Source organism: Pelophylax lessonae (genome assembly GCF_965119305.1).
Source record: "Pelophylax lessonae genome assembly, chromosome: 3".
Lineage (NCBI taxonomy): Eukaryota > Metazoa > Chordata > Amphibia > Anura > Ranidae > Pelophylax > Pelophylax lessonae.
In genome coordinates this window covers 178,232,082-178,304,170 of record NC_138770.1, presented here as the reverse complement: position 1 = coordinate 178,304,170, position 72,089 = coordinate 178,232,082, and the positions used below count along the sequence as shown (strand labels likewise).

Sequence of the window (72,089 nt, the reverse complement as noted above, 5' to 3'; positions counted from 1 at the left end):
GTAAAGAAGAACCCAAAGATCACTGTGGCTGAGCTCCAGAGATGCAGTCAGGAGATGGGAGAAAGTTGTAGAAAGTCAACCATCACTGCAGCCCTCCACCAGTCGGGGCTTTATGGCAGAGTGGCCCGACGGAAGCCTCTCCTCAGTGTAAGACACATGAAAGCCCGCATGGAGTTTGCTAAAAAACACCTGAAGGACTCCAAGATGGTGAGAAATAAGATTCTCTGGTCTGATGAGACCAAAATAGAACTTTTTGGCCTTAATTCTAAGCGGTATGTGTGGAGAAAACCAGGCACTGCTCATCACCTGTCCAATACAGTCCCAACAGTGAAGCATGGTGGTGGCAGCATCATGCTGTGGGGGTGTTTTTCAGCTGCAGGGACAGGACAACTGGTTGCAATCGAGGGAAAGATGAATGCGGCCAAGTACAGGGATATCCTGGACAAAAACCTTCTCCAGAGTGCTCTGGACCTCAGACTGGGCCGAAGGTTTACCTTCCAACAAGACAATGACCCTAAGCACACAGCTAAAATAACGAAGGAGTGGCTTCACAACAACTCCGTGACTGTTCTTGAATGGCCCAGCCAGAGCCCTGACTTAAACCCAATTGAGCATCTCTGGAGAGACCTAAAAATGGCTGTCCACCAACGTTTACCATCCAACCTGACAGAACTGGAGAGGATCTGCAAGGAGGAATGGCAGAGGATCCCCAAATCCAGGTGTGAAAGACTTGTTGCATCTTTCCCAAAAAGACTCCTGGCTGTATTAGATCAAAAGGGGGCTTCTACTAAATACTGAGCAAAGGGTCTGAATACTTAGGACCATGTGATATTTCAGTTTTTCTTTTTTAATAAATCTGCAACAATGTCAACAATTCTGTGTTTTTCTGTCAGTATGGGGTGCTATGTGTACATTCACGAGGAAGAAGAATGAACTTAAATGATTTTAGCAAATGGCTGCAATATAACAAAGAGTGAAAAATTTAAGGGGGTCTGAATACTTTCCATACCCACTGTATAGCAACCCTATACTGCGTTTTACCGATCCTTTACCTCACCTGAATCACATCTATCTTGCACCTGTGCTGAGACTATACTGTACCTATGCTGCCTGCAGGTTAACTGGGACTGTTGTTAAGTGCACCAATGCTCTTAATGGGCCCCAACGATAGCCAGCAGAAGAACTTCTCAAAAGGCTGCCCCTCCCATAATAATTATTCTGCAAGTCCCCTTTGTTCCTCTGCCCGCTCCGCTACTATCCTCACTTTTTTTTTTTTGGACAATGCATGCCCAGTTGGTCTAGGACTAGCATTGCTGGCATAAATGCACTATGACAGTATAGTTCAAGCGCTCAGTAGATTCAACTTTACTACTGTTCACTACTGCACTTGCGGTGGCCATGCTACTGTTTATACCGATCTGGATGTCAAATGATATCTTATAGTCCTTACTGTTGATCATTTTGTATGCTAAATTGTGTTATTACTATGGTTAATCCATTTCATGCTTGCCTAGTTACCAACTATATTGTATGACAATATATATTAAGTTTGTCTTTGCTACCTGGTTTGGTGCCTGTTTTCTTTAATAAAGCATTACTATTGGGTACTAAGTATTACTTTCAGTGATTTCCTGTGATACTGTATGTTGCTATTCTCAACCTGGTGTGTCAAAGGGGCTGAGAAGCTCAAGGCAAAGAACAGAGGACCCATCCTATCCAGTGGCTTCTATTGGGTAGCGCTACATCTTTATAAGACCTAGCTACACTAACATATAGGAAGCTAACAATAAGTTAGGTATCAAATGCCACTATAAGTGTGAGGTCCAAAAAAGTCGGTAGGACACATTACCCCTTCTGAGGAAGCCATACTTAAGATAAATAATATGTCTGATGTCTATCAAATTATGATTTCAGTTAGTGAAAAATTATGTTAGTTGTCAAACCATAAAATATGGTCAGCTGGAAATATTGACTTTATAGAGAGTGTCTGCTGAAATATAACACATCAGTATTCCTACCTTGCACCCCTCAACTCTCTTGATTAGTGAAGATTGGCTTTAGTGGGTTTATAAAAGGCTGCTGTAATTGGATGCTGGGAGCTTTCCATTGTCCATAAAAACCATGACTGATTGCTAAGGGTCATTTATGAGAGCCAATGACTCTAATACATTGCACAGCAGACTGAACTATGCTGGAACAAAACAGCAGGGAAATATGGTTAATTATTTTTTCACAATTAATCCCATTTATTTTGCTGTTGCTGATTGTCTATTTTTTAATACCTTTTTTCTGTAGAAATTATCTTGAAACGTTTTTTCTCTTCTTTCATTAAAACAACATTTAAAAATCATTAAGTTGATTCGCTAAATGGTAAACAAGAATGAAGAGAATCATTTTCTCTTTGAAGAGCACTACCATATTTTAAACCTTCTTGTCTGCATGGCAGTAAGGGGTTTATTTACTAAAGCTAGAGAGGGCAAAATCAGTCACAATTCTGCAGAGAAACCAATCAGCTTCCAGCTTTTATTGCCAAAGCTTAATTAAACAAGCTGAGTTTAGAAGCTGATTGGTTTCTCTGCAGAATTGTGATTCTTTTTCCCCTCTCTAACTTTAGAAAATCACAGAGATTTTCTAAAGATCAGGATTGTTACAGCAAGTATGGCGAATGTTTCCATTAAAACATGTGGTAGCAGCTATTGCTTGTGTATGTAAAGGTTAACTGAGTTAACTCACCCCAGTGACAATCATTCTCAGTCTCCTGGCACTTCGATTGTTGTCCCAGGAGCTAGAAAATTTTTGTGCAAGGTGGGGGCCATCATCACATGTTCAAAGTTCTATTGTACCTTTACTGGTAATTCCAGCCAGAAACTTTCAACTTGAGCTATTGAGATCTCTTAACAGGCTTTTTCAACAAGAGGTAAGGAGAAACAGGAAAACATGTCAAAAAGAGCCTAAAGGTTCACTTGCTGGTTGAACACAAGAGTACTGAATATTCATATGCAATACCTGAACAAAAGATGTTTTTAAATGTATATTTTTTATTCCTAATTATTTTTTAGTCCTGATGAATATGTAGCACAATTCCCAGCCGTTTTGCTCTCCAGACTCAACAGACCATACCTGGAAACACATGACAGTCTAACTAACTGATCAGGTCCCCCTGAAAAGCAGACAGGGCCAAACATATACTTTTCCTAGCACCTACCTAGGAGGGTGCTTCAAATATAATTGAAGAAAGAAAATATATATGAAGTATTAGGGTTGTTTCTCCTATCACTGTCCAGTAGCAGGCTGGGACAGGTCCACGACGAACTGGGCTCAGAGATATGGGTTTAAATGATGCTGGCCATCAGACCGCAGACATCTTACAGCAGAAAAAAGTATTGCATGAAAAATCTATGGATTAAAGGTGAATACTGCAACACAGTCTGTTTTTTTCCTAATTTATTCTTTAAATAACTATTTTTAGGTTTCAGGCATGTTTAGAATTAGAATTAGAATTTATAAAGAGAATACAGAGTGTTAGGACCCTGAACTAGGTCTATTTCTGGATTTGTCAGAACTGCATTAATTGAATAGTTACATAGTTAGTCAGGTTGAAAACAGAGATAAGGCCATCTAGTTCATCCAACAGAGAGAAACAAACAAATAGAAAACCATATACACAATCCTATACCCATAGTTGGTCCACAGGAAGGAAAAAACACTCATGATCCAATTTGCTCCAGCAGGGTGAAAAAACCCTCAGGAGGCAATCAGATATTCCCTGAATCAACTATCCCTGGTGTTAGCTTAAAGTAAAATCCTTGTTCTGTATACCAGAAACTGAGAAATAAAACCAAACTCATCCATTTTGGTTTTACTGTATCTGAAGTCAAAAGTGGGAACGGGCCCCAAAGTTAAGATGTGGTCTACCAGTGACCTCCATGCTGTAATTAATCTTAACGTAAAGATTGCCTAAATCAAGGACAGGTAGCAGCAGTGCTGTCAGCATAGTCAGTGCTACTAAGGGCCAGTTGTGCGGACATAAGTTGGCAGAGAAGGGGGGCATCGGTGCAGGAAATTAGGTTTTAACATACATTTTCCAGTTAACCACTCTGTCCCCTAGTTCATCGGTCTTATTTAGCATCTCAGGTCTCAGAGATTCTAAGGCTTCATTCACATCTGAGCATTTTAGGATTGTGGCAGAATCACTTAAATTCTACCCGTAATCGTAAAACACGCTACAATTACAAAATGCAGGTTCAGGTGTCATTATTTAAAATGGCACCTAAAATGCAGTGCAGTTTTGCTGCAATTGTCACGCGATTTATCACAGGCAACCAAGGCAAATCACATCTTGATGATGTCACATATGATGAAACGCGTCGGAAGGAGCTTAGCCACGTGATGCTGGTACTGCATAACACTGGAGGTCGGCCATACTTTTGGTTTGAAATGGATCTACACCACCACTTTTGTGTTTACATGCTTATTCTTATGAAGAGATTGCGAGTACCCTGTGTGTAGTTTCTACATGTTTAATAAATCGTTTTTAGAGATATCTGCGCAATGATTGCCTTTTATTTCCTTACTTATACATTTTGGAGCCTGTTTTCATGCTGCTAAGGAATCTGGATTTAATAACCAATTTATTTGTCTATATTTAATTTATATATTTATATAATTTTTGCAATACCCACCTATACTATAATTAGAATATTTATTCAATCTTATCCGGCAATTTTTGCACCATCACTTAGCACTTTATTTATTTGAGCCACTTCGATATATTTATTATCAGCATCTACCTGTTTATACTTATCACCTGCCACTTTATTGCACCATTTGCACATGATATATATGTTTCGTGTACATGTGGTATATGTGATACTATTTATTTAATGTCATTTTGCGATTAATATGTGGTAGCAGGATTTTGGATGACACTTTATTTACACATTATACCTCCACTGATATAATATAGGCAGCGCCAATCACTTCATACACCCCTTCAAACAATTGTTTTTAAACTGTTTTTTCTTTTTTTTGCAGAACTACAAAACACTGTCAGTTATTTGCTGATGTGACATTGTATCTTGGAAAGACTCTGTTAGGGTCCTTTCATACTGGTGTTCTGTCTGTTTGTCATTTGTCTGTTAATGGATAAAAAAAGGGGCAAAAAAATGTAAGCGATCATCCATTAACATCCGTATAATTCAGGAAGTGAACCTAGATTGATGTAAATGGACAAACGGTCTGTACGTATTTGCATTCGTTTTTGCATTGGTTGTTAGGAGCAAGCACCCGCTGGCGTGACCAGTGACTCATCCCTGTTGTTAGCAGCAGAGGTGAGTCATTGGTTGTTAGGGAGGCAGCATTCATCGGCTTTCTAGTAAGGATGAGTCATCCCTGCTGTCAGTGGGCAATTCCCTGCTGACAGGATAATGTTAACGAAAGAATACAAGAATACAAGAGCTAAAATACAAGAAAAATAAGACTAATGGTGGTTAACACCCCCCCCCCCCCATCCATACCAGGCCCTTCAGATCTGGTATGGATTCTTTGGGGACCTCGCATCAAAACTTTTTTGTTTTAAATGGCGTGCCCCCTCCCCTAAAATCCATGCCAGACCCTTATCTGAGCATGCAGCCTGGCGGGCCAGGAAAGGGGGGTGACTAACATGCACTTTCAGGGCCGATCCTGGGCGGGTTCACGGGGTTCACCGCACCCAGGCGCCGCGAGCTGAGGCGGGGGAGGGGCGCCGAAGCTCCAGTGGCACTGAGTCCTCTCCTCCTCCAGTGGCGTACACAGACCAGCGCTGTGACACAGGGGAGAGACTAGCTGCGGCGCCGGTCTGTCCTCTCCTCCTCCAGAGGTGTACACAGGGCCGGCGCTGTGACACTGGGGAGAGGCGAGCTGCGGGCTGTCAGAGTGCCCCCCTCCCCCTCCCTTATCAGTGCGGGAGAAGAGAGAGCGGCCGGTGTCTCTCACATGCTTTAGTCCACGCCTATTCTGTCTCCATTGGCCACAGCGGAGGGCCAATCAGAAGATCCACATGCAGCACTATGGACAGGGCTCCACCCCTCTGCACTCGGCTCCTCCCCCAGGAGCCTGTAGTGAGCCTAATGTCTGAGGCTGTCCCATGATGTGTCCTCATTCTGGAGCCTGACAAAAGTAAGTGTCCCCAGACAGGGGAGATACTGTAATGTAAAGAAAGACTGTAGTGTATGAGCAGACTGGGGGGTATTTAGGGGGGTGTGATCAGAGTGGGGTGGGATATCTAGGTGGGGGGGTATCTAGGTGGTGTGTTTAGAGTGTGGTGGGTATCTGGAGGGGGGGTGGTCAGAGTGAGGGGGTATCTAAGGGGGTGTGATCAGCGTGGGGGTGGGTATATGAGGGGAGTTTTCAGAGTATGGGGGGTATCTGGGGGCTGTGATCAGAGTGGGGGGGGTATTTGGGGGGTGTGATCAGAGTGGGGGCTGGTATATGAGGGGTGTTTTCAGAGTAGGGGGTATCTGAGCATGTGATCAGAGTGGGGATATCTGGAGGTGTGCGATAAGGATGAAGGAGTATCTGGGGGGGGGGCGTGATCAGAGTAGGGGGTATGATCAGAGTGGGGGGTAGCTGGGGGGCGTGTTCAGAGTGAGGGTATCTGGGCGTGTGATCAGGGTGGGGGTATCTGGAGGTGTTTGTGATCCGGATGGTGGGGTATCTGGGGGGTGTGATCAGAGTGGGGGGTATCTGAGCGTGTGGTCAGGGTGGGGGGTAGGCTGCATTTGGTGGGCACTGTTAAGGCTCCATTTGGTGGGCTCTGGTAATCTGCATTTGGTGGGCACTGGTAGGCTGCATTTGGTGGGCTCTGGTAAGCTGCATTTGGTGGGCACTGGTAGGCTGCATTTGGTGGGCACTGATAAGGCTGCATTTGGTGGGCACTGGAAGGCTGTATTTGGTGGGCACTGGAAGGCTGCATTTGGTGGACACTGATAAGGCTGCATTTGGTGGGCACTGGTAAGCTGCATTTGGTGGGCACTGATAAGGCTGCATTTGGTGGGCACTGGAAGGCTGTATTTGGTGGGCACTGGAAGGCTGCATTTGGTGGACACTGATAAGGCTGCATTTGGTGGGCACTGGTAGGCTGCATTTGGTGGGCACTGATAAGGCTGCATTTGGTGGGCACTGGTAAGCTGGAGGTGTGCGATAAGGATGAAGGAGTATCTGGGGGGGGGGGCGTGATCAGAGTAGGGGGTAGCTGGGGGGCGTGTTCAGAGTGAGGGTATCTGGGCGTGTGATCAGGGTGGGGGTATCTGGAGGTGTTTGTGATCCGGATGGTGGGGTATCTGGGGGGTGTGATCAGAGTGGGGGGTATCTGAGCGTGTGGTCAGGGTGGGGGGTAGGCTGCATTTGGTGGGCACTGTTAAGGCTCCATTTGGTGGGCTCTGGTAATCTGCATTTGGTGGGCACTGGTAGGCTGCATTTGGTGGGCTCTGGTAAGCTGCATTTGGTGGGCACTGGTAGGCTGCATTTGGTGGGCACTGATAAGGCTGCATTTGGTGGGCACTGGAAGGCTGTATTTGGTGGGCACTGGAAGGCTGCATTTGGTGGACACTGATAAGGCTGCATTTGGTGGGCACTGGTAAGCTGCATTTGGTGGGCACTGATAAGGCTGCATTTGGTGGGCACTGGAAGGCTGTATTTGGTGGGCACTGGAAGGCTGCATTTGGTGGACACTGATAAGGCTGCATTTGGTGGGCACTGGTAGGCTGCATTTGGTGGGCACTGATAAGGCTGCATTTGGTGGGCACTGGTAAGCTGCATTTGGTGGGCACTGGTAAGCTGCATTTGGTGGGCACTGGTAATCTGCATTTGGTGGGCACTGATAAGGCTGCATTTGGTGGGCACTGGAAGGCTGTATTTGGTGGGCACTGGAAGGCTGCATTTGGTGGACACTGATAAGGCTGCATTTGGTGGGCACTGGTAGGCTGCATTTGGTGGGCACTGATAAGGCTGCATTTGGTGGGCACTGGTAATCTGCATTTGGTGGGCACTGATAAGGCTGCATTTGGTGGGCACTGGAAGGCTGTATTTGGTGGGCACTGGAAGGCTGCATTTGGTGGACACTGATAAGGCTGCATTTGGTGGGCTCTGGTAAGCCACATTTGGTGGGCACTGATAAGGCTGCATTTGGTTGGCACTGGTAGGCTGCATTTGGTGGGCACTGGTAATCTGCATTTGGTGGGCACTGGTAAGCTGCATTTTGTGGGGACTGGTAAGCTGCATTTGGTGGGCACTGGTAGGCTGCATTTGGTGGGCACTGATAAGGCTGCATTTGGTGGGCACTGGAAGGCTGTATTTGGTGGACACTGATAAGGCTGCATTTGGTGGACACTGATAAGGCTGCATTTGGTGGGCTCTGGTAAGCCGCATTTGGTGGGCACTGATAAGGCTGCATTTGGTGGGCACTGGTAGGCTGCATTTGGTGGGCACTGGTAAGCTGCATTTGGTGGGCACTGGTAAGCTGCATTTGGTGGGCACTGATGAGGCTGCATTTGGTGGGCACTGGTAGGCTGCATTTGGTGGGCACTGATAAGGCTGCATTTGGTGGGTACTGGTAGGCTGCATTTGGTGGGCACTGATAAGGCTGCATTTGGTGGGCACTGATAAGGCTGCATTTGGTGGGCACTGGTAGGCTGCATTTGGTGGGCACTGGTAAGCTGCATTTGGTGGGCACTGGTAAGCTGCATTTGGTGGGCACTGATGAGGCTGCATTTGCTGGGCACTGGTAGGCTGCATTTGGTGGGCACTGATAAGGCTGCATTTGGTGGGTACTGGTAGGCTGCATTTGGTGGGCACTGATAAGGCTGCATTTGGTGGGCACTGGTAAGCTGCATTTGGTGGGCACTGGTAAGCTGCATTTGGTGGGCACTGGTAGGCTGCATTTGGTGGGCACTGATAAGGCTGCATTTGGTGGGCACTGATAAGCCTGCATTTGGTGGGCACTGATAAGGCTGCATTTGGTGGGCACTGGTAAGCTGCATTTGGTGGGCACTGGTAGGCTGCATTTGGTGGGCACTGATAAGGCTGCATTTGGTGGGCACTGATAAGCCTGCATTTGGTGGGCACTGGTAAGCTGCATTTGGTGGGCACTGGTAATCTGCATTTGGTGGGCACTGATAAGGCTGCATTTGGTGGGCACTGGAAGGCTGTATTTGGTGGGCACTGGAAGGCTGCATTTGGTGGACACTGATAAGGCTGCATTTGGTGGGCACTGGTAGGCTGCATTTGGTGGGCACTGATAAGGCTGCATTTGGTGGGCACTGGTAAGCTGCATTTGGTGGGCACTGGTAATCTGCATTTGGTGGGCACTGATAAGGCTGCATTTGGTTGGCACTGGTAGGCTGCATTTGGTGGGCACTGGTAATCTGCATTTGGTGGGCACTGGTAAGCTGCATTTTGTGGGGACTGGTAAGCTGCATTTGGTGGGCACTGGTAGGCTGCATTTGGTGGGCACTGATAAGGCTGCATTTGGTGGGCACTGGAAGGCTGTATTTGGTGGACACTGATAAGGCTGCATTTGGTGGACACTGATAAGGCTGCATTTGGTGGGCTCTGGTAAGCCGCATTTGGTGGGCACTGATAAGGCTGCATTTGGTGGGCACTGGTAGGCTGCATTTGGTGGGCACTGGTAAGCTGCATTTGGTGGGCACTGGTAAGCTGCATTTGGTGGGCACTGATGAGGCTGCATTTGGTGGGCACTGGTAGGCTGCATTTGGTGGGCACTGATAAGGCTGCATTTGGTGGGTACTGGTAGGCTGCATTTGGTGGGCACTGATAAGGCTGCATTTGGTGGGCACTGATAAGGCTGCATTTGGTGGGCACTGGTAGGCTGCATTTGGTGGGCACTGGTAAGCTGCATTTGGTGGGCACTGGTAAGCTGCATTTGGTGGGCACTGATGAGGCTGCATTTGGTGGGCACTGGTAGGCTGCATTTGGTGGGCACTGATAAGGCTGCATTTGGTGGGTACTGGTAGGCTGCATTTGGTGGGCACTGATAAGGCTGCATTTGGTGGGCACTGGTAAGCTGCATTTGGTGGGCACTGGTAAGCTGCATTTGGTGGGCACTGGTAGGCTGCATTTGGTGGGCACTGATAAGGCTGCATTTGGTGGGCACTGATAAGCCTGCATTTGGTGGGCACTGATAAGGCTGCATTTGGTGGGCACTGGTAAGCTGCATTTGGTGGGCACTGGTAGGCTGCATTTGGTGGGCACTGATAAGGCTGCATTTGGTGGGCACTGATAAGCCTGCATTTGGTGGGCACTGGTAAGCTGCATTTGGTGGGCACTGGTAATCTGCATTTGGTGGGCACTGATAAGGCTGCATTTGGTGGGCACTGGAAGGCTGTATTTGGTGGGCACTGGAAGGCTGCATTTGGTGGACACTGATAAGGCTGCATTTGGTGGGCACTGGTAGGCTGCATTTGGTGGGCACTGATAAGGCTGCATTTGGTGGGCACTGGTAAGCTGCATTTGGTGGGCACTGGTAATCTGCATTTGGTGGGCACTGATAAGGCTGCATTTGGTGGGCACTGGAAGGCTGTATTTGGTGGGCACTGGAAGGCTGCATTTGGTGGACACTGATAAGGCTGCATTTGGTGGGCTCTGGTAAGCCACATTTGGTGGGCACTGATAAGGCTGCATTTGGTTGGCACTGGTAGGCTGCATTTGGTGGGCACTGGTAATCTGCATTTGGTGGGCACTGGTAAGCTGCATTTTGTGGGGACTGGTAAGCTGCATTTGGTGGGCACTGGTAGGCTGCATTTGGTGGGCACTGATAAGGCTGCATTTGGTGGGCACTGGAAGGCTGTATTTGGTGGACACTGATAAGGCTGCATTTGGTGGACACTGATAAGGCTGCATTTGGTGGGCTCTGGTAAGCCGCATTTGGTGGGCACTGATAAGGCTGCATTTGGTGGGCACTGGTAGGCTGCATTTGGTGGGCACTGGTAAGCTGCATTTGGTGGGCACTGGTAAGCTGCATTTGGTGGGCACTGATGAGGCTGCATTTGGTGGGCACTGGTAGGCTGCATTTGGTGGGCACTGATAAGGCTGCATTTGGTGGGTACTGGTAGGCTGCATTTGGTGGGCACTGATAAGGCTGCATTTGGTGGGCACTGATAAGGCTGCATTTGGTGGACACTGGTAGGCTGCATTTGGTGGGCACTGGTAAGCTGCATTTGGTGGGCACTGGTAAGCTGCATTTGGTGGGCACTGATGAGGCTGCATTTGGTGGGCACTGGTAGGCTGCATTTGGTGGGCACTGATAAGGCTGCATTTGGTGGGCACTGGTAGGCTGCATTTGGTGGGCACTGGTAAGCTGCATTTGGTGGGCACTGGTAAGCTGCATTTGGTGGGCACTGATGAGGCTGCATTTGGTGGGCACTGGTAGGCTGCATTTGGTGGGCACTGATAAGGCTGCATTTGGTGGGTACTGGTAGGCTGCATTTGGTGGGCACTGATAAGGCTGCATTTGGTGGGCACTGATAAGGCTGCATTTGGTGGACACTGGTAGGCTGCATTTGGTGGGCACTGGTAAGCTGCATTTGGTGGGCACTGGTAAGCTGCATTTGGTGGGCACTGATGAGGCTGCATTTGGTGGGCACTGGTAGGCTGCATTTGGTGGGCACTGATAAGGCTGCATTTGGTGGGTACTGGTAGGCTGCATTTGGTGGGCACTGATAAGGCTGCATTTGGTGGGCACTGGTAAGCTGCATTTGGTGGGCACTGGTAAGCTGCATTTGGTGGGCACTGGTAGGCTGCATTTGGTGGGCACTGATAAGGCTGCATTTGGTGGGCACTGATAAGCCTGCATTTGGTGGGCACTGATAAGGCTGCATTTGGTGGGCTCTGGTAGACTGCATTTGGTGGGCACTGATGAGGCTGCATCAATGCATTGATCTCTTGTATCATATCCGCAGTCTCTGACCATCTCTTGTATCAAGTCTTCAGTCTCTTACCATCTCCTGTCTGGGGGCTCTGTCTAACAGACTCTCTAACAGATGCCCTCTCTGTGTCCATTAGATAGACCCCCCTCCAGTTCCCATTAGAGTACTCTGCTTCTCTTCCTGTAATTTGTTTATTGTTAAGAGATCGTAGGAGGGTCCCGGGGTAAGGAAGACTTCTTAGGGGAGCATCTCTGTGTTTGAGTCGTTGCCATAGAAACATGTGTAAAGGGGAGGAGCTAGTAAGATGACCACGCCCATATGGGGGCGCCAGAAAAATTTCTGCACCCAGGCGCCTGTGACCCTAGGATCGGCCCTGTGCACTTTCCCCCCTTGAACCATACTAGGCCACATGCTCTCAACATAGGGGGTACTTTATTGGGACTTCCCCCAAAATATCTTGTCCCTATGTTGATGAGGGCCTTTTCCCCACAGCCATAGCTTGGTGGTTGTGGGGGTGACTTATCAGAATATGGAAGTCCCCTTTAATAAAGGGGCCCCCAGATCTTGGCGTGACCCCCAACTGAATGAATATGGCGTACATAACCCCTTCTCATTCACAAAAAAAAAGTGTGAAAAAAAAATATATATAACATAATTTTTGACAAGTCCTCTTTAAAAAAAAAAAAAAAAAAATGTTCCCTGATGTAGATCCATCATTAATCACGTCGTTCAGCAACGTATTGTACTGTATTGTAATGTATTTTTTTGTTTCTGAGCACACGTGGTCTTGGTCACATAATTTTTATCATACAAATATTATACTAATTACATAAAATTCATTTATTCTGTAGCCGTATGAGAAAAACTTTCGTGTTTGTCCCTTTCGGATATTTTTGCATGAATTGTTGTGATCAGCTCTCGAAAGCTGTGTACAGATTTTGGACGATTGCATTTTTTTTTGTCTGATATTCCCATTGTGTGTACAGATCTTTAGGTGTAAAGGGTAGGTTCGGTGCTGGCCAAAAAGACAAGAAGCTCTGAAGACAATAAATCTACACTACAAAGTCAGATATACAAATTCTCCTTACCGCACAGCATGCAAAAAAGGATCTCTGTCTACCAACAACTATTCTGAAGTCTCCTCATGTTCGTCTGACTTCAGCTGTTTTAGACAGGAAATACCACAGGGGGTACAGGGACAATGTCAACAGCAATATCTGCAATCAATAAAACAGTAATTAAAAGGTGTCATGTTCACATGCACACAGATTTTGCTGCTCTATGGAGCCCTCTTTCACACTCAGGCCCCATAGCAGCTGTGTGGGATGCTATTGCTATTTCTATGCCACTGCTTCTAGCTACATTGCATAACTGAGACCATTATGGACGCTATAAATTCGAATTCCTTAAAGGTCTAGCAGAAAACTTGACAGTGACTCCATTTTTTTTCGTAGATGTCTTTCTCGTTCCTTCTCTTCTATTGTAATTTTCACTTTAGCCAAATACGATGCTCCCACTCTGGGGAGGGATAAGCAACCTACGTCCAGTGAGATGTGGGGGGCGAACACCCTGTCAGGGAGCTGCGACATACAGCAGGCTATATTATCCCACTTTAATGAGTTTTGTTAACACCCCTTCATTTACTACCATATCTCTCTTTATTCCAAACTGATAACGAGATTAAACAAATCATACTCATAAAACCTCCTTGGAAACCTATACGCCTACTCACAGATATCTACCCTCTGTTATGTATCACTTGTTCTTGACCCCTCAAGATTTAAGGGCATTCATTTGGGAAAACTTATGGGAGAGTAGGCAGTGTATACTCCTTCCTTGAAATAATACCATACTTTAACAATAAATATTAAATAAAGAAATGCAGACACCAAAATTGTGGAATAATCTGGCCGCGGCCTTTTATTACTGGTTTAAAACATATTAAATACTCAATAAATATCAATAAATATCATCTTAAAACCAGCCCAGCCACTACGGCTCAGGCTTTATCAAATAAATAAAATTCAATAAAATTCATTAAAACATCCAGTAATAAAACACTTGTCCCCCTTTGTAAACAAAGGTGACCCACCACGTAATAAAAGCCACGACAAAAGGGGAGGGGGGGTTGGGGAACCTCTTCTGCTGCTGCTCCTGAGGTGAATGAGCCCCTCACAGCTGAGCTCACCTATTTATATCCTAACTTCCCACCTAGATTCTCCTCAGAGCTCTCCGCGCCACTGCAGGTGCATCCCGGTCACCTGCAGCTACACGTGACTCTTTACCTCAGGTACCTCATCCCGCCTTTTTTCCCTGAGGAAAAACCCGGGAAGACCTAATGACCTGAAACTGACCTTTCTTATTTCTAGCTTTCCCCGCCACTTCTCCCATGTGGAAAAGGGGGCATATAAAATGCCTTCCCTTTTCCTTTCATTCCTTACATTTTTCAATTTTCAATGCGATCTAATAAGATCTAGTATTTTCTCTTAAACTATGTTACCTCACATATTGTTATTACTTTTTGATTGATACAGTTTTCCTGATATTAGAATGTGATTGAAACCTCGTCGCACTTGTTAACACAGACATTACTTTGAATTTGCTGTATGTAAGTTTCTCTATATGTTAATCCTCAATAAAGATATTTTGGAAAAAGAAAAAAAAAAAAAAAAGATCAGTTTACTCAGAGCTATTATTTTATGTTTACAGTTCAAATAACCTACTAGCTTCTAATATCAATAAAGAATGTGATCAAGAGATGTGCTTACCTGAGTTTCCACCTCTGTCCTGACTGACTTTGAGCCTTAATTCTCCTGCAGCATTTCTGATGTGTAGGTGTGATAGTACTGGACTAATAGGAGTGAGGTATTGATATTGTTGGATATACCATTCAGTCCCCCTTCAGAAGAACTGATGTGAAGTAGATGGACCTCGTTCTGGTCCCAGGCTGCTGCCTCCCTGATGGTCTCTAGGAAAACACTCAGTGGATGGTAAAACTGGGGTGGGTATTGGGGAGTGCCCAGTACATTTTGCTATAAGTCCAGGTTTAACAGTTTGGATCAAGCCCTTACATAATTCTCTTGATTGCATCTCATCATGAGTCCATTCATACCCACAGTTTCAGCCCTTACGAAGGGGAAGGCATTTTCCCCAAAACAAGTTGGCTTTACCTGACACCTTTGTTCAATTAACACTTCGATTTGACCTTTCCCTGTCATGAACTTTTGCCCTGTGCCCACCTCAATACCAATTCCAGTTTTGCCATCCTGCCGCATTTTTATCCTGTAGTTTGGATAAAATGATTAGCCATTGAAATTGTCAAAAAGAGTTCAGGTGGCAAAGGGTATGGTTCCCATCATCCCAAAATACCAATGGTAACTTGCTTCCCAGAAGGTGGAGAGGTCCTCATGTCTCCAGGTTTCCAATCTTCTTGCTTGTACGGTGTGGCAGAATATTACATTCACCCTCCTCCATAGGTGGGAAGAGGTGAAACGGCCATTTTGCCTCTTCCCCCCTATGGAGGAGGGTGAATGTAATATTCTGCCACACCACGGCATGCTCTCTCCCCCTTCTGGGAAGCAAGTTAGCATTGGTGATTCACTCCCATAATTCCTGGCAATTTTCCCGGTTCTGCTGCTTTTTGCTGTGCTTTGATGCAAATCCACTATAATACTTCTGTTAGGGAAGCAGGTTATTAGTGATTTACTCCCACGTTCCTCGTGATGCTTATCTGGGTATTTGGTGTGGATCTATGGACTCTTATACTAAGAAACATTCCTATAGTCTCTGTGTGCCATTAAGCAGACTTTCAGCTAGAATTACACATGCGTCATGTATGGGTGAATGGTCTAGCCAAATAGTGGTATATAATCCCTAATAAAGATATCAGTTGAATTATTCGAAACGCATAAGAGTCTTCCAGCTTCTGACACCATCAAGTGTATGGGTTATATACATTAGAGATGGAATACAATAGTCAATAGCTGGATATACCGCTGTGTGCTGCTTGTTCGTTTTGCACATTTGCAATGTCATGATTATGAAAGGCATCTGTCTGATGACCAAAGCTAACCTTAAATGAAATTAATAAAAAAAATGCTCTCCATTTTTTTATACAAATATATTGTAAAATAATTGATGTTTGAATAATAATAATTGAAATTTAACCAGCCTCTCCTTCTCAGGTGGCGCTACCTATACACTATATTACCAAAAGTATTGGGATGCCTGCCTTTACACGCACAGGAACTTTAATGGCATCCCAGTCTTAGTCCGTAGGGTACAATATTGAGTTGGCCCACCCTTTGAAGCTATAATAGCTTCAACTCTCCTGGGAAGGCTGTCCACAAAGTTTAGGAGCGTGCCTATGGGAATGTTTGACCATTCTTCCAGAAGTGCATTTTTGAGGTCAGGCACTGATGTTGGATGAGAAGGCCTGGCTCGCAGTCTCCTCTCTAATTCATCCCAAAGCTGTTCTATCAGGATGATGTCAAATTCCTCCACCTCAAACTTGCTTATCCATGTCTTTATGGACCTTGCTTTGTGCACTGGTGCGCAGTCATGTTGGAACAGGAAGGGGCCATCCCCAAAGTGAAATAATATAAAACAGTGATGCTGCACTGTCGAATGCCAACAAATGTGTAACTAGAAGTGTGTAACTAGAAGTGTGCAAATAACAAATAAGTGTGCAAATAACAAATGCTAAAGTGCATGTGCTAAAAATAAATGTGTGTCAGTGGATACTACAAACGCAAAATATAGATAATTGATATACCAAATACAATGTATACACAGATACAAAAATAAAGCTGAAACAAATGGAAATAAGAAAATAAGTACTCAAGTAAAAAATTAGCTTAATGTATCAATCATCAAAGTGAGTCCATATAAAAGACGTGTAAGAAATAGAAACAGTCCAATGCACATCCAAAATGATGTGCATGTAAATCCCTTCACCCAAAGTAGAAAGTGACTGGTGTCCAAAAAAAGTACACCTCTATGTGTACTAGCCTCTCACCTTACAGCTGTAAATGGATAGCTTTCACTTTAAATTCTTCTCACTGCTTCCCGGGATAATCATGCTGTAAACCCAGTTGATAGTAAACTGTGATAAAGGGGACGGGTATCCCATTTGGGAAGATCTGACGGGTTCTCCAAATATATCCTCTGTAGGGTAATAGGTATGAAAAAGAAGAAAAGCTTTCAATAGTATAAGACTATTTCATAATTTATTGGACTCAAAAGCAGCTACAACACTCACATTTAAAATGGTAGCATAGAGTACATCATCCATGAGCCGCGAGCTCGTCATCTGCAAACATTTCCGGTATGCCTATCGCTCGGTCCCGATGCGTAACGTCACACCCACGTGACTTCATCCACTTCTAGTTAAATTTTGGTTGGTATTCAACAGCGCAGCATCCCAGATTTATATTATTTTACTTTGGGCTACGGATTGGCTGCAGCAGTTGGTTACACGTACCATCATACAATGATAGCGCGGGAGTACCGTCTCACTTTTATCATCCCCAAACTGTTCCCACAAACTTGGGAACATGAAATTGTCCAAAATGTCTTGGTATGCTGACGCTTTAGGAGGTCCCATCACTGGAACTAAGGGGCCATGTCCAACCCCTGAAAGACAACCCCATACTATAATCCCCCCTCCACCAAATGATTTGGACCTGAACAAAAAGCAAGGTCCATAAAGAGCGGGTTTGGGGTGGAGGAACTTGACTAGCCTGCACAGAGTCCTGAACTTAAGCCGATAGAACACCTTTGGGATGTAGTAGAGAGGAGACTGTGAGCCAGACCTTCTTGTCCAACATCAGTGCCTGACCTCACAAATGCGCTTCTAGAAGAATGGTCGAACATTCCCATAGACACACTCCTAAACCTTGTGGACAGCCTTCCCAGAAGAGCTGAAGCTATTATAGCTGCAAATGGTGGACCAACTCAATATTGAACCCTACGGACTAAGACTGGGATGCCATGAAAGTTCCTGTGCGTGTAAAGGCAGGTGTCCCAATACTTTTGGTAATATAGTGTATGTGTAGCGCCACCTGAGAAGGAGAGGATGGTTAAATTTTGGGTCCCCTATCTTCCTCCTCGACTCCAAGAACAAATTCAGCCCCTCTGACCAGTGGCGTCGGCAGGGGGGGCTGACCGGGGCTATAGCCCCGAGTGTGTCCGCAAAAAGCCCCGGGTCTCGTGTGGATAATTTACAGTTATTAGCCCCGAGTGTCCACTGTCTAATATGCTTCCCCTCTCCTGCCTGGCCTGCCACACTGGTTGCTAGTATCGCCTGGCGTCCAGCAACCAGTGATGTCACTCGTCACGTGACAACAACAGCCAGCAGGAGAGGCTCCCATTGCACAGATCGGAGGAGGATTTTAAATGCCTCCTTGGCGCGTAGAATCGGCTCCGCCTCCACCCACCTCCCTCTTCTTCAGGCTGCAGTTCAGAGGCGGCAGTGGCGATGGCAGCGGTGGCAGCAGAGGGAAGAAGGTGAGTGCCCGAGCAAGGTCCCCTTTGGTGACTGTATAGGAGGGGCAGCTGCATATAGAGGATTTGATCTTTCCATATTCCTCCTGCAGCCGCTGGATGCCCGATTCTCCTCCTCTCCCTTTTGCTGGCATTCAGCAGCTGCAGGAGGAATATGGAAAGATCAAATCCTCCATATGAAGCTGCCCCATCCCTCTCCTAAACAACTTCTTTTGCTGGCCGGGCCCCCCAGTGCTGTCCAGCACCCCCCACTTTCCAAAAACCCTACCAAGTGCTCTTCAGGCCCCCTCTCCCCCCCCCCCCATAGTGCTTTTCAGCCACCCCCACCCCATGCTCTGTGGCTCCCCCACCTCAATGATCTACAGTTTCCCCCATTGCTCTCGAGTCCCCCCCCCCTTCTCTCTGTCCCCCTGGGTTTCCCTGCCCCCCACCAGTACTCCCTGCTTTCCAACCCCCATGCAATGCTTTCCAACCCCCCCCTCTTAATTCTTTCCAGTCCCCCCCTAATGCTCTCCTGTCAACCCCCCCCCCCTGCCCTTCAGCTCCTCCAGTGCTCTCTGCTTCTCCTGTGCTTTCCGGCCCCCTTAGTGCGTTTCTATCTTCTATCATAACAACAGCCTCTGACCATCTCTTGTATCATGTCTGCAGTCTCTGACCATCTCTTGTATCATGTCTGCAGTCTCTGACCATCTCTTGTATCACGTATGCAGTCTCTGACCATCTCTTGTATCACGTACGCAGTCTCTGACCATCTCTTGTATCACGTACGCAGTCTCTGACCATCTCTTGTATCACATACGCAGTCTCAGACAATTTCTTGTATCACGTACGCTGTCTCTGACAATCTCTTGTATCACGTACGCAGTCTCTGACCATCTCTTGTATCATGTCTGCAGTCTCTGACCATCTCTTGCATCATGTCTGCAGTCTCTGACCATCTCTTGCATCATGTCTGCAGTCTTTGACCATCTCTTGCATTGTGTCCGCAGTCTCTGACCATCTCTTGCATCATGTCCGCAGTCTCTGACCATCTCTTGTATCACATACGCAGTCTCAGACAATTTCTTGTATCACGTACGCTGTCTCTGACAATCTCTTGTATCACGTACGCAGTCTCTGACCATCTCTTGTATCATGTCTGCAGTCTCTGACCATCTCTTGCATCATGTCTGCAGTCTCTGACCATCTCTTGTATCACGTATGCAGTCTCTGACCATCTCTTGTATCACGTACGCAGTCTCTGACCATCTCTTGTATCACGTACGCAGTCTCTGACCATCTCTTGTATCACATACGCAGTCTCAGACAATTTCTTGTATCACGTACGCTGTCTCTGACAATCTCTTGTATCACGTACGCAGTCTCTGACCATCTCTTGTATCATGTCTGCAGTCTCTGACCATCTCTTGCATCATGTCTGCAGTCTCTGACCATCTCTTGCATCATGTCTGCAGTCTTTGACCATCTCTTGCATCGTGTCCGCAGTCTCTGACCATCTCTTGCATCATGTCCGCAGTCTCTGACCATCTCTTGCATCATGTCCGCAGTCTCTGACCATCTCTTGCATCATGTCCGCAGTCTCTGGCAATCTCTTGCATCATGTCCGCAGTCCCTGACAATCTCTTGCATCATGTCCGCAGTCTCTGACAATCTCTTGCATCATGTCCGCAGTCTCTGACAATCTCCTGTATGATGTCCTCAGTCTCTAACCATCTCTTTTGTTGCGTCTGCAGTCTCTAACCATTTCTTGTATCATGTCCACATTCTCTGACCATCTCTTGCATCATGTCTGCAGTCTCTGACCATCTCTCGCATCATGTCTACAGTCTCTGACCATCTCTTGCATCGTGTCCGCAGTCTCTGACCATCTCTTGCATCATGTCCGCAGTCTCTGACCATCTCTTGCATCATGTCCGCAGTCTCTGACCATCTCTTGCATCATGTCCGCAGTCTCTGACAATCTCTTGCATCATGTCCGCAGTCCCTGACAATCTCTTGCATCATGTCCGCAGTCTCTGACACTCTCTTGCATCATGTCCACAGTCCCTGACAATCTCCTGTATGATGTCCTCAGTCTCTAACCATCTCTTTTGTCGCGTCTGCAGTCTCTAACCATTTCTTGTATCGTGTCCACATTCTCTGACCATCTCTTGCATCATGTCTGCAGTCTCTGACCATCTCTTGCATAATGTCTGCAGTCTCTGGCCATCTCTTGCATCATGTCTGCAGTCTCTGACTATCTCTTGCATCATGTATGCAGTCTCTGACCATCTCTTGTATCACGTACGCAGTCTCTGACCATCTCTTGTATCACGTACGCAGTCTCTGACAATCTCTTGTATCACGTACGCAGTCTCTGACCATCTCTTGCATCACGTCCACAGTCTCTGACCATCTCTTGCATCATTTTCACAGTCTCTGACCATCTCTTGCATCATGTCCACAGTCTCTGACCATCTCTTGCATCATGTCCACAGTCTCTGACCATCTCTTGCATCATGTCCACAGTCTCTGAACATCTTTTGCATCATGTCCACAGTCTCTGACCATCTCTTGCATCATGTCCAGAGTCTCTGACCATCTCTTGCATCATGTCCAGAGTCTTTTACCATCTCTTGCATCATGTCCAGAGTCTTTGACCATCTGTTGCATCACGTCTGCAGTCTCTGACCATCTGTTGAATCACGTCTGCAGTCTCTGACCATCTGTTGCATCACGTCTGCAGTCTCTGACCATCTCTTGCATCACATCTGCAGTCTCTGATCATCTCTTGTATCACGTCCGCAGTTTCTGACCATCTCTTGTATCATGTCCGCAGTCTCTGACCATCTCTTGTATCATGTCCGCAGTCTCTGACTATCTCTTGTATCATGTCCGCAGTCTCTGACCATCTCTTGTATCATGTCCGCAATCTCTGACAATCTCCTGTATCATGTTTGCCGCCTTTCAATCTAATTTACTGAAACTGTAAAAAGGCACCCTAAAACCTGTGACAACCAATTAGAATTCACCTTTTGCTAGTGTGATGTCACATAAGTAACACTTAACATTTCGCTGTGTGCACGGTTTCTTGAACAAGCTCTTGATGTTCAACTCTCCCAGGAAGTCATAGAGGAACTGACTCACCATTTTCTGGTTACAGCTAATTTTGAAAATGTTGGTGTTGGTGCTTCATCTAGGCTACTGGGAAATTAATTTCTCTTGTGTGTTGTTGTGGATGTTCTGGAACCTCTGCTATTTTGAAAATGGCTAAAGCAGTTCCACAGGAGCCATAGGAGCCTCCAGAAAGGCTTCTACATTGGGCACCCTGATTGCCATAATTGGTGCTCTCAATTGCTTTTATGCTAAGAGTTACAAGTAAAAGTGGAGATTAGAAAGTTAAGAGATTAACATGCGTGTGGTCACATTTTATAACATTTTATGAAGGGGCATTGGGTGGAGCTTGGGCGGGACTTACTTTAAAATGTGGGCGGGGTCATCAAATTTAGGTTCGGGCTGAAGCCCCTGGTCTTTTTCTCACCTAGCAACGCCCCTGCCTCTGACACATACTAAGACTGGGATGCCATTAAAGTCCATCTGCATGTAAAGGCAGGAATCCCAATACTTTTCACAGTGTAAATATACACAATAAATGCATACATATAATTACCTATAATTGTGAATATGCTATCACACACTAATGCTAATGAATTAATTAACTTAATATAATAACTGTATTATTGATTACCAATGATTCTGTTTATAGCAAAAAAAAATAGGATATTTTTCTTTCCCTTTACTGCATAGCAATGTAAGTATTTTAGTCTTGAGAACCTTCTCACCTACTGACCTTAAAGGAAAAGTATGGCAAAAGCTTTTTTGGCCATACTTCTCCTAAGGATCACAGGAGTACAGTTTATTCTGCACTCCTGTGACCTGTTTTCAGCCTATGTCACTCAGTTTGTCCAGGCTCAGGAAAGATCCTGACCATATGGTCAGTATCCACCCAGAAGCCAGGACTGGCACCTGACTTTGCCTTTCAGCGATCCACTGATTGCCTGAGTTAGCCCCTCCCGCCCCCTTCAAAGCCCAGCATTTCAGTGAGCACTGGAGGAGAGAGCAGAGAGCTGCTCACTGATAGTCTCGGCACTATGCTCAGAGCAGAGGGGGAGAACTGAGTGAAAAGCTGTGTTTGTTCACTCAGTTCTCACTGCAGAACCGACAGGGGACAGATGCAGCATCAGATCGATGCTACATCCACCTAGGTGAGTATAAATGTTTATTTTCTTTAAACCCGGAAACTCTCTTTCAACCACTTCCCGCGAATTGACGTAGCTCTACGTTGGTTCAGAGAAGTGGTTGTACTGGGATGGTGCCATTTTTTAGAGCCGGTGTTTAGTCAGAAAACTCTACCCCATCAGATTTCCCTACCTATGTCATTTCCGGTGCGGGTTCGTCATGCACCAGCTGTAGCCGCGTCACACGTCCTATTGTGCATGCGCAGAATAGGTAGGGAATTTTGATAGCATCGTAAGGGGTCAGACAAAAGTCCTAGTGCAAATGAGCGGGAGCATGCGCACCAACGGATCGGGCAGCGGCATCTCTTATAACAAACATACGTCCGATCTCCATGGCACACACTGCGCTGAGCTGACAATGGGACAATCCTATTCCCTATCCACACGCGCACGCCCACTGTCTCATTGTCGGGTCGGTGCAGTGTGGGGCATGGAGATCGGATTGTCGGCTCGGCGCAGTGTTAGGTCTGCGCAGTGTGTGCCATGGAGATCGGATGGATGTTTGTTATAAGAGATCCCGCTGTCTGACCCGTTGGTACACATGCGCCGGCGCATGGCCACTAGGACATTTGTCTGACCCCTTATGATGCTATCAAAATTCCTTACCTATTCTGCGCATGCCCAATAGGATGTGTGACGCGGCTACAAGCTGCTGCATGACGAATCCACAGCTGATCTTAACCAGAAATTACGTAGGTAGGGAAATCTGATAGAACACCGGCAGCTTTCAGGTGATAACAGCTGATGCGGCTCGGGAGCCACTCGGCCGTTATCCCAGCGAGCAGGAGGAGACACCCCCTTCCACGGCTCTGCCCGGGTCTCCCGTCCCACCGGGAGACCCGGGCAACCGGCTAGCACATCCGCCGGCTGGTTGGAGTCTTGAACAAAGCCGAATTCGGCTTTGATCGGGTCTCCGATGTAGTAACCAGGAAGCAACGTGATGACTTGGCAGTTAAAGGCGCCGAATTTAAAAACTGTCAGTATTCAAAAATGCTGATTTCCGCATTTTGAATACATTGAAGTGCAGTGGAGGGGTCTAGGGTCTTTTAAACCCCCGATCCCTCCATAGAGAGTACCTGCCACTGCCTATTACTGTCACAAGGGATGTTTACATTGCTTATGACAGCAATAAAAGTGATCAGATTTTTATTTTTTTTTAAACTGTGCTAAAATTAAAAAATTTAATAAAATAAATAGGAAAAAAAATTAAAAATTTTAAAGCGCCACCGTCCCCAAGAGTTCGTGCACAAAAGAAAATGCATACGTAAGTCGCGCCCGCAAAAAAAAGCGGTGTTAAAACCACACATGTGATGTATTGCCACGATCGTCAGAGCAAGATCAATAGTTCCAAAAAAAGATCTACTCTGTAACTCTAAACTGGTAATCATTAAAACATTTTTAAGCGTCCCTTTTGGAGATTTTTATCTACCGTAGTTTGTCGCCATTCCGCGGGTGTGCAAAATTTTAAACCATAACATGTTAGGTATCAATTTACTCAGGGTGACTTTCACACTATACAAAAAAAATGGGCTAACTTTACTGTTTACAAAAATGGGCTACAGAAGTGGTAAGCAATGAATACTTATACACTGGACAAGAGAAACAACTGTTCAGAGATACCAGTCCCAAATTTCTAACCTGGCTTTCCTGAGCACCCAATGTCACAGTCTAAAGTACAATTTGGAATACAGAGGTCTGTCATTATAGTTAATATTAATAAAAGCCAAACTAATAAAATAATTCTTCACCGGCCCTTCAAGCCCCCACTACATCCTAAATTGCAATGTGCTTTACGCAGGAGAGGAAAATTGGAGGTTTCTCTAGCATCTGCACTTGGAAAGGGTTACATTGTAACTGGTCAACCAAAAGAAAAAACAGAATTTTATGCCAATGATTGCAGTTTCCAGCAAATATGAATGAGAGCATTGAGAATATTATGAAAAGAAAAAAGGTGGAGTGTAATATTGGGAAATGTAAAAATCATAACCTTCCTGAGACACCACATCGCACACAGTAATGCTCTTGTCTGAATAATAACATCTCTACACCAACGGATATGTAACAGTACATGAGAACACTCTCATTCTGGTCCCCAGAGACAGAAGACGATGGCTCCCTACTTATCAGTGATCGTATGTCTTGGAATGCTAGGTAGGTAGAAAAACATTATATTATTACTAGTATATTTTCTAATAACAGGTTCAAAGGCTACTTCTGTAAAATGAGTATCAGTAAACTAGTTTGAAGATTTAATAAATAGTGACTTTAAAATGTACATTTCAAACTTGTAATTCTAAAAGCATAACAGATTGCTTGAAAATTATAGATAGATCTATTAACATAATAGGTAATGTTTTAGAAATGTAACATATTCTAATAAATAAGTTTAAAATAAAACACAAAGTAGAGAATACTATGCACATCATTGTTGTAATAAGGTACATAATGTAATCTATATTAGAAGCATTTTTTAAATATCTAGACATATTTTTATTAGTGATTCTTTTTATAATCCATAGATCAGATACCTGTACATGGTCTCTGTGTGAGTATGAGATATAAGTCTGGGAACAACACTTTTTGTGGGCCATCATCTTAGTATAGATCTTGCATCCATGTCAAAATTTAAGATCCTTGACTATGTCAACTTAAAATTTTTTTATTATTGATATCAGGTTTACAGACCATAGCCTAAAATAAAGAAGCAAACAGCAATTAAAAATGGGGCAGCTGCACATAGTAGACAATCAGTAGTTGTCTCTTTTTTTTCTGTATGCCCTTAAAGTAGATGTAAACCCAATTGTTGAAATCTCATAAAAGCAGGAACTTGGTAAGTTAAAATGTTACTATCAATCTTTTTGATTAAGCAATTTTGATTACAATAATACAAGATATCTTGCAAATACATCCCAATTGTTCTCCTGAAATAGTACTCTGTTACATGAGCTCCTAATGGAGACCACAAATGCCCATAGCACTAGCAGCAAACATTGCATGGGCATGTTCCACTGTTGTCTCCATAAGAAAGCTGGTCAGGAGCAATTATGTGCAGCCAATGATGAAACAAGCTGAAAGAGGAGTGAAGAGATCAGCAGCAATGCAAAAAGAGATGAAAAACAGTACTTAATCTTTGTTAAATAAAACCTTTTAAATGTTAAAAATAATCCCTGACATCATAAGTAATTGTATTTCTCTTAAATTTTAGATTTGTCCCTCGCTGCTCTCAAAACAAAACACATCGGCTGGTGTGTGACATCAGAAAGTGAATATAAAAAGTGTAAAGAGCTGACAAAATCTTGTAAGGCTCCAGACCTCACGCTTATCTGTGTGAAGAAATCCAATTTGGAGGAGTGCTTCACTGCCATTAAAGTAAGTGTTTACATGAAAATAGAATAATTAAAGGGGTAGTAAACCACATTTTTTTTAAATGGATCCCTTTTTTTAAATGGATCCCCTGTAGGTTGATGTCATATTCTGCTAGTATGGAGTGCAGGCTTACCTTTTAGTTGGATCCCTTCACTGAGCTGTCACCGCTACCATTTTCATTTGGTCTTCCTCATGGGTTGGCACTCTGCAGCCATTTGTAGTAGGAACTACTGTACATGCGGCGGTGATGTCATCAGCTGCAGCTACTGAGAAAATCTTCTAAATGGCACAAGTTTAGAAGATATTCACGGTACAAGTTTATAATAACAGTTTACTATGGCTTTAAGCTTGATTTACAAAGTAGAAAATGTTTACTTAACAAAGTTAAACTTTATCTTTAATAAATTCTCCCGCACATGATTTTCAAAGCAAACAAAGCTTCAATCAGCAATGTGAACACTCTTTAGTAAATTAACCACAGTGTTCTTTTATTTGTAAAATGCTTATATCATGCAATACTTTACAGCATCCTATCTTAACCAGGGTTCTTTCAGCAATGAACAATATCTAAATATAAAAATGCAATCTTGCACGTTGCTATGCAAATGAGCCAAAAAATTACTATTATTGGTGTATCGCTCAGACTCACCTCACTCTCATATATGTGCTAATGTCAACATCTATACCTTATAAGTGCCACGCTACACTATGTGTTGTAACAATATTTTACCAACACCAATAAAAAATAAAAGAGAAAAAAAGAAAAAACTAAAAAAAAACAAAAAAATGTGATTGCTAAATTAAATAAACCAGATCAAGATAATGCCAAATATGCTCATTAGTCCATACAAAATCCCATCCCATGTGCTGTAAAGTGCAATACACGAAAATATTACAATCTTCAGTGTTCAACTTGCGGTACTTATTCACCCTTTTGTGGTGAATAAGTACCGCAAGTTGAACACTGAAGCCTGCATGCAATTTGTGCTCCCTCCACTGGATGGACTCTCACCTGAGGGTTATGACCTTACACCTAAAGTCACAATACACTTGTGTCCTACCTCTGGGTAGATCTTTTCCCATTCCTAATATTAGATGCCTAGAGTAATCCATTTGTAAATGGTACCAACTTCCAGATGGTAGGTAATATCAAAAAACAGGGTAATGGGATGAGAGAGACCTCAAACTACCCAGTTAAAGAGGTACTCAATAGGAAGAAGGGGGAGGGAGAGTGGGAAATATTCTGGATTTTGGGGTACCGATAACTAATGGTTATAAAATTGAAATATCATTTGTTTAAAAAGACATATCTTTATTTGGTATAAAAACAGCACCAACAAATATGCATAATGACAAAAATTGCCAACAATAACATACAATCAAAATGACTGATAATGGTTTAGGAATAAACAAAACTGTTGAGAGTAGTCGGAATATCTCCACGATTTTTTCTCTACCTGTTTCGCGGACTGAGCCGCTTCTTCAGGAGAAACAACAAATTTTTAAAAAACTATTCTGAAGTCACCATAGAGCAAAGTATGCCTAGTGGAGAAAGCAGGATCATCAAAAATGTCTCACCGGCGGGTATGGGAGACCTTAATACTTTAATGGATATAGCAATGCTTAAACCATGCAGAGAGGGCTTGAGGACATCACACAGGTTATGTGTAAACAAAGGCCATTTTTGAAAGCTATAATATAACCTGGAGGCTCAGGTGAGGCTGAATTAATCCAGCAAAAGTCTCACAATAGGATGGCTTTCCTGGTTGCTTAGATTATTTGTGTATAAGTGTAAATAGAACCGACCCACCCGACCGGAGGGGGGCCGATTTCATCTCAGAACACCCCTAGTAACTCAGGGGAAGACAGTCCTTGTGTATCGCCTCGCAATTGTCCTCTCTGCATGGAGCATAAGAAGCCGACGGGTTCCTAGGGTTAAGTTATGACTGGCCAGCTTCACTTCATGCTATTACTTCCGATGGTAATTATATTCAGCCATATGGATGTAAAAGAGAAACCACTGCACATAGTGCTTTACGCCTAAAACCATACACTTATTTATAAAAATAGGTAATGCACTTACATGATATAGGTGCTTGCAGAGCAACAAACTATAGCTCACATATGAAACATCCAACATTCAGTACTGTGTCCCTCTGACTTAGTGTGTACAGAGGTACCTTGATGTCCTTGCATCGTGACATCATTCAGCCCCCCAGGTTCCCACTGAAACCAATGACCACAAAAGCACTATTCCCATTAGCCACCATTCTAATATATGGTGGGCTGTAGACAGAGTAATTATTAGAAGGGGCTTCCTGAGACTAAAAATTTATTTACAGGGTTCCTCCCTGTTTCAAAGGTTGAGAAAGGCTGCTCTGAAGACCAATAGCAAAGTGTTCTCTTTTGTTATTCAGAATTATTATGACTTACTTAAAATGTCTAAGGCTGGCCATGGATGAATCTGATTTCTTTTGATCAGTCAGCGGGCTGATAGAAAAAAACTAACAGATTCCCCCCCCCCTCCACACAATCAAGTTGGAGAGAGGAATCCTCACTGCTGTGTTATTATATTCCTACAGTTGGCTCGCCTCTGCTGTCAAAATTCATTGATCAGCGCCGCAGCATAGATTGTCTGCAGCACTGATCGAACACAAATTTCCAACCAGCCGTTCATGGGAAGTCAATCATTGGATCGACTTCTCACAAACTGAAATGGGCATAGATGGATCAAAATTTGGCTAATCCCTTCTGAACAGGACACATTTTGTTCCATCTATGGCAAGCTTCAGTGTTATGAATGTACAATATAGTGCAGAGTTCTGAAGATGGTTATCTAAAGCTGAGTATATAAATTGCAACAATGTGATGTGTTGTTTCAGCAATGGTCAAAAAAGAAGTGCAAAGAGATGCAGTGGCAGTCAGTAGTGAAATGAGTGACCACAGTCAGTGGCGTACCAGCAGGGGGCGGGGGGGGGCAGTCCGCCCCGGGTGCCACACATTAGGGGGTGTCAGGGAGTACCAGGGTGACACCCGAGGACGGCCACTGGATTGCCTCGCCGCTCATTGACACAGTAGAGCAGAGCAGGAAGAACTGTTTGTAGCAGAACGGCAGAGAGAGAGACTCACCAATGCTGAATAAAACAGCGGGCGCTGCCAGGGTTTAATTTGCTATTTAATGAGCAGGTGATTGGTTGCTAGGACCCCCTAGCGCAAAATAAAACTGTGCTAAATATATCTGGTGTATCAAAAATATTTAAAATTATACACATAAAAATAAATATAAATAAGATGTTGGTGATCCAATATGTGACAGTAGTGACATATTTAGTCCAAAAAAGTGACAGATATCCTCGTATAATACTGGAAACAAGCCCATGGTGGGTGGTAGGTGAGGTGCTTGGTGACCCCTAAAGTAGGTAGCCCACTCACCGGAAATACCCACCCCACACAGGGGTAAAGAGCGGGTATATAAATATAGGAAGTATTCCCTCTGATCGCTCCTTTTAGGGGTCACCAAGCACCTCACCTACCACCCACCTGCCAGGGTTGTTTCCAGTTTTATACGAGGATATCTGTCACTTTTATGGACTAAATACGTCACTACTGTCACATATTGGATCACCAACATCTTATTTATATTTATTTTTATGTGTATAATTTTAAATATTTTTGATACACCAGATATATTTAGCACAGTTTTATTTTTGGCACTTGCTCATCAATTTTTACTTATTTTCACTGGTCACCTTACCTATTTAATTAATTCTTTGCCATTTACCGTACACATTGCACTATTATTGGACTTATCTATTTTATATGTTCCTTATGCACTTGGTCACTTTATTAATTGATTAATTTATTCATATGCACGCTTGTTAACGTTTGCACCTTTCACTTTCACTTTCAGTTACACCATATCTTATTTATTGTGATATATTTATCCTTGTGCATATTTATTTTGCTACATATTGTACACACCTCTCCTGTCATTTTTACATACTCTTTCAGTAGGCAGCGCCATTCCCATATTTTTATGTATATAGGTGCATCAAGATTCAAAAGCCCAACGCTACAGATTCATTCACGCACTAGCAGCGCTAAAGTCCATTAAATAAACATGAATCAATCTCTGAATATGAGGATGAATAAAACAGTAAAGGGAAGTCCATGCATGCAGTCCCAGGATGTAAGGAGATGATGTAAACGGGTGTATCCTTGCAGACACCCCAAAGCCTTCACCACACCGCTGTGTGCACCCTTAAGTGGGGACACTTACCAGAACCAGTCTGTAAGGAAGCAGAAAACAACCAGAGGGAATGCCTTTATCGCCTTACACCTCTGCGTTGTAACTCCGACAGGGACCGCCTTTGCGAAATAAAGCAGAGCACACTAGTGGAGAGGTACTATAACAGGATGTCCCATATCAGCTGTATAGCTGATAACCAGCACATGGACTTTTTCCTATAAATCCTCTTGCTGATGGGACATCACAGATCACAGTTCAAAATCTCATAGCCAAGAGCAGAGAAATATTTCATAATGATCTATGTCACATGTCTGTTCTGTGGGAAATCTTCTTGTTACAACACCTCTCTGCCCACCATTCTCTACCTTTTTGGTAATGCTTATGGCCAATATATGGCACAGGGGGGCCAATACTGGTTCTCTGTGGAGCAGGGGCCTATTTGGAGCTGTGATTCCTGTTTTATGGCCTTGGATACTGATGGGTTCTTGGCGTGTAATTCAACTTCTTACAGCTTTATTTCCACAGCATCATAATAATTCCAACATGGCATTTTGGTACATTTACATTTCTGGAACTCTTTTTTAATAACAATGTGTTCATTTGTAGGATGGAGCATCAGATGCAATTTCTGTGGACAGCGGGAATGTATTTAGAGCTTCCCTAAACCCATACAATCTGAAGCCAATCATGGCAGAAAGCTATGGATCACAAAAAGGTACCAATGTACTTTAAATTTTATTTTATAAAAAGAAGCTAAATACAACAAAATGTAGAAACCTATGCCAGCAAATTTGAAATCATCAAAAACAAATTCAAAATGGTCTCTAGTGATGAGAGAATCAGTGTGAAAACCAGATACATTTGTAAAAACTGCAGATAACCATATTAGTCATGATCAGGGGCGGACGTACAGGGGTCGCAGGGGTCGCCATGACGACCGGACCCCATGCTGCAGGGGGCCTGAGAGGGCCCCCTGTATGTATAGAGAGGAGGAGCGGGGGGTCTATTGCCAAGGGTGCTAGTGACACCTACTTGCTGCATACAGGGACAGAAGCAACACTAAACTTAAAGTGGTTGTAAAGGTAGCAGGTTTTTTACCTTAATGCATTCTCCACTTCGAGGTAAAAAATTATTCTCTGGACAGATTACTACCCAGCAGAACTAAATGTACTAGTTACCTCATACATTTGGCAGCATGGCAACATAACCATGCTTAACTGTTCCAGTGACTCCTTAGCAGCATTCCTTGTATGGGTATCACAGGCACAGGAAGTGAGGGAAAATCTCCATACACAGAAATAAAAAGCTGACCGAAACTTTACCTTTTCCTCATGCCTTCTCCATAATTGTATTCTTTATAAAGCTAATATATACAGTACAGACCAAAAGTTTGGACACACCTTCTCATTCAAAGAGTTTTCTTTATTTTCATAACTATGAAAATTGTAGAGTCACACTTCAAGAGGTAGTCACCTGAAATGGTTTTCACTTCACAGGTGTGCCCTGTCAGGTTTAATAAGTGTGATTTCTTGCCTTATAAATGGGGTTGGGACCATCAGTTGTGTTGTGCAGAAGTCAGGTGGATACACAACTGATAGTCCTACTGAATAGACTATTAGAATTTGTATTATTGCAAGAAAAAAGCAGCTAAGTACAGGAAAACGAGTGGCCATCATTACTTTAAGAAATGAAGGTCAGTCAGTCTGAAAAATTGGGAAAACTTTGAAAGTGTCCCCAAGTGCAGTCACAGAAACCATCAAGCACTACAAAGAAATTGTCTCACATGCGGACCGCCCCAATAAAGGAAGACCAAGAGTCACCTCTGCTGTGGAGGATGAGTTCAGCCTCAGAAATCGCAGGTTAACAGCAGCTCAGATTAGAGACCAGGTCAATGGCACACGGAGTTCTAGCAGCAGACAAATCTCTAGAACAACTGTTAAGAGGAGACTGTGTGAATCAGGCCTTCATGGTAGAATATCTGCTAGGAAACCACTGCTAAAGAAAGGCAACAAGCAGAAGAGACTTGTTTGGGCTAAAGAACACAAGGAATGGACATTAGACCAGTGGAAATCTTGCTTTGGTCTGATGAGTCCAAATTAGAGATCTTTGGTTCCAACCACCGTGTCTTTGTGCGATGCAGAAAAGGTGAATGGATGGACTCTACATGCCTGGCTCCCACCGTGAAGCATGGAGGAGGAGGTGTGATGGTGTGGGGGTGCTTTGCTGGTGACACTGTTGGGGATTTATTCAAAATTGAAGGCATACTGAACCAGCATGGCTACCACAGCATCTTGCAGCGGCATGCTATTCCATCCGCTTTGCATTTCGTTGGACCATCATTTATTTGTAAGGGCTATTTGACCAAGAAGGAGAGTGGTGGGGTGCTGCGCCAGATGACCTGGCCTCCACAGTCACCGGACCTGAACCCAATCGAGCTGGTTTGGGGTGAGTTGGACCGCAGAGTGAAGGCAAAAGGGCCAACAAGTGCTAAGCATCTCTGGGAACTCCTTCAAGACTGTTGGAAGACCATTTTATGTGACTACCTCTTGAAGTGTGACTCTACAATTTTCATAGTCATGAAAATAAAGAAAACTCTTTGAATGAGGTGTGTCCAAACTTTTGGTCTGTACTGTTTATAATAATTGTAATATTTGGGTTTGGATAAAAGATGAATGCCTAACCATTGAATACACTGGAACTTTTTAACCCAGCATTTTTAAAATATCTTCTTTAGGGGGACATAGTGCCAAATTTGCTCCCAATCAAGTATGAATTGTTTATGAAAATGAACTGGTCATGGCAGCTTTAGCTGACACTAAATTATGTTATATGTGTTGGTTACAGATACCTGTAATTATGCAGTTGCGCTGGTGAAAAGATCAAGCACTTTTAAGTTTAGTGAACTGAAGAACAAGAGATCATGTCACACCGGAATAGGACACATGGCAGGCTGGTATGCTCCACTGAGTGTTCTTCGTGAGAAAAAGCTACTGAACTGGACAGAAGATGAAGTTCAGAGAGGTAAATGTGGGGAAAAAAAATTCTGATGCCTACATTTTTATAAGAACCTACAGCAGCTGTAACAAGCAATCAAGAGCAAACACACAAGAGCTTTTGTCACACAAATTTCTGGACAGAAGTGAGCAGTGTGTAGTCCAACTAGTGTACCGGTGACGTGGATACCTAAACTTTGTTTATATTGTAGAAATTGAATGATCACAAAAAATTAGCATGTTTACAGAAATAGCACCGCATATGTTGCAGGTCATACACTTCTTCAATCAGAAGACGGTAGTGTTTGTACACAAGGTACTTTCCAATAATAATACATCAGGCACTTACAGACCATAGAATGCCAGTAGAGCACTTTTCTTGGAGGGTACTTTGATATTGCATGGTCACACTGCGATCCCCAAATGTCATCTGGCTACTAGTAGGAGACTGTTCTAAGAAGCCCACAGAGGAAATCTATTCTTTCCTTCCTTAGCAGGTACCTCTCCCAAATACTATTCCTACTCACTCCTTATCTGGCAGGACTTTGTGCCTATCTCACTCCCACTTGCCTCGGGCACACCAAGTTATGAAGAACTTCCTATTTATGTGTAGCGTTTACTCTCGTAGGAGCTCCTGAAAATTTGCCCAGGTTCATCCCCAGTGGATTGCCCTGCAGCCAGGCCTACAATCTCAGCCACATTTTTCCTCAGTACCCATGATTCTAGGGGTGTTGACTTTGTTGTTTTTAATTTTTTGAGAACTTGGATAGGTTCGAGGAAATGGAGTGGGATACTCCAAATACAGAACTATGCACAACTTGAAGACAATAAAGTCCTTTCTGAAAACCTAAAGCAAGTCCTTGCAAATAGCTAACTGTCGACTTGGATTTGTAGTGTAAACAGTTAAATGCAAACTCCTTCTTTAGAGCAACAAGAGCAGAGACTCTTCACAAGGATTCAGATAGACTCAGCACTTCAGGACACCTGCCAATGTTCCCTTTAGACAAATACACAGCTGACACTCTAGCAAAAGATGGGTGACAGCAGCCCAAAAGTCTCTAAGATCTCTCACAGCAGTCTGTACTCACAAAATGTACAGGGACAGTTGGTTGCCTCCTTCCAACTTACATGCAACACCTTTCTCCAGTGATACCAGACAAGAACTTCATTAGATAACCCCTCAGTCAGGTCTAAGCGAGTGAGGCCTCGGGGGAAGAATAAGCACAGGTTATGTGTAAAAGTTGAGCATCCTAGAATTCAAGTGTAACATACGAATCAATGTCACTGGGATGAGGTGAAGGGTCTCTGGGCTGGTGAAGATAGACTCAGCAGAAATGCTGCACAAAAGAGAAAGGAAAGAGTTATGTAATGTATTGAGGAACTGTCATCAGTAGTGTACAATGCAAAGAGTTACAGAAGCTGAGCCATGGGGTATAAGGAATTAACCAATGTCTGTGCGGAGAAGTGTCCCTTTAAGATGTGGTACTGCCTTAAACGCCATACTTGTGTCAAGAAAAAGCCTCAGCCCATCTCTGAGGGCATTAGCAAGTGCTCTCTCCCTGTCCCCACATGGGCACTGCCCACACACAAACATGAGATTATCACCTTATCCAACAAAAAAAATGACTAAAACCAGTTGACTATCATATGTGTCTGTGAGCCACTTTACTGAGGCACAGTTGTGAAAGCATTATTCACTCTCACAAATAGTATATTGAGTATACACACATTGTTTTATTGAGTGACTTGCTCACATAATATAAAACAGATACAATAAACCGTACTGTTTATTTTACAACTTCATTTGTTCAGCCGTTTCAAGGTTCTTTTCAGCAAGCTGTCTTCCTGGAGCCAAGGAGCCAAACCTGTGTAAACAATGTGCTGGACAGGGAGGCAAGAAGTGCAAACTCAGCAATGATGAGCCTTACTATAACTGTCATGGAGCATTCAAGTGAGTACAAAGTTCATCACTTAGTTCCTCTATATCTAGATACCTAGAGGTGCAGTGTATCTGTTGTGTAACTGAAAAAACTGCACAAGTACTGTTTTCCTGAATCCACCCAAAACAGAAATTTAGCAAAAAATCTTTGGGTTAAAGCAGGGGTGGGAAACTGGGGCCCTACATGCCCTATGAGGAATTGCAAGACTGACGGTTACAAGTATGTCTCCCAGAGGCAGAGGAATACTAACGCTTAGTACACAGTAGTAGTTTTTTTTTTTTTTTTCATTTTACCCAGCAGGACTGAACAAAAATACTGACAGCTTAGGAGGAGCCGCTGTACTAACAATCCAATCTCCCCTGCTGTTCTATTGTGTTCTTTTTTTTTAATCAAAGTTTTATTGGAAAACGTGCTCAATACAAAGTAAAACAGTAAGCGAGCAATAGCATCAGTATACAAACCACAATATTAAACCTGTAAACAATTTGAGCTCTGAGAAACTATGCAGAATGTCGAGGTTTTCCATCGACCATGAAAGTGTAGTAAACCAAAACAGATGGTGAGTAACTTTTTCGCACATATCAGACACAGGGAAGTAGGAGAGGGAAGCAAGGTGAAGGGAATGCATGGCGGGGTGGGAAGGATAGGGGGGTAGAAGGGGGGGAAGAGGGGGAGGGAGTAACCAGTACCTCAAGATTGATTAAAAGGTTGATTAAAAGACTGCAAAAGGACTACTGCCATCCTATGTGTATAAGAACAGTTCTACCTCTGCGCCATACGATGCAACTACATAGACACCATTATTGCCAAGCACATCAATATATGTAATATCGGTGACTTGAAATAAAGTGTAGCCGTAGGAGTGTTAGCAATTGTCCACCAAGTCAGTAATGGGGTCTCAGATCAGTTCAGTTCAGTGGGGATGTGAAAGGTCCCGCAAGAGAAGAAGGATCGGGGGTCGGCAGGTTCCACTTGCGATCTATGGTCGATCGGGTCAGGCGAGGATCCAATGTGGGTCCCACCAGTTCAATATTCCTTAAAGAGATGATATCAGAGGAAAGTTCTGCAATAGTGGGAGCGGAGTCCGACATCCAGTGTCGCAGAATCAATCTGCGGGCTGCCATCAAACAGTTGACCAGCCATGGCTTAAATTGATTTACGCTTTTCCTGGAGTCTTTAGGCAATGGAAGACTTTCCGGGTCTAGGCAATTGAACACGAGTGGGAAGACGTCTTTGGGAATGGATACCCCCAGCATTCTGGTAATATAGCGTATTGTTTTGTCCCAGAAAGATGAAACCTGCGGGCAGAGCCACAGCTTATGCAGAAGAGAAGGGTAATGTTCTTTGCAGAGAGTGCAGAAATGATGTGCTGGGTCTTTCGACCATCGGATGTGAGGGTAATATGCTCCATGGAGAATTTTAAACTGTTGCTCCCTCCAGAATTCATTGGTTACATGCTGCCGAGTAGTCAGGTAGCCCTTTAAGATCCTGGTGTGAGCATCAGGTGAATTGAGCATCTTATTCCAGGATTTAGCGATCGAGTGCTCAGTTCCCCGATAGAGTTCCTGGAGTAGCGGCTTATATAAGTGCGATATCCTGTGTTTGGCCTGAAGAATCCATTGGTCTACCAGGGTGGGGCGGAATCGCAATAAGGATGCACGGCATATATCATTCACATAACTTATACATTGTCTAAAATACAAATAGTGGCCTTTCGGCAGATCGTGAGTCTTGGCAAATGAGTCGTAGTTTAAAGGGCTCCCAGTATCCGCGTCAAAAAGCTGCACCATCAACTTTATCCCCCGTTGGGACCATACCCCATATGCCGAATGTTGCTGCGCCTGTGGGAAACCAGGGTGGTTATGGATGGGAAGATGTCTGGACAATCTTTGGGAAGACCCCAACCTCTTCCTCGTCTCTCTCCAAGCAGCCACCGTATCCTTGATTAAGATATTGTGGCGGAGAGCGTTAGGGACGTCCCCTGTCCCACAGTGCAGCAAAGCGACCAGGTCGTGCGGAGCAGCCATTTGGGTCTCCAATGAATAATTTGTATATCGTGATTCTCTGCTGATCCAATCTAAGCATCCCCGCAGAAGGCACGCTAGGTTATATATTCTAGTATTTGGTAAATCAACCCCCCCCTCCCTCCGTGACATATGCAGCTTGTTGAGGGATATACGAGGCCTTTTCCCATGCCAAATAAAACTAGACACTGCTGCATGGAGTCGTTTGATATCCGTATGTTTTAACAGGATTGGGATCGTCTGCATAGGATACAGAAGTTTCGGGAAGGTGGTCATTTTATATAAGTGGCACCGACCAAACAAAGAAAGTGGCAAATTAGCCCAGGATTTCAACTCGGCTACCATCTTGTCAAGCACTGGTGTAAAGTTCAAACGGTAAATGGTAGATGGAAAACGTCCTATTTTGACGCCCAAATAGGTGATGTGTGTGGTCGCTATACGTAGTTTTGACGACGCCGCCCACTGAGGAGTGCGCGTAGTGTTCAGGGGTAGTATCTCGCTTTTGTGGAAGTTGATACGGAGACCCGAGCACCGACGGTAGTCCGCGAATATATCCTCGATCAAGGGGAGGTCGTGGCCCGGATCTGACGTAAAAATAAGTACATCGTCCGCGAACATAGCGGTGCGCAGTTCCTCCGCCCCCACTCGTATGCCTCTAAGGTCAGGATGGGAAAGCAAATATCTGGATAGGGGTTCCAGAGCTAGATTAAACAGTAGAGGCGAAAGCGGGCACCCCTGCCTCGTCCCCTTAAACAGTCGGAACGAGGGAGAGATGTGTCCCGCAATCACCACCTGCGCCTGCGGACTCGCGTACATCATTCTGATTAGGTGCAAAAATTTGCCCGAGAGGCCCACTTTGGTGAGGACTCGATCCAGCCATTGAATATTCACGTTATCGAAAGCCTTTTCGGCATCGAGAGTGATTATCGCCGCGTCCGTGCCCGGGTCTGCCTTGGAAGCCTCCAAAGCCACCAGTACCTTCCTAATATTCGATGTTGCAGATCTGCCTTTTGTAAATCCGGATTGCGTGGGATGAATAATAGAGGGCATTATGGACGCCAATCTGTCCGCCATCAATTTGGAGAGCAGCTTGGAGTCCACATTGAGAAGTGAGATTGGTCTGTAAGAGCCGGGGTCTAGAGGGTCTTTCCCTTTTTTATATATCAATTTAATATGGGCTTGATGGCCCGTGGGGAGGTAAGGGTTGCCGTCCAAAATATGATTGTACACCAATTGCAGCGTCGGGGCGACTGTGTCGGCCGCTAGCTTATAGAAATCTGGAGTGTAGCCGTCGGGTCCGGGGGATTTGCCTGATGTGAGAGATTTAATGCCCTTGGAAATCTCCTCTAGTGAAAGAGGTTCGTTCAGACGCGAGAGTTGTTCCCGAGTGACCTGTGGGAGGGGTACCCTAGAGAGCCAGTCCGAGGCAGTATCCTCGTCCATAGACTCCTGGCTGTATAGAGCTTGGTAAAATTTTGCAAAGACGTCGTTTATGCTTTGGGGGTCCTCTACCCTATTACCGTCGGCATCCCTAAGAGCGGAGACTTGCGTCGGGGTAAAGGGGCCTCTACAAAGAGAGGCTAGCAATTTGCCTGGTTTATTCCCGAAAGAATGATATTTCCAGTCCTGGTGCGATTTGTAAAGTAATTCCCGTTTCGTCGACCAGTCGTCGAAAGACGCCTTGGCTTCGCGCCATCGTTCCCTATTCTCTTCGTTATTTCTCGTATTCAACGCAGATTGGGCTTCTCTCAGTAGGGAGCTGGCTGTCATAAATTCTTTGGCAATAGACTTTTTGTACGCTGCAGCGTAAGAGATAATACGACCCCTGAGCACGGCCTTCCCCGACTCCCACAAGAGTACAGGGGAGACCGTCGGCGAGTCATTAAGTGATACAAAATCTGTCCAGACATCCCTGATGAGCAAGGCCATGCCCGGGTCTTTATTTAGGAAGGAGGGGAACCGCCAGCATTTAGCCGTTGTAACCGTCGAGTAGATCGTAAGGGTAACCGAGACCGGTGCGTGATCAGATACGGCAATGTCGTGTATGCGTGGGGCGACCGTATAGGGGAGCATTTTGGGATTGGCAAAAATGTAGTCAATACGCGTAAGAGTGTGATGGGGGTTCGAGAAGAACGAATATTCCTTACCCTCTGGGTTATTAAGTCTCCAGACATCCGAGAGTTGAACACTGTCCGCAAAGTCCCTCAGCAGAGGGGAGTGACGTGGGGGTCTGGGTGTATGCGTGTCCTTTGTGGAAGACCTATCCTCCAGGGGGTGCATCAGTGAGTTGAAGTCACCTGTCACCAGGAGTGGCAGATGTAGGTAGGGGGCTACCATGCGGGTAACTTCCTGGAAGAAAGAATCAGTTGGAGCATTGGGCGCATAAATTCCGGCCACCGCCCACTCTCGAAGGGCGGTCGCCAGGTGAAGCACAATCACTCGGCCAGCATCATCTGTAACAGAAGATTTTACAAGTGTGCTGGAATTTTTGTGTATGAGTACCAGTACTCCCGCCTTTCCCTTGATTGCTGGGGAACCCAGAACCTGTCCTACCCACAATTTTTTCATGCGGTGGAAGTCCTTGGCTTCCAGGTGCGTCTCCTGCAGGATCGCGACGTCGGCCCTCAGACGTTTCAGATGTCTGAGCACCGCCATGCGCTTGTTGGGAGATCTGAGTCCCTTAACGTTCCATGAAATCACACTCATGGTGGGTGCCATGGAACAAGATCCAGATGCCGGTTAACAAGTGTGAGTGTAGGTGTCACGTAGTGTGTATGTTTGCCGGTCAGCACAGGGGCAGAGGTAGCCGAGTGAATCCATAATTCAAGCGGTGGTTGAGGCACTAAGGGAGTGTGAGGCGTAGGGTAAGGCCCAACAGGGGCAAAAGGGTGAAGGGGGAGCAAAGAGTAATCAAATTTGGAGGACTTCTCTTTTTTCCTCATGGGAGCTCGCGTGCGCATCGGACAGCGTTACCAGACATAGTCGCCATAGTGCCCCCTCAGCCGGTGACAGAAAGGATCCTTGTCGGCGGGCGTGCAGGCCGACCTAAATGAGGGTCCCGCACCGGCAAAAGGTTCCATAGAAGACTTGACAGGTAAAGGTGTGCGGGTCGAGCGGTTGTCAATCAGAACAAAAACCAAGAAACAATAACCATGCAGGAGCGGTGAAAGGAATACCTGTTACATAACCAGCCGTCAGGCTTGAGGGAGGACAGTGACATGCACAGACACACGTCCACACACGTCAGTGCGTCCCGAATGGGAAACATAAGTCATAACACAGTGACCAAACCAACAGGCAAAATATAGAACAAACAATATAGACATAGTTACCAATGGTACCTAAAGGAACTGTCCGTCACTGGCGAAACACAGGATAATCGCATTGCACCTCAGATAGGAGGTAGCGCTGAAGGTGAAAAAAGAAAAAAGAAAAAAAAAAAAAAAAAAAAAACTGCCATCCAGGGTGCCTTCAACGGAATTTGCGTCTGTAAGAGGGGCCTGATACTCGTTGCTTTTTAGCTGGATCTTTTCTGGGGCTCCGTTGTTCCCGGCTGCCTTGGGGGCGCTGGGGGGAAGGCGTGGAAGGGGGGTCCAGCGTGATGTTGAAGTGGCGTTGCAGGAAATGGTAGGCCTCATCAGGTGTGGAGAAAGACTTCTGTTCGCCGGACAAGTCCGCGAGGCGTAAGATGGCGGGATAAGCCAAAGTGAACTTGATGGACTTCTGAAACAAAGCCTGGCATATTGGCTGGAAAGTTTTCCTGCGACGCGACACCTCCTGGGAGTAGTCTGCAAAAATTAGGAGCTTGTGCCCGTCAACTTGTAAGGCCTTAGAGTTGCGGAAGGACTTCAAGATATTTTGCCGGTCCATATAATTCAGGTACCGCACGATCACAGCGCGAGGTGAGCGTCTATCGTTGGATGGGGCCCCCAGGCGGTGGGCTCTTTCCACCGAGCAGGCTGACTGGATCCCTAGGGCCGTGGGTAGCCTCGTGGAGGCAATGTCACATAGAGCATCAGTCCCATAGGTTTCTGGCAGACCTATGATCCGAAGGTTATTTCTCCTCGATCTGTTCTCCAGATCGTCCACCTTTTCCAATAAATACCTTTGGGCCTGCCTGGCTTGCTGATCCATAGCAAAGGATCCCTGCAGCTCATCTTCCAGGTCAGACATCCTGTGCTCCATTTCAGTCAGTCTGTGAGCATGGTCACCGATCTCTTTCCGCAGCTGTGCGATCCCATCCGAGACAGCCCTGTCCACAGCATCTTTGATAGTGGGGGAGAGAAGGGTGGCTACTGCCTGGGCTAGTGAAGCGATCTGAGCCTCTGGAATAGGGCTGGGTGGTGGACCGGATCCCGCTGTGCCTGTGTGTGAAGCAGCGTCCTCCATATTAATCTCGGAGGAGGCCGCAACTGAAGCCGGGGGCTTGATTTGTGGGAGAGGCGGAGCTCCGCCGTGCTGCGGCGGTGCGGGTCCGTGCTGGAGGAATCGATCCATGTCCGCTCGGTACCCGGGACGTAATGCGGGTGATGTGCAGCGTCCGCCGGCTCTTTAGGGCTGAGAAAGCCGAATAAATAGCAGGTGAGGTCTGGAGCCGGAGTCCCGCGCTGCTGCTTACATGGGCGCCGGAACCGGAAGTCCTCTATTGTGTTCTAACAGGGGGCGCCCCCCCGGCCAGAACACTCCAGTCAGCACTCCTAGCCATTGGTTGAAAACGCAGCTCACGGGGGGGGGTCGGCAGACCTTTTTCAGCCAGCTTCTCTCACAGGGGCATGACCGAATGCAGCACACATGGGCTAAATGTCGGATGGTTTCTATTGAACCGGCTGATGCCACCCGACATTTGGCCCATGTGTAGCAAGCTTAACAGTTACAAGCATGGCTCCCAGAGGCAGAGGAAGACTAAGGCTGGACATACACTATACAATTTTCTTATTTAATTTCCTTTAGATTTACCTTCAACTGTGTATTGCAAGGGCTGGCCCGATTCCATACAAATTAAAAGTGTTTAGGTTTGACTTCATATTATATGGTTTTGGTAAATCTAAAATAAAATTGATCAAGAAGATTGTATAGTGTATGGCCAGCCTTAAGCTGGCTAAACATTATACAATTTTCTTGTACAATTTTCCTTTAGATTTACCAAAACCATATAATATGAGGTCCAACCTAAACACTTTCAATTTGTATGCAGTCAGGCAGGCCCTTGCACTATATAGTTGAAGGTAAATCTAATGGAAATTGAATAAGAAAATTGTATAATGTATGGCCAGCCTAACAGTTACAAATGACTCCCAGAGGCAGAGGAAGACTAACAGTTATAAGCAGGATTCCCATAAACATGATGGGACTTGCTGTGCCGCAACAGCTGGAGAGCCGCAGTTTGCCTGATCCTGGAGTAAAGGCTTAAGTTGACCATGCACTGTAAGCAATCCCTCCCACCCCCGGGACATTGTATTCTGACAGCGGCACCCACTGCTGTCACTATACACTGATCAGCAGTGTCAGCCGATCAGCTGTAGCCACTAATCAAGAAAATTTTACAACTTGTATTCTGCAACAGAAGTCGATCAAATAATTGACATCTGTTGAGCGGGGACAGCCAAACATTGATCAAAATTTGGCCGTACCTGCAGCCAGCTTAAGGGTCACCATACCGGTTACAACCAGGCTGCACAATCAAATTTTCATTAGCCAAAACTGTAATATCATATACTACCTAACTTGTATCCAGTCAAGCAGGCACTTGTACTATATAGTTAATGGTAGATGTAAAGTATCTATATAATCAGATTGTACCGTATATGGTGAGATTTACTGTAATCGTTTTTTTTTTTTTTTTCTAGTTAGAGTGGTTAAGGGAAAGAACTGGGTTCTTATTGTGGCCTGTAACCCCACTGGGGAGATTTACCCATGACAGGTGTGACACAGAAGTAATATCTTTGTTATCCTGTCCTCATGACGCATGTCCTTCCTTTTACCTGTCCTCGTATGACAAGAATCAGATCTGAAAGACATCCTCTCAATAGGAACACAGACAGCAATAAAACCTTGACAGATATTCTAACTCTTCCCCACTCTATCCAAAACAAAAAAGAACATTTTGGATAAATCAGGCCCTTATTTACCCACAAGAGCCCACAAGAGCCAGTGGGTGGTTTGGCACATCGGCATCCACTAATAACTTAGTAAAAAGTTTTGTTTGGACTGAGTATTTAAAAATGATTTTTTTAAACTCTATAAAGAAATAAATAAAAAGTAAAAATAACCCACTATATCATGCCCATTATGAGGACAACATTATAGGCCTGATTTTATTGCATGAACCTTTTTAATTTCTCTATATCCATTTGCAGGTGTCTGAGAGATAACAAGGGTGAAGTAGCTTTTGTGACACATATGACTGTACCAGGTAATACCTACTAATGGTATAAGGTCTTTCTATTACTGACTCTGAGTTGATGATCACACAAGACTTTTTAACCCTTTCGCTGACTGGGCTTTTTTTTTTTAATACACATCTAGGCATGAAAATGACTTTAAACAGTAGTTAGCACTTCTGCTTGGCAGCATTAGGGTTGTTAGTTCGAATCCCAATCACGGCGCTACCCGCCTAGATTTTTGCATGTTCTCTCTGTGCCTGCGTAAGTTTCCTCTGGGTACTCGGGTTTCCTCCCGCACTCGAAAGACATGCTGGTAGGTTAAATGGCTCCTGTCTAAATTGGCCCTAGTATGTGTATGTATGAATTCGAGTTAGGGTCCTTAGATTGTAAGCACCTTTAGGGCAGAGACTGATGTGAATGTACCATATGTAATGCGCTGCATAAATTGACAGTGCTATATAAGTACCTGTAATAAAAAAATCAGGCCCTGCTGACACGCTCATTGTACAATCAAGTTGTAGGGGGAAGCCGTACTAACAATTACCTGTCTGTGATGCCCAGTAGGGAGACTTTGATGACAAAACTGCCAAACAGGATCAACAACTATTTGGCAGCATTAACTATAATGGTTTTGGTCCAAATTTACTGTTATATGTTTATTATTTTTTAAATTTGTATTTATTATGTCCTTAGATTTTATTTCATAGATACATTAGTATTTAAAAAAATACACATTTAATTTCTGACAAAGTATTCACAAAGGACTCAAGGTTAGCTAAGGGCTACTGAGCTATTTAACCAAAATGCATTTAACAACACCATGGTTTTGTAAAAATTGTGTTGTTTTTACTCTATCTCCTTCTACAATCGTATATCATCATCATCATCCTCCTATCTCACCACCTACAATATATTACACTTAATAATCCATCACCTGCTATAACTATCATCAATTGCCTTCTGCATGCTCCATCACCACCTCAAACCTATCCATCATGTGTAATGAGAGCAAAGATAAGCGTGTGGCAACTTCATGATTACGGAGAGATAAGTGAACAAATAGAGAGATATCAGTTCTAAGGATAATCGTTCACAGCCACAACCCTAAGTGAAGACATAAAAAAACAGGGACAAAGAAGAGGAAAGGGGCCAGAACTCAACCCCAATAGGATGGGAGAGTTGAATCACCAACCTCTTCTTGAGAATGAGATTTTAAACGCTGTGAAGTTGTCATTAATCATCATACAATATATTCTTAAAAACACATCTTTATTGATTTCATCAAATAGAAGATAAAAACAGACTATATATAAAAAATTGGTTTTACATCCATAGTTGAAATACAACTGCCATGTCCATAAGTAGAAACACAGTACTGGTGGGTCCTCCAGTACTGTGTTTCTACTTATGAACATGACAGTTGTATTTCAACTATGGATGTAAAACCAATTTTTTATATATATGTATCCTGTTTTTATCTTCTATTTGTTGAAATCAATAAAGATGTGTTTTTAAGAATATGTTGTATGATGATTAATGACAACTTCACAGCCTTTAAAATCCCATTTTCAAGAAGAGGTTGGTGAGTCAACTCTCCCATACTATTGGGGTTGAGTTTTCTGGCACCTTTCCTCTTCTTTTTCCCTGTTTTTTATACAGGGAGATAAGTGTTCTGATAGCAATCAGAAAACAAGTCTGAGTCTCGTACAGGATAGCCTCATTGTATACACTTGTGAGCGGATAATATCCGATTAACATGTATCTTAAATAACATTAAGATATTAATGAAAAAAATTGAACAACGGTTCAAAAGGTGGGACTTTGTATGAGGCTCTGCCCATGGGGCTAGATGCCTCCATCCCTGGTCGTGTATATATAGGGGACATGAAAAATAAAATTGGTAAAAAAGGTACACCGGGCAATGGGCTTTGCAACAAAGATAATATGATAAAATCGTAATGTAATATTAAACTCACAGTAAATTATTGTAGATTGGTACAAACAGCCCATTACCTAAGATAATGGGCTGTTTGTACCAATCTACAATAATTGACTGTGAGTTTAATATTACATTACGATTTTATCACATTATCTTTGTTGCAAAGCCCATTGCCCGGTGTACCTTTTTTACCAATTTAATTTTTCATGTCCCCTATATAAACTTTAAGATATTGTTTTTATTTAGTTATTAAAAACCAGGATGCTATGAATGGATAAGGTAGGATTCTTAATTAAATGGAATTGTTCATTGACTGAACTTTCCCTCATTATATGTCAGAACATAGTAAGCACAAATCGGTATACTCTGTAAAAGTTAATTACACAAAAGAATGTAAGGTGGGGATATTTGTAAATCTGATTGCCACATATTTCACTGTTTAAGGATTCTATATTGCTGTTCTGAAAAATATTTTCTGTGGCATGACCAAAAGCTCAAATTAAATCATTATTATGCAATCTAGCCTTAATCATCACCTACATCCTATCCTCCATCAACGTCTTTTCTTCATCACTAACCTGTGACCTATATTTTACCCCCACCTATAGTCTACAGTATTCTCTTTTGCCCACAATGATCTTTCTTCCTATACCCTCTACAGTCTACCTTCTGTCACACCTTATAGCTTTCTCTCTAAACATGTATTTAACTGTCTTTAAGCCGAGCTCCATAAGAATTTCCAGCTGCTGTGTCCAGACAATACCAGAAGACCAGTTTCTCAGTTTCAAAAATGCAGCTTATCAAGAATTCCAGTGAACGCTGTAGTAACTAGAAGTGAAGGTGACAAGACTAAAAATATTGTTGACTTTCTTGAGTATGCTCAGGTAATTGCCATATTGTACATTTCTCAATGCTTTTAGTTATGGGGTACAAAAACCATTAAAGATTTCTGGATTTTAGACAAAAGAATGCAACTTGTTCAGTTCCAAGTTTGGGAAAAACCTTCTATTCAAAGACTCTACACTGAACTTTGTTCCTCTGCCGCCTTCCATGGATGCTTTCTTATATCTAGGGCCAAGCCTTTACAACTCTGTCAAAGAAACATTTGGTAAGAGGCTTATATTGATGACGTTATTAGCAATACTAGAAATCAGATTACAAATGACAAAATGATCTTTACAACTGTCATTTGTAAATTCTTTAGAGGTAAGCCAACCATCCAGAGAAACTATACGCTGGTGTACGCAAAGCAGACAGGAGAAAATAAAGTGTGATAACTGGACACCTCTAAGTGGAGGAATCATTGAATGTACAGAAGCCTCTTCTGCTGATGAATGTATTCAGCAAATAATGGTAAGCAACATGTGCTAATAAACTTAAAGTGTTACTAAACCCAGGACCCTGCATGAACTATATCTGGTCTCCCACAGTACACAGAAATAAATCTGAACTGCTAAATACCTTTTCTCATCAGCAGTATATAGCGTCTTATGACTTCTATCAGTGTCTGGTTAAAGCTTGTAGGAAAAGTTTTCATTCTCCTCTGATTGTCCTAAGAGGCTACAGGACCCCTGACCCTCTGTCTGGACAGTGCTGACTGGCTCTCCACCCTTCCAAGAAAAAAAAAAAATTCTCTAGCAATACACACCAAACTGAGCATGTGTAGAGTGCCCCCAAGGCTCTGTTATATCAGGAGATGGGTTGGGGACAGTAAAAGAAGGGGAGGATCCGAGAAGACAGGGTTAAAAAGCCTTTTTACACAATACAGAGGATTCAACAGTGAGTATAACAAGCATGCTTCACTGCATATACAGACTGATTTTACTGTTGTGGGTTTAGTAAAACTTAAGACACTGATTAGAAGTCTCTTGAATTTGCTGTAAGCAACATTTTCTCATTAAGCTGATAAACTTAAGAAATTTATTTGGAGTCTTTTGAGTTTGCTGTAAGCAACATTTCCCCATTAAGCTCTTAGTACCTGTTTACTTTTAAACAAACTTTTATTTAGTACAGGGTGCACAAGACTGTGTTGGCACTGGATGCAGGGATTACATTATGAAGACTGTGGTAGACAGTGTAAATTGTGAATGCTGAATATATCACGATCCAATGTATCGCTTTAAATCCTGGTTAGAGTTAAAAACAGAATAGAGAGTGTTACTATGTTCATATAATCCTGCAAAAGCTGATAGGTTGCAGCATTTTTTTAGAAGTGCCTGATATCCCTAAAATCTGTTGGTACACCTAAAGAACATTGGTATGTTTTTGCAACTCAAACATTCTCTGGACTATAAGAATTTAGTAGCTCTCACTTTTTCATTTTTAATATATTATTATTATTTAGTTTATATTATTATTACTTAGTTTATGGTCATGGTATATTATGCCTCGTTTCCACTGAGCGGAACGGTTCGGGTCGGTACAGTTTGGAAGGGTTAGAATGGTCCGGCCTATTCAGGTGAGCGTTTCCACTGCAAGTCGGGCCACCAGGGACCATGCGGGGTTTACACCAAATGAGGTGTTTGTTTTGCTCTTTCATTTGACGTGAGCATTGAAGTTTTCCTGTCCGCCAATCAGTGGAATCTATCATGTGACGCCAGTAGCTCCGCCCTAACCATACCATACCATTTCCTATGGCCCTACATCTGAAGCAGGACCAGGAATGGTGCGGTTTGGTTCGGTTGTATGGGCCACTTTCATAATGGAAACACTCAAATTAGCGTACCGTACCGAACCGACCCGAACCGATCCGCTCAGTGGAAATGAGGCATAAGAGAGCTGCCTGTATTTAACTAACTTTTACGCCCTGTAGGGATATTCACTTAATCTAGTTCACAACCAAACCTGTTCAGATACATTGACCTTATTGGTGGTTTTGTAGAAAAGTGAAGCAGATGCTGTTACTCTCGATGGAGGATACATGTTTACAGCTGGGCAATGTGGACTGGTACCTGTACTTGGAGAGTACTATAACCAAGGTAAGCTGATGCTACAAAAAACAATTGTAATAAAGAAGTTGTGTTGATGTGAACAGCTGATTACTAAAATACATTGTGATGAACCTTTCAGCTGTCATCCTTCATTAAAGCTTAGCAGTCACCCTTCTGGACAGTATTGTATCTGTCTGTTAGTTATGGAGGAATCATAGCATTTCTTAGTGTATTTCTAAGTAGAACAGTTAAAAGCAGAAGATACCCAAGCTCAACCGCACAATTGAAAAATACTTGCTGAGATTCGGTGCTAAGGCTGGCGGAATACCCAATCCCCTGTTCAAACATCCCCACTGCTAGTATAAAATGTAGTATATACTGCATGCCGTTTTTTTAAAATTCATCTTGTAAATACCTAATTTATTCTCCTAGAGAAGCAGTCATGTGACTGTCCGTCACTCTCTTCCTCCGATGTATACAATACCTGCCTTATCAACCCCTTTAAAGATGACTGCTGCACTTCTGCATTAATGGATATCCAGTTTAACTCTGTCCACAGTGCAGAAGAATAATACAGCAGGAACAAGGGAAAAAAATCCACAGCAGTTATCAGCTACAGTACAGGTTACAGAATTATACTCTTTGTTGTTCAATATGAACAACTAATTTGTAGGCATGTTTGACTGCTAATTAAAAAAACATAATGGTAAAAACAATAGGTAACTGAATAATGTAGTGTGTGTGCCTGCACACACATCTTTCCTTGTCCCAAAGACAGTATGTTTCACTTTATGTTAGCCTGTTGCTTACAACAAATATGCACTGATTTTCTGATGATAAATTTAAAAGACTGACTCACATTAAACCAGAGTGAGCTCATTTTAAAATGTGACTTGCTTTATTCATCCAAAGGTTCATGATTTGTGTTGTTTTATTTATTTTCTTATTTTCAGATGATCTAAAGCCATGCAAGACCGGTGGGTCAAAAATTCAAAGTACGTTGGTTTGCTTTTGTCTCTTATTTATTAGATAAAGTACAGTTATATAACTACAACCACAGAAGCCTGTAGGACTGCTATGAAGCCTGTCAGCACCGAGGGCCCATTGCAAAGAGAAAAATACCTTCGTGGTTGAATTGATCAAAAGGAACATAGATAAGGATGGCAGGCCTGGCTGGTAAAAAATAGGACTTATTGCCAATGGTATTAATAGAAATGAAATAATAAATCTAGTGTACTAGTAGTATTTTCAGAAAAGTGGACAACCTCACACTTGGCCTATTAACCTCCCTGGCGGTAATCCCGAGTATGGTAACCCCCAAAAGCGGTAACCCTGGCCACACTCTGGGTTCCACTGTAGTATCATTGTAGTGACACTTTCCTTGTCCCTACAATCCCCTGATGTCCTCCCACTGTGTCCTCCGGCCGATGCAGGTATCTGTCTTCCCAATTCCCTTCCCTGTGAGTGCTGGTGACGCAGGGGGCGGAACCGGGCAGGAAATTAAAAAAATTAAAAAATTTAAGAAAAGTAAACAAAACATGACATGATACATTGTAATACATTGTAATCTGTTAGGATTATATTACTGTATAAAACCATTTCACCTCAGTTTTGTCCCTAGTGATTTGTCCAGTGCCCTGCCTGCACTTTTACTGTTCTGCCTGGAAACTTGAGAACGTCCATGGCATCCAAAAAGTGTCCCTTTAGGTCAAAAAGCGGTTTTAGACCAGCTAGAAAACAGTGAATAGTGAATTAGAATTAATACATGTATGTGACTCCCGCGCTATCACAGTAGAGAGTAAAATAATAGCCTGATAATGGCAAGCAGTGCCAATATAGTGTACCAAATTAATAGAAATGTGTAAAATGGGGTGCTGCGCTAAATGGCTAAATTTCTAAATGATGCAAAATAACTACATGAATGCTCACATAATAAATGTTCACAACGCTTGAGAAAAATAATGGATAAAGTGCATGTGATGTATAAATAATCAATTTTTTTTTTTTTTTTTTGATCTGAGGTTGTGTCTTAATGTGCTAGTATGCATCTAGTACATTATGTGAAACTAGCCTAAAGAAAAACCTTTCCAGCGATGCTCTGTCATCACTGCAGGCGCTTTCATCTTCACCCGGCCTTCCTTTCAGGTCCCCGGACTCCAACTGTGTGACTGGCTGGAACAGCGATGACATCACTTCCACGCATGCACGGGGGAACCGCTGTTTATGGCAGAAGGCTCTGAAGGAACGGCCCGGGTGGCTGTTCCTTCAGAGCGCATGCATTGGTGATGTCATCTGCTACATATACAGTAAATATCACCTAAATGGTGCACGTTTAGGAGATATTTACAGTACCTATAGGTAAGCGTTATTATAGGCTTACCTATAGGTACAAGTCAGAGATGGGAGTTTACTCCCACTTTACGGCAGTTTTAAAAAAAAATCAGTCTTAAAATCTGCAGCTTTTAGCAATATAATGTGGGAAAAATAATCAATATAAATCGATTACCTATAGCGCTTGCTGTGATAAATAATGAATAAATATACGTTAAAAATATAAATCAATAATCCGTGAAAAATCTATAAACATATGATGAATAAATTAGCAATCAAGTCCATATGTGAAAATAAATATGTGTAAAAATAAATATCAGATAGTCCAATATATAATGTAAATTCCAGAACAGTTAATAAATAAATAAAGTGCCGATAATCCTTCTTTTCTTCTTCCCAATAAAATGTGACCCTTCACCGTGGAGAATAAGTGAAATTCAGACTCACCAGAAGACGTGGGTCCTGTATGCCTTACGGCATCAGGACCTACCTTGCTTTGGAGACAATGAGCAAGGTAGGTCCTGATGCCGTAAGGCATACAGGACCCACGTCTTCTGGTGAGTCTGAATTCCACTTATTCTCCACGGTAAAGGGTCACATTTTATTGGGAAGAAGAAAAGAAGGATTATCGGCACTTTATTTATTTATTAACTGTTCTGGAATTTACATTATATATTGGACTATCTGATATTTATTTTTACACATATTTATTTTCACATATGGACTTGATTGCTAATTTATTCATCATATGTTTATAGATTTTTCACGGATTATTGATTTATATTTTTAACGTATATTTATTCATTATTTATCACAGCAAGCGCTATAGGTAATCGATTTATATTGATTATTTTTCCCACATTCTGCACTAGCACTTTCTATAGCAGCTGCTACCACAATTATTTATAATATTCACTTGTTTATAATCATTTATATATATTTAATTTATTAATCAATATTAAGGTGTCACACTTTCACATATTTGAAGTTATATTCTACCACTCACTATAGGACTAGGCTCTTACAAATACCTAAATAGATCCCTCCTTGGCGCAGGTAATATACTTGTATCCTCAGGTATATTTTTTTCCCTTTAGCAATATAATACCTGGGAATACTGCCATGAGGACCCTTGTTCAGGAACTTCCTGTTATGTAGTGACAGTTGTCTCAGTTGTGCTCCTGTATTGCCATCCTGTCACATGCCACATGCGATTGAGACAAAAAGCAGCTGTGCCAATGCGAAATTGCACAGGCATGGTAAACCTCCCTGTTCTGCCTGCTTCTGATCTGCCCTTCTCCTCCTGTGCCCCCCTTTCACTGTGACGCCCCCCCAGGCCCAGTGCCGCAGGCTTCCCTGTCCTGTAGAAAAATTACAAATTGTTAATAAATAAATAATTAAACTTTGTCTGAATCGTAATAAAAAACTAAAATTGTAAAAAAAAAAAAAAAAAAATGTAACATTTAAATAAAAAAATTATATATTTTTTCTATGTAAAAAAACAATGTAAAAAACAATTAAAAATGGCTTATTTACACTGGTTCTCTGTTATGTTCATGCCTGCTAATAATGATTTTAGTGTATTTTTTGTAAAAAATGTTGTCTTGATATATTTGGGGGGGGGGGGGGGGATTGCCAGGTAGGCTGTACGGGGCCCTATGAATTCTAACTGCAGCCCTGGGTGAGGAGATACTAATGGCATCTCCTTGAGACTGGACTGTGAAATAATTCTTCATATTTTGATTTTACAAAGGCACGTACTATGCAGTTGCTGTTGTAAAGAAAAGGAACAAAGACATCACATGGAACAATCTTAAAGGCAAGAAGTCCTGTCACACAGCGGTGGGTCGCACTGCTGGTTGGAATATTCCTGTTGGTCTGATCAACAAGAGAAACAGCAACTGTGATATTGGTAAGAGTAGTGATATGTGTAGTACCATTGAACTATATAAAAAAAGCAGGCAAAATGTTTTACATTTTATATAAAGAACAGACATTTTACTTATCAAGAATGACCTGTCCAACAGGACTTAGTGGAGTAGCATTTCCGCTTCCAGCAGTATTATACCCGGTCTGTCCGGAAAGTATCAAGCCTTTGTTAATATAAAGAGAACAGTTTATGTGACAACAGTGTAACCTGGCAGCCGAGGAGAGTTGACTGGAATGTGCATGCTTGAACAATGACGACTTCACTGTACGAGTGGTAGGGAGTAGGTGTAATGAGTAGAAGCAGAACACCTAAGAATATTGAACGTGTACGGGCTGGGATCAACAGAGATCAGCAACTAATGAGTGTGAAAACCATAAGCTGATCTGGGGATTCCAAAACCTACTGTGTCCGAAATGTTGGCATAAAATGTGTCATTGCAAAATTTGTTGTCCTATGCACAATGTGGTTGTGCTTCAGCTTCTAACTTAAGCTTGTTCAATTAGGCATTGACAAAAAACCTGGAAGCTGATTGGTTGCTATGCAGAGCTCCACCAGATTTTGCACTCTACAGTTTTAGTCTGTTGCAGGTTTTCCAGGCATTGAGCCTCATGTGGGTCTGCCATCGTTACCGGTTACCTCTCCAGCCCATGTAAGCTGCGACCCTGAGTGTGAGAACTGAGACATTGACAACTCCGGCTTTTTTGTTTTGTGGTTTTATTGGATTTAAGGGGATGGGAGAAGGGAATGAGTGGGATACTCCTTTAGGCTCAACTAGGTAAAATTTGGGACTTTATCCAGAAAAATGTCTGTTAACACTGCCTTGACGCCAGCCGACGCTGGCCAATGCTCACTGAGGCTTAGAACTCGCTGTAACTTGAAAGAGGGCCTGAAGCCTCGACTTTAAGTCCAGAAGACCCAGGACTGTAGAGTTTGAAACTGCTGACACTGCAAAGTCACTGACTACTCCCTCCAGCCTTGCACTGGCTTGAGGTACCTTGTTGTGAATTCCTGTATGGCTGCAACTCTCAACTGGTACTCTGCACAATTCAGGGCCCAAACTGCAGGCGCCCCCTTTAACCTTTAGCTCTTCAGGGTCCACTGACTATGTACCCCCTCTGTTACTTCAGGGTCCTCAACCAAGGTACCCCCTTTCCAACTAGCTCACACTGGATCCCAGAACCTCCTCCGGAGTGGCCTCCTCTAACACTTCAGGCAGACCCCCAGGGGCAATCCTCAGTACTCACCACCTGTGTAGGCTTTCCTGGGACTGGACCCCTTTCATTCTCCGCTGGTTATCGGCACACCGGATCCCCTCAGCTCAACTCAGCACTCTCTGGATTCTCAGGCGACACCCCGAGACATCCACTTCCTCAGACAGGAGGAGAGACAGCCGTTCTCTCCCTCCTGGGACTCTGCTCCCACCAAAGATGCATAGTCATCCGCCTCCTTCAGACTTATACCCTCCCCCAGAATCCTCTGTGACAGAATCTACCTCTTGGGGTAGATACAAACCTGAATGTATCTCTGATTGGGTTTCCTCCACTGCCCTATCAGAGCTTCCAATAGAGCCAGTGGGGAGACTCCCCTTCTCAGAAGACACACTTGGGAGCCATGACAACCTACCTGACAGAAAAGAACATGGCCCTGCTGTTAAGCAGATAAGACCTACTATGCATTTACCTAGCACCTACCTGTAGGGTGCTACAAGTAAATCAATCGCAATGTTTCTTGTATTTTGCATCTTCTTCAGTATGTCTCTATTTTTATATTACATGGCTGGATACATTCCAGTCAGACCTTGTATACTGTAGTTTTACTCTATTCTTCAGAAATCACACATTCCTCAATTAGCCATAAAATGACCATTCTCAAAGTTACAAAGACCATGAACACTGAAAATACTTATGTTGTAGAAGATCCTAGACAAGGCTCTTAAGAGGTAAAAACATAATCCACTTTAATGAACTAATATATGTGGCACTTTACCAGCAAAAGGAAAGTACAAGATTATTTCATTAAAAGGATATATTTCAAACCCCTTTTATTTTCCAGAAGACATTCTTATCTCTTACCCATAGCATGGTGGCTGGGAAAAGGAAAATGTGATATCCATAAACAACTAACAGCCTTCACATGTCCATACATTCTTGTTTATTAGCACTCCAAATGCAATTCTGTTAGAGGCTATACAAATGGCAGTTTACCAACCCAGAATGAGATTACCATCACTGAGCCTGATATCATTGGGGATTCCCTTGACAGTAAAGATAAGTAAGGCCAAAGCTTTTGTGGCCATACTTCTCTTGTGGGTCACAGGAGTACACTTGTGTTCTCCTGTGACCCAGAATCAGCCAACAGCGGGCTATAGCCTGTTAACAGCTGAAATCACAGAGCCGCTCAAGGCTCTGGAAAGATCCTGACCATTTTGTCAGGATCCACCCAGCTGATTGACGACTTGCTCCAGCTTTCAGCGTGCAGCTGAGAGCTGAAGCCAGCTGTTTCCACCCCCTCCCCTACCCAGAGCTCAAGTAAACGCTGGAGGGTAGAGTGGAGAATGGTGACTGTCAGTCAGCTCTCTCCGCTCCGAGTAGACCAAGAACTGAGCAATCAGTGGTCATGTGAACGCTCAGTTCTCTGTCTTAGAGCCAGCAGGGCACATCTGCATCACTGAGCTTGATATCATTTAGTTTGAATTCCCCTTGACATTAAAGATTTACTGTCAATAAATAAAAAACACAATTCATGCACATTAAAGTGGAGTTCCACCCATTTTTGGAACTTTAGATCTATGTAATCCCCTTTAAAATGGCTTTTACCAATGGAAACTTTTTTTTTTTGCTAGTAAATACCTTAATTTCTGCTTTATTCCTCCTCTCCTCACTTCCGGGTCCGATCGGCGATGACGTCATTTGGCGATTCGCAGTGTCTGCTGGGATGTATTCTATTCCAGAAATCTTGCAGTAGCTGAGCTGTACTGAGCCGTGCCTGCCCCGCCTCCGCCCCGCCTCCTCTCATTGAGTTGTATTGTATGCAATGTATTAAGGCTTTTCTCTGCCCCGCCTCAGCCCCGCCTCCTCTCATTGAGTTGTATTGTATGCAATACAACTCAATGAGAGGAGGCGGGGCGGAGGCGGGGCAGAGAACGGCCTTAATACATTCATACAATACAACTCAATGAGAGGAGGTGGGGCAGAGAACGGCCTTAATACATTGCATACAATACAACTCAATGAGAGGAGGCGGGGCAGAGGCGGGGCAGAGAACGGCCTTGATACATTCATACAATACAACTCAATGAGAGGAGGCGGGCGGAGGCGGGGCAGAGAACGGCCTTAATACATTCATACAATACAACTCAATGAGAGGAGGCGGGGCAGGCACGGCTCAGTACAGGTCAGCTACTGCGAGATTTCTGGAATAGAATACATCCCAGCAGACACTGCGAATCGCCGAATGACGTCATCGCCGATCGGACCAGAAGTGAGGAGAGGAGGAATAAAGCAGAAATTAAGGTATTTACTAGCAAAAAAAAAAAAAAGTTTCCATTGGTAAAAGCCGTTTTAAAGGGGATTACATAGATCTATGTATTCCAACCTATTACAAATGGGTGGAACTCCGCTTTAAAGACTGCACAGTCCTGTTTGTGGGGAAGCCAATTACCACACCAGTATGTTTTTGTATATAAAAACCAACCAATGCACATTTACTTTAGAGTACTACAGGAAATACTGCAATGCATTCATTTATTTCTTTGTCTACTCATGTGGTAACTTCCAAAATGATTATGTATTTTTAACACTATTATTTCAATGGTTAATATGTTTGCTCTGCATATTTCCATCAGGTTCATACTTCAGTCAGAGCTGTGCTCCTGGCTCTGATATTAACTCTAATCTCTGTCAGCTATGTATTGGAGACCCTCAGAGACCTCTGCTCAACACTAGATGCTCACCCAGTGATGCGGAGCTATATTATGGATACTCTGGAGCATTAAGGTAAAAAGAAATATCATGACACAGATCTATTAGACCTAACATAAGGCAAAGGTTGTTTGGCTTTATTGTTTGATTTCTAAATGGGTTGTCACTGGGTACAAGGATAGGCCCATTGAATGAAACCAACATTTTGTTTATTTCAGGTGTCTGCAGGAGAAAGGAGATGTGGCCTTTGTCAAACACACCACAGTGTTTGAAAATACAGAGGGTAAGGAAATCAATACACTAAACTATATATTATACAGTAATTAAAAAAACTAGCTGCAAAAATAAATGAACATTAATACATATTGTATTATATTATTTCCTTATTTATAGAGTCAATATGTTCTACAGGGAACACTGACCCATTCACATTACTCCATCATTACCATCTGAAATCTACACACACACACGCACACGTAATACACACATACACAATCACCTAGTAGTATGTTTTGGACTGTTGGAGCAGACATAGAATGGGGGGGGGGGGTATTTTCCAGTGAGGGACTCTTGTTCTGGGGACTGCTGTCTAAGAGGGGGTTTCTAAAAGGGGGTCTAGTAATTTCCTATTCTGTCTCCATGGCAGAAGGTGAAGGGAACAGACAACAAAAATGAACTGGCAGGGGGTTTTAACCCTGTCTTACTTCTACCAAAAAGTGACAAAAGGTTAGGGTATACATACACTTGTGTGAGATTCTTCATTCTTAAAGAGTTCCAAACCGTTTCAAAGGCTCATCCAGCTTCAAGTTTTCAGCCCTAGATATATGAGAACTTTAAGCTGCTTTTTGTGTGTCTACCTTTAGGATGTTAACACAATCATAGAGAGTCACAAGATGCATTTTGCTGATGCCGTCACTTAGGAGTATGAATCGTGGGTGCCACTTAATGAGAGACCCATGTAACATTTGTGTGGTAGGCATTCTATATGCGTAGAATATTGAAGAACTTCCCAGAAATGGCCCATTTGTGGCAAAAAGGCTTTACAAGACAAGATCAGTTGAGACCGGTATCATCTATGAGAGAATACTGTGCCAAAACCCAACAGATGGATCCGTATTCATTGAAATGTAAAGAAAAAGCTAACTGTGAAGTTCTTCTTACCTTTTTTTTCTGTGTACATTTACTAATAAAGTTGTGCCTATTCACTAAATGGGTTAAAATTTGGAAGTCCAAGCGTACAAATAACAATATTACAATACTGTGATAACTAGCAGAATGGAGTACATGTCATACAGCACAGTGTTCAGTTATATTAACTCCTGTGCAAAATGGTAATAGATAGTGAGCAAATACAGTTAAGATTTTTCCATCTAAGGCTCTATTCACACCTATATATTTTGGTCCATTGTTTATTTTAGGTCAATCATTCTCCACCAGGTTTCCTTCAGAGGTTGATAGGGGTTCCTGGAGTTGTAGCTGACTAACCGTTCACGTGGTACCTGCATAGTCCATCCCCACTTGTCAGAGCCAGCAGCATGACACCAATTCTCTTTTTAGATGTCTGTAAAGCTGGGTACTCTCAGGCTAAAAATTGGGCAAAAACGTTTGGTTCAGCGGGCACCTGATGACTTTCAGATGACTTTCTGTGTACAGTTCCTCATCTATCAGAAGCCGGTCTCAGGGGCATCATCTGTCAAACAAGCATGATGGAAAACCAGGTTTCAACTGCAAGCGCTGACCGCTATGTTCTGGTGGCAGTCCCCCTGTCAAAACACAATAGCCCAGCAGGGAGATTGCCACACTAACCTCAGATGTGTTAGTATGGCGATCTGGCAATCTTTGTTCCCATTTAATTAATTTAGCAGGGGTTCCTTACAACCAGAAAAATTATTTTACAAGTTCCTTCAAAGAAAAAATGGTTGAGAAGGCTTGTTTTTGGTGCATTTTACTTGTATTACTGCTCAGTGGCGGCTGATGCATTCGGGGCGCAGGGGCATCGTCCCCCCCATCCCTGCGTCTGGCCCCCTAATCTACATGTTGGGCGCCGGACGCATGGAGTTCAATGGGGCTTTTTTTTTTTTAACCATGTGATTAGAGCCAGAGGCTCTAAGAGGCTAAAAAAAGGGTGGGCTCGGGGCTCAGAGCAATGTCCCCAAAGCCCACCTAGCTGTGTGAATGAATATTCGCTATTGTCACACGGATCTTCCTCCTGGCCAATCAAGAAGCGGGTCCTGAAACCCGTTTCTCTATTGGCCGAAAGGAGAAGCCATGCCATTGGCCATGGAGGAGGAGGTAGGAGACACAGAAGACTGAGGGGGAAGAAGCCAAAGCCACTGCTGCCGTCGTTTTCTGCTGCTTCTGCTGCCTGCCCTCCCTCCACATGTCCAGGCAGGGTGAGTGAGCCAGCGACGGGGGGGTATGGTGTGTGCAGTGGGGTGGTCCGGGGGGGGTATGGTGCGGTCCGTCTAACGCCCCCCCCCGGCCCATGGAGCACCAGCCGCCACTGCTGCTCATCCCTATGTAACTTACGGTTTGCTAAAACTAGAAGAAAGATGAAACAAGCAGGACTTTTTCAAATGTACCACACCTGCAAAACACCTAAACAGATGTGTATTCACCAACCAAGCACTCACCTCACTGAACTACTGTATGCACCCCACAATACACCCATCAAATCTAATACCAACCTTATCAGTGAATCAGCAGGCTGAACCTCCTGGCCAGCAGACTTTATTTTTCCAAGACTTCTCTTTGATGTGAAGCTCCACCTACTTCGTTCACATGATTTCCCTTACTGGCCCATACGAGAGGGAGTGAGTGAAGCTACCTATACCTCTACCATATTAAGTTTCTCCTTTAATATAAGTATGAAATTTGCTTCTACAAACTGTGGACACTTGTGAAATTGTGTTGCTGGCCTTTTTTTTTAGGGCCGGTCCGTGTACCTTATCCCACCTCCTCCCTTTCTTATATTGTAAATTTTCTTTTTTTTTTTTTTTAGGCAGGAATCCTGCAGATTGGGCAAAACAGCTTACGCCTAATGATTTTGAGCTGCTGTGCCCTGATGGTTCTCGCGCCTCAGTCGAGGACTTTAAGAATTGCCACCTGGCAGAGGTACCAGCGCATGCTGTTGTTTCCCGACCAGATAAACGGAGCAGTGTTCTAAGAATTGTTAAAAAACAGCAGGTAACTGACAAGCAGTATGTGCAAAACATTATATTAAAAAAACATCACTATATTCATATTCCTCGTTAACCACTTAATCACCTCTGTACTGCTGTATTGTAAATATATATATATATATATATATATATATATATATATATATATATCAGGGAGATGAATGTATATTTTTGAAATGCTGTTTATAAATGGGACTTCAGAAAGCGCCCTTGGGCAGCCAGTAAATGGGCCAATGACTACGAATGATGATGGGATCATTTTTATTAGAAGTGTGTGTGTGTGTGTGTGTGTGTCAGGGGTTGTTTAAAATGCTTGTTTTTTTTAAGATAAAATAATGAAAGGTAGATGAAAGCAAACTGACCTTTTTTCAGTATACGTAAAAGAAAGGAGTAAGTATTGAAAACACCCACTCAACCCAGCGCTAAGATAAATAAATGAACATAAAAAGCAGCCGCTATAAAAATCAAATATATTACAATGGTGTATAATGAGAATCTATATGAGCTCACACACACTAGCAGCGCTGAATTAAACTAAAATACCCTATATAAAAGTTGTGCAGAAATAATGTGTCTTATATTATCTCTAAAAAGTGCAAACCAATGTCCATTCAGAGTGAGTCCAAATGTTGTATAAAGTTGAAAGTTCATAAGATGTAATGAATCCTGGAGTGGAGATCTCTAGACCACCAGTGGTAATAGCTACCGTATACAACCACCGTCACCACACCTCCAAACGTGTCCCCCTAGGTAGTTAGAACTCACCAGAACCTGGGAAAACAACCGCCTTAAAAAGGATTTAATTCCATGACATGGTATGTGGATCACAGGCATTTTTTCAGTATAGTAAATAATAAAACACAATATATAACTAAAGCTTTAAAACCACTTTAAGATAAAAAAACATTCTGCCTTTAGAACCACTTTGAGGGTCCATACTTGCTGCGTACAGCCACCCATAGACATGAATGTTTGCAAGTACACAGCTATGCACAGCTATGCACATGCACACAGACGTAGGTTCCCCTCCAAGTTCAGAACTCCCGAGCCAGGAACTCCTTGGCTCCCTGTACTAGAGAATGAGCTTGTATGCATGAGCCCTAATGAGTAGCCAGAACTATGATGTGGTGGGACCAAGGATCCCTGAGTTTTTGAGTAGTAAATGGGTTACTAAGTCTGTAGCATTTTTCCAAAATTCTAATTTATGGCAGTAATACCATTTAATTACATCTCAAAACACGATGAATCCACTAGAACACTTCCAGCTGCCTAATACAGGACAAATATATTACTAATACATCAAAAATGCCACTGCTGAATTCATAAATATATATATATTTTCTGGTAAAGTTATTCCAGAATGTTGTGGCTTCTATTTTGTCTGAAACACATGCATCACTAAACATTAATGTGCACATTTTCAGGCTCAGTTTGGGCGTAATGGAAGCCAGAGACAGAATTTTCAGATGTTTGGCTCCAAGGAAGGAAAGGACCTTCTCTTTAAAGACTCCACTCAATGCCTACTTGAGGTTGACCAGAAAAGCACAATAGAGGATTTCCTGGGGAAGTCATACCACTCGGCTGTGTCCATGCTAAATAAATGTTCCCCTACATCAGGTATTGGTACTGCCTTTCCCTCTATATCTTCCATAAAAGTTGTTACAGTATATAATCTCCATTAAGCTTGTTCATATTTTTTGTGAAAAATACTGTAAATTACATGGAAACCCAGCCCATAAAGTGTGTTTCTCCTAAAGCTAAAGTTTATTGATTTTTTTTATTTAAATCAGCACCAGGAACGGTACTTGCGTGCTGGTGGCTACTGTGTTCCTTGAAATCTTCATTCCACTGCCCCCAGGTTCCTGTGTAGCTGTGAGCTTCTGGTGCAGCGGGGATTAATATGAGCAGCTGCACCAAAAGTGACAAATATGCCCAAATTTTGCTGCCTTCTTCTCCATTTTTGGAAGCCCATCTCACAATTACTGTCTGCCCGTCTTCCATACACAGAGTGCTTTTCATTGTGGGAACCAATAGTAGGGATTCTTTGAATAGGTGAGATGGGGGCGAGGTGGGCAGGCATGGTCGTCGGCACTTTTGATGATTAACTGTCATAGGTGTAGCTGCTCTTATTAACCACCACAGCACCAGAAGATGGAAAGGGGAAGCTAAGATCTGAAGATTTCAAGTAAGAGAGCAGCCACCAGCACATGGGACACTCATATAAATACTGTCCTCGGTGCTAATTTAAAAGAAATCACCAAACTTGAGCTTTAAGTGTTTTAGTTGTACTTGGAACTTATTGCTAGCTCAGGATAAAACAGTTATATTGAAGATTATTCCAGGATCACAACCTCCATATATTTTCCTACAGCACCATCTGGTGGTGAAATCTATAACTTAAAGAGTTTTCCTCTTTCAGAGGTATTATTATAAAATAAAACTGGAAACAAGAAAATTAGTACGAAGTTAAGCTGTTATCAACATTTTATGATTCATTTTATGGCAAAATTACACAAGAATTTTGATTGGTTCCTATGGGCATCACTGCAACTATTTTCATGCTTTTTTCTTTATTTTACACATTTTAAGGCATTAGCCTTGTTATCAATAATTAAGCAGAATTCCATTTAAAAAAAAAAAAAACACTCTACCTCCCTTCCCTGAGGAAAAAAAAAAAAAAAATCAGTGAGTGGTAGTCTGATTCCAGGCCATTGTGATGACTCAGGTGCAGTGGATGAGTCCCTGACAGCCAATTCTAAAGCCAGGTATCCACAGATCAAAGTTCAGCCGGCTCAACAGGAACCAGATGACTTTTGATCTGTCTGTAGCCCTCATTAGTTTGGCTTCTACCAAATGGTCCTCCTGGAAAACCTGCACTTGATCCCCTAACTAGTATATTCTAGCAGGGGAGGAGTCCCCACTGTCAGAATACAATAGTGCTGTGGGGGAGATTCCTGCACCCACCTCGCTTGTGTGGTGTTTTTTTTTTTTTTTCGCTCAGCCTGCTGGTTAACTGGAAAAAAAAACCTCAGTGTTTACCTAGTTTAACCTCTTGCCGACCGGCCCATGTACATTTACTGCGGGGCAGCGGTTCCTGGGCGCAGAATTATGTACAGGTGTGTGATTCTGCACTTCCGGGTCTGCAGGGTGCACATGCGCCGCCGGCGACCCACTCCCACAGCCAATCAGTGAGTCTGGCGGACCCAATGTCCTCCGGGACCTGACGATCATTCCCAACAGAGGCAGAACGGCAGTCTGTCTAGGTAAACAAGGTAGATCGCCGTTCTGTTAGGGAAGACAGAGATCTTGTGTTTCCGCTAAGCAGGAACACAGATCTCTGTCTTCCCACAGTTAAAGCACATCCCCCATCGTTAGCAAGCACCTCCTAGGGACACATTTAACTCTTTGATCACCCCTGATGTTAAACCCTTCCCTGCCAGTGTCATTAGTACAGTGACAGTGCATATTTTTTAGTGTTGGTGTCACTGGTCCCCAAAAAAAGTATCAAAAGTATCACTTAGTGTCTGATTTGTCCGTCGCAATGTCGCAGTCCCGCTATAAGTCGCTAATCACTGCCATTACTAGTGCCATTACTTGCCGACCGGCCCATGTACATTTACTGCGGGGCGGTGGTTCCTGGGCGCAGAATTATGTACAGGTGTGTGATTCTGCACTTCCGGGTCTGCAGGGTGCACATGCGCCGCCAGCGACCCACTCCCACTGTCATTGGACAGAGCGAGAGCCAATTAGTGAATCCGATGGACGCAATGTCCTCCGGGACCTGACAATCATTCCCGACAGAGGCAGAACAGCAGTCTGTCTATGTAAACAAGGCAGATCGCCGTTCTGTTATTAGGGAAGACAAGATCTCTGTCTTCCCACAGTTAAAGCACATCCCCCACAGTTAGAAAGCACCTCCTAGGGACACATTTAACTCTTTGATCGCCCCTGATATTAAACCCTACCCTGCCAGTGTCATTAGTACAGTGACAGTGCATATTTTTTAGTGTTCGTGTCACTGGTCCCCAAAAAAAGTATCCAAAGTATCACTGTGTGTCTGATTTGTCTGTCGCAATGTCGCAGTCCCGCTATAAGTCGCTAATCACTGCCATTACTAGTAAAAAATAAATAAATAATGAAAGATTTCATAAAAATATCCCATAGTTTGTAGACGCTATAAATTTTGCGCAAATCAATCAATATACGCTTATTGGGATTTGTTTTACCAAAAATATGTAGCAGAATACATATTGGCCTAAACTGATGAAGAAATTAGATTTTTTTACATTTTTTTATTGGGTATGTTTTATTGCAAAATATAAAAAAATATATATATTTTTAAATTTCGGTCCTTTTTTGTTTATCGCGCATACAAAAAACACGGAGGCGATCAAATACCACCAGAAACAAAGCTCTAGCTGTGGGAAAAAAAGGACATCAATTTTATTTGGGCACAGCATTGCATGACCACGCAATTGTCCGCTATTGTAACGCAGTGCCGTATCGCAAAAAATGCCCTGGTCATGAAGGGAGGTAACCAGAGATTCTTCAGTCCCCCCCAAATACAGTAGCTGCTTTTAATAAAAGGACACTTACCTGTTCTGGGATCCAGCACTGTCCTTAGCTGCCAGCTGTTACTCTTTGCAGTTTCAAAACTGGATCCCAACTGAGCATGCACAGTCCGTATTGCACCCTGTTAATGGTCCAGCAGCCTTCTGGGACCTGTGACATGTCCCAAGAGGGTGCGGACAGGGGGGAGGATTTCCCTTCGGATCGCCTAGGCAAGTAACTAAGTAGGTACTTGTCAAAACCAGGTACTCATGCTCCATAAAAAAAATAAATAAAAAAAAGGGGGTCCAAGAAATTGAAAAGAAAGAGAGGAGGAGCTTCCTTTTAGGGGTGAAGTACCGCTTTAAGAGAAAGAGGGTTAAATTACACTGGCTGTCTTTCAATCTGAAAGACTGGTGACATTTTTTGGTGGAATATAATTAAGGCCAAGCTCTGGATTGAGTGAGCAATGCATTGCTATTTTTTTCCTTTAATTGGCTATTTATTTTCATTTATTAATGGGATACTGTTAATAGATTGGTATCTGTCAAAGTCTGGGAAAATCTGCAGGTTGAGGATCTCAGAAAAGTATTCTATAGAGGGGAAAATTCCTTATTATGTCATTACCCTGCCAGAGAGGATATGATCTGTCAGGAAGGTGAAGAGAACATCAAAGATCTTGAACTTGTCAATATGGTCACAATTGTATAGAGAGAATGATTTCTTCTTACCTGTATTTTTCTGTTTGCAGAACTGCTCTCTGCCTGCTCCTTTCACAGCTGCTAAGAGCCTGGCACTAAAGAATGACCTACTCCCGTCTGTCCATGGACAAATCTACCCTGCGTAGAACTACAGTCTCATATTCAATAAAAGGCTTAACTGTATCTCGTATAGTCAGCTGTACCTTTTTTACAAAATAAAGTGGTTACAGTATTTGAAAAATAAAATAGCGACACCAACACACCAAACACCAACATGTCAGAAAAAAAAGAAAAATCAAAAACAGAATCTGTAAGTTGGAAAAAGGATCACCCCCCGTCAGTATTTTGTTGGACCTTCTTTTGCTTTATCTGTTGGGATATGTCTCATCTGACCACCTTAAACACACCTTGAAGATTCTGAGGCCACATGGAAAAAGGTGTTATGGTCAGATGAGACTAAAATTTAATTATTTGGCCTCAACGCCAAAAATATGTTCGCGGGAAATCCATTACAGCTCCCCATCCAAATAACACCATTACTACAGTAAAGCATGGATGTGGTAATATCCTGGTATGTGGGCGTTTCTCTGCAGCAGGGATTGGAGCACTTGTCAGGATAGAAGGAAAAATGGGTGGGGTAAAATACCTTCAAATTCTTTAGGAAAATCTGCCGCCCTCTGCCAGAAAATTGTCAATGGGAAGAGGGTTTACCTTCCAACAGGACAATGAGCCAGAGCACACAGCAAAAACAAACACACAGTGGTTGAAGGAGAAAAAGGTGAATGTTCATGCATGGCCTAGTCAAAGCCCAGACTTAAACCCCATCAAAAATCTGTGGAATGACTTGAAGACTGCGGTCCACAAATGATCACCATCAAATTTAACTGAACTTGAGCAGTTCTGCAAAGAAGATTGGGCAAATATTGAAAAGTTTAGATGTGCAAAGATAGCAGAGACATATCCCAAAAGACTAAGCCCTCACTCACATTGGAGGCGGGTTTGAAATCATGTAGTTCAGCTGAACTCGCACAATTTCAAACCCGCATTTCATTGTGAGTTTGGGGGCAATTTAAAAGACATCTGTGCTGGTTCATTGCCCCAAAGTCGCCAAAAGTAGTGCAGTAACTCATTTTGGAAATCAGTAATCATCGCACCGATTCGGATGGTGCCTTTGCCAGCAATAGGCTGCGATTTGACATGTCAAATTTCCCCTATGTGAACGGGGGCTTAAGGCTGTGTTTAAAGCAAAAGGTGGTTCAACATAATATTGACATAACGGGGGTGATTCTTTTTCCGACTTTTTTCTGACATGTTGGTGGTATATCTTTCTATCTTTCTGTTGGATGTTATAAGTTGCACTGAGTAAATACAGCTGGATAAAACAAAAACTGTGTCTGTCTTCATTTCAGGCTGCAAAGCAACAAAATGTTATTGTTTTAAAGGGTGGTGATTCTTTTCTATACCCACTGTAGTACTGCTGTCCATGGGTGTCTCTGTTGCTCCTAGATAAAGGAGCCACCCTAAGACAAGAAGTGTGTACTGACTTGATCACCAGTTGAATACAAAAGGAAAAAGTATGAAAACAGAAAACGAATGCAGCCGCCATATCTAAGGATTGGTAAGCTGCACAATATTACATTTGCTTTTGAGTTTAGATACACTTTAAGGCCTCATGCACACTAGGCATCTGTTTTAGCCCCTCTGAACACCAGAACTAATGACAGGAAAAAGCTACCTAAAAATGCACCTAAAGCCACATATTGTACATATTACACTATATTACTATATATTACTATATATTACACTTTATTTTAGATTTTATTAGATCCCTTTGGTTTGTCTCCAGCATGTCGGCTGCCATCATCTCTTCTGGCAGTCACATGTGGAGACAGATACAGTGCTAATCCCGTATTTAGTTTTTTATAATAATATATATGGGACCGAACTATCAATCCTCTGCCAACATCTTATAATATTTTTATTCATATCACACCTAGTGGCTAATACATCCCGTTCACTATTTTAGGTTACAGGCCCTTATGGTCACCATGCAGTCCTGACATCCAGTATGAGTAAATACATGACACACTTTTTCTGTCCCCATCGGACATTATGTTAATACGTTTTATTAATTTTTATTTATTTTTTTATATTTTAAACAATGTAATTTTTTAATCACTCCCTACCTGCCGGCTGTCAAATGACATTGGAGCGGTGCATCTATTGTTCTGGGATGCCATCATATGACGGCGCACCAGAACGGCCTCTCTTACTCGCATGCGGGGGCGCGCAGAGTGGCAATCGTGGCTGTGCCTCATTGCTAGGACACAACGCGACCCCAATCTCGGTAAAGTGTTAATGACGTGACTCTTTACCCATGTGATCGGCTGTGTCCAATCACAGCCTGTCACATGTAAATGAGGAAATGCCGTTATTCGGCTCTCCTCGCCTCACACTGTCAGAGTGTGAGGCGAAGAGAGCCAATCAGCGGCTCCTCCTCACAAGGGAGACAAGGACATGTAATTAGGGCACTGATCATCCGTTCCCTGATTACAGAAAAGGGAAATAGAGTGCCAATCAGTGCCCACCATGAATGCCCACAATGCTCACCATTAGTGCCCACAATCAGTGCCCATAGTGCTGCCAGTCAGTGCCCATCAGTGCCTGCTCATCTAGGCACTGATGGGCATTGGCTGGCAGCACTATGGACACTGATTGTGGGCACTAATGGTGCTGCCCATCAGTGTCCATCAGTGCCACCCGTCAGTGCTCATTAGTGCCGCCCGTCAGTGCCCATAAGTGCTGCCCATCAGTGTCCATCAGTACCGCCCATCAGTGCCGTCTCTCAGTGGCCATCAGTGCTACCTCTCAGTGGCCATCAGTGCCGCCTATCAGTGCTCATCAATGCAGCCTATCAGTGCCACCTATCAGTGCCCATCAGTGCAGCATATTAGTACCTCCTCATCAGTGCCATCTCAGCAGTGCCCATAAGTGCCAACTCATCAGTTCCCATAAGTGCCACCTCATCAGTGCCAATCAGTGCAGCCTATCAGTGCCCATCAGTGCTGCCTAATCAGCGCACATCAGTGAAGGAGAAAAATTATTTATTTTCAAAATTTACTCACAGAAAATAAGAAAAACTTTTTCTTTTTTCAAAATTTTCTGTCTTTTTTCTTTTTTTTTTGTAAGAAATAAAAAACCCAGCAGTGATTAAATACCACCAAAAGAAAGCTCTATTTGTGTGAAAAAATTTATAAAAATTTCATATGGGTACAGTGTACATAGTTACGTAGTTTGTGAGGTTGAAAAAAGACATCAGTACATCCAGTTCAACCTATGATGTGTGTGTGTGTGTGTGTGTGTGTTTGCTGTTAACCGTACATTGTATACCCCTTTATGTTGTGGTCTTTAAGGTGCCCATCTAATCATTTTTTGAAACTATCAATGCTCCCTGCTGATACCACTGCTTGTGGAAGAGAATTCCACATCCTTACTGCTCTGACAGTGAAGAACCCCTTACGTATTTTAAGGTCAAACCGTTTTTCCTTTAGTTTTAGTGAGTGGCCACGCGTCTTATTGTATTCCCTTTCTCTGAAAAGTTTGTTCCTTATGCTAGGGTCGCCAGTACAGTATTTGTACATTGATATCATATCCCCTCTCAAGCGTCTCTTCTCCAGAGAGAATAAGTTCAATGCTTGTAGTCTTTCCTCATAGCTGATGTCCTCCATTCCCCTAATTATTTTTGTTGCCCTTCTCTGGGCTTTCTCCAGTTCCAGCACATCCCTTCTGAGGACCGGTGCCCAGAACTAGACAGCATACTCCAGATGTGGCTGGACCAGAGTCTTGTAGAGTGGGAGAATAATCTCTTTATTTCTGGAGTGAATTCCCTTTTTTATACATGCCAGTATTTTGTTGGCTTTGCTTGCAGCGGCTTGGCTTTGCATGCCACTGCCAAGCCTGTTGTCCACTAGTACCCCCAGGTCCTTTTCCATCTTAGATTCACCCAGAGGTCCCCCCCCTAGTGAGAAGCTTGCTTTCGTGTTTCTGACACCCAAGTGCATTACTTTACATTTTCCAACATTAAACCTCAACTGCCATGTAGTTGCCCACCTGATTATTTTGTTCAGGTCCGCTTGTAAGAATTCCACATCCTGCATAGAAGATATTGGCATGATTTGTTTAGTATCATCCGCAAATACAGAGATTGTGCTGGATATCCCCTCCTCTAAATCTTTTATGAATAAATTAAACAGGATTTGCCCCAGGACAGAACCTTGGGGGACCCCCACTTTCCACACCCATCCAATCTGAGTACTCCCCATTTATCTGGACTCTCCCCTGGAGCCAGTTCTCTATCCAGGTACTCACCCTATGCTCCATATCTACGTTCCTTAGTTTGTACAGTAAGCGTTTGTGGGGGACTGTGATACACCACCTCCACAGGCATTCCTTTGTCTAGATGGCAGCTCACTTTATCATAGAAGGTTAATAGATTGGTCTGGCAAGAACGATTTTTCATTTTTCATGAAACCATGCTGATTACTACTAATAATAAAGTTTTTATTACTAAAGACTTGTATATAGTCCTTTAACATTCCCTCCAAAATCTTGCAGACTACTGATGTTAGGCTGACCGGCCTATAGTTACCCGGGATATATCTCGGCCCTTTTTTAAATATTGGTACCACGTTGGCTTTTTTCCAATCAGCTGGCATCATACCCGCCTGTAGACTATCCTTAAAGATCAAGAATAATTCCCTAAGTACCCTCGGGTGCAAGCCATCTGGTCCCGGTGATTTAGTTATGTTAAGTTTCTCTAGTTTAGTTCTAAGTCTATCTTCTGTTAGCCATGGGGGTACTTCCTGAGGTGTATTATTTAATTTATCATTACAAGCTGGGTTAGTGTAGCACCCCGATTGTTTTGTGAAGACTGAAGAAAAGAAATTATTTAGCACTTTCGCCTTCTCTCTGTCCTCTAGGGCCAGCTTCCCTTCATCATCTTTTATGGGGCCAATGTGTTCTGGCCTCGCTTTCTTACTATTTATATACTTAAGGAATTTCTTGGGGTTTTTTTTATTCTCTTCCGCTATATGTCTCTCGTGTTCTATTTTAGCCGCCTTTATTTTGCCTTTACATTTCTTATTGCACTCTTTGTAACAGTGGCGTAACTAGAACCTTCAGGGCCCCGATGCAAGAAACCATAAAGGCCCCCCCGGACGGGGCCCTTCCCTCCCAGCCTGGTGGCGGAACGCCAGGGCCGGTCGCAAGTGCAATGTTTGTGTGGTAGTTCTGCCATTGGTGTCAGTAGTTTTTTTTTTTTAATTACATTTTTCTACCATTTGCTTTATTAATTTTTTATTTTTTACAATATTATTCTAACAGACTGACCACAGCGTGCCCCTTTTCAATGCAGAGTGACCACAGCGTGCCCCCTTTCAATGCAGAGTGACCACAGCGTGCCCCTTTTCAATGCAGAGTGACCACAGCGTGCCCCCTTTCAATGCAGACTGACCACAGCATGCCCCCTTTCAATGCAGACTGACCACAGCGTGCCCCTTTCAATGCAGAGAGACCACAGTGTGCCCCCTTTCAATGCAGAGAGACCACAGTGTGCCCCCTTTCAATACAGACTGACCACAGCGTGCCCCCTTTCAATACAGACTGACCACAGCGTGCCCCCTTTCAATGCAGAGAGACCACAGTGTGCCCCCTTTCAATACAGACTGACCACAGCATGCCCCCTTTCAATGCAGAGAGACCACAGTGTGCCCCCTTTCAATACAGACTGACCACGGTGTGCCCTCTTTCAATGCAGAAAGCCAGTGCACTTACCCGCAGCGGCGGCTTCTCCTCGAGTCATCCCGCCTCCTCCTCGACCAATGGCATGTGTTTGCCTTTCGGCCAATCCGGAAGCGGGTCTTGGACCCGCTTCCTGATTGGCTAGGAGGAGGATCCGTGTGACAATAGCGAATTTTCATTCGCTATTGTCCCACAAATGGGTGGGCTCGGGCGAATTGCTCTGCGCCCCGGGTACACCCTTTTCTGAAGCTTTTCTGTGACTTGCACTGTCAGGATGGAGCCTTCTGACAGCTCCGCTGGCATACACAGGCTCAGCGGCACGGGGGGGGGGGCTGGACGCAATGATTGTGCGGGCCGCAGGTTCCCCACCCCTGCATTAGGGGGTTAAAACAGGCGGTGAGGAGGCAACATATTGCCTTTTCACCTCCTGTCAAATGCCTCTGAAAAGCGATATGAGCATGGATCGCTTTTCAGAGGGATAGCATTTTCTTGCTGGTACTATGAACAAGCTGTAAAAAAAAAAATAGTTCTGATTGTACACATATATGGGGTCAGGATTAAAAGTAATGTGCACATACACACATAAACGCACATGTACACACATACACACACATATACATACTCCTATATAAGCACATATATACACACACACACACACACACATATATATATATATATATATATATTAGCATACACACGTACATATATCCACAAACATATACACACACATACATACATGCACACACATACATATATAGATGCACATATGCACACACATACATACATACACACACACACACACACACACACACACACACACACACACACACACACACACATACATACAAGCACACACATACAGTACATATATAGATACATATAAACACACACATACATACACATACAGTACAAACACATACATACACACACACATACAGTACACATACATACACACACATACAGTACACACACATACATACATACATAAATGCACATAGAAAGCCTTTTTTTTAAGACGGAGAGAGAGAGGACAGTACCTTCTTCCTGTGACTTCCTGCCGGGTATTGCACTGTAGGGGGAGGCAGAGAGCACAGCACACACTCTGTTTTCACTTTCCTAAGGGAGACCAGCTTCCTCTATGCTGATTTACAG

At 43.5% G+C, this 72,089-nt stretch overlaps 1 protein-coding gene across 1 annotated transcript; it reads left to right on the top strand.

The window, feature by feature from the left end:
• Positions 1–24,770: 24,770 nt before the first annotated feature.
• Positions 24,771–65,310, top strand: LOC309549658 (serotransferrin-B-like; the record flags this gene model as incomplete). The annotated part of the gene is given in 18 exon segments (XM_082250062.1): positions 24,771–24,809; positions 24,811–24,853; positions 25,908–26,071; positions 30,924–31,032; positions 33,162–33,338; positions 35,123–35,261; positions 43,631–43,686; positions 46,317–46,480; positions 46,557–46,704; positions 46,801–46,949; positions 48,478–48,574; positions 49,480–49,521; positions 52,611–52,769; positions 56,632–56,782; positions 56,926–56,990; positions 59,709–59,893; positions 61,314–61,506; positions 65,189–65,310. Coding segments are annotated over 18 exon segments (2,115 nt in total). The 3' UTR covers positions 65,224–65,310.
• Between the last annotated feature and the right edge of the window lie 6,779 nt (positions 65,311–72,089).